We start from the raw sequence: 72,089 nt of genomic DNA on the forward strand, positions 1-72,089 counted from the left end.
AACCATCTGCAATGGGACCCCATGCCCTCTTCTGCTGTGTCTAAAGACAGCTACAGTGTATATAAATGAATGATGTGTATGCCCTCTTCTGCTGTGTCTAAAGACAGCTACAGTGTATATAAATGAATGAATGAATGAATGAATGAATGAATAACAACTATCGCAAAGGCTTGTGGGCACTTGACACAACAGAGAGACAGTTGAAGAAAAAATCCTGAAGCCAACAAGAGTCTGAGCCCCTGTGTGTTAGACGTGAGCCTGGATGTACCCAAGTGGCTTCCCCTACCGTATTCAGTGAGCACTCCTGGTGGATGCAGCAGCCTAGGTTGTGGCTTGAAAACCCCACCCCATCTCACAGCCAGATTCCTGCAAGTGACCCTAACTAAACCCCTGGGGTCAGTGGGAAAAGAGAGACATTAGGGGAAAGAAGAGGTCATTAGGAATAAGAGGGTGATGGAGGGGGGATATGACCTAGCTGCTTTGTATACGGGCAGAAAGGTCACTGTGGGGCAATCATTAATGTATGATCAATATAGTCTAGTCAAGAGAAAGGCAGGCAGGCAGGAATGATAAAAGGGGTGAAGGAAGGAATGGAGAGGGGAGAAGGGAGAGGGAGGGAGGGAGAGAGGGAGGGAGGAAAGGAAGGAGAAAAGGAGGAAGGAAAGGAAAGAGGGAGGGAAGAAAGAAAAGGAGAGAGAGAAGGAAAGGGATAGGAGAGAAGAGGGAGGGAAGGAGGGAGGGAGGGAAGGAGGGAGGGAGGGAAGGAGGGAGGGAAGGAAGGGGAGGAAGAGAGGGAGGAAGGAGGAGGGGAGAGAAGGAGGGAGAGAAGGAGGGAAGGATGGAAGAAGGGAGAGAGAGGGAGGGAGAGAAGGAAGGAGGGAGGGATAGAGGGAAGGAGGGAAGAAAGGAGAGAGAGGGAGGGAAGGAAGGAGGGAGGGAGGGAGGGAGGAAATCGTGAAGAAAAGAGAGAAAGGATTGCTGCTGCACTTGGCTATGGAACATTCACAAGCTAAGTTCTGCTCCGTTGCTTTTTAGAAACTCGGCCTGCTTGTCCACTTCTCAGTCGTTTGGAATCCACATTCTTCTGAACCCCTAAGCTGTGCAAATTTTGATTTCAAGTCTCCTGGCTCATTCATCTTGACACTGCCCCATCCTACCTAACATGGGCATTTTGTGCCTCCAGGTCTCTGCCTTGAACTTCAGAGTTATCGGGTGAAGTTGCTATTGCTCTTTATTCAATGAAGTCCTTCCAAGGACCCGGGCAATGGGTTACTGTGCAACCCATCACCGAGGCTCCAAGGGGGCTTCTTAGCAGCAGCGTTGATGCTTGGGGCAGTAAGCTAAGGTGGCCCGAGCACACTGAGGGTGAACTGATTAGTGCCTGACTGGGCCCATCGTTGGCAGCAGCAGTGGGTTTTGCAACATCCATTAATTTTTTAAAAATGGTTTAAAAAAAAAAGCTTGGGAGCGATTTGTTACATCTGATGAAGATGAGGAGCCATCACATGTCACCGTTTAGCTTAATCAACGGTGACTTCATCTCCAGTCTTTATTTATAGCTAATGCAGACGTTAAAAAGATGTACAGCCATTAATTATTAGCGGGGTTGTTTTTTCAGAGCTCAAAGTGCGCCTTGAATAAACGTACTTTAAGACACTTACAGCCAAGGCGTTCTCTCTACAATGACGAGCTAAAGAGTCCCTTGGGTCGCCTTTGAGCGCCTTTCAAGGCCTAATAGCACTTTTCCCACCAAAGGCACACCCCTCGAATCCTCTGAGAGGTACAATAACATAATTGTTCTTTTAGGTTTCGAGGCCTTGACATATCTGTCAGGGGAAGAATGGGGGATGATAATACCAGAACTATTTTATGCAAATTCCACTTAGAGGTTTCAAGACTTCCCCGAGACAGATCTTGCCCTCTTGTTGGCACTTGCCGTGTCAGATCCGCGTTCCGTGAGAAAAGTGCTTTAGAGTTCGCCTTTTGTTAAATCATTCTCGTTAAAAAAAAAAAAAAACTTTAGATAAGGTTAAAAAAACAAATACAAAAACAATGAGATGAAAACATCAATTTGAGGATGTGTCTGGGGGAACAACAGTTTCACTGTGACGCTTCTTACCCCTGCGTTAATCAATTTGCTGAAGGAATTCTTTAACTTAAGCCGAGGAGGCAGAAGAGATGCTTACAAAGGTGTTATGAAGATTCAAATTACGTGAGCGCACACACACACACACACACGTGCACACAAACACACATCCACACAAGTGAGCATGCACACAGAGAGTAACCTTCCGTGTTGCCCCGTGGATGTTCTTTCCAAGGCTGGTCTTGTTTGTGGATTCATATGCTGTGGACAACAGGCACCAGCCACAATCACATCCTCAGGGAACTATTCTGGAAGGAGACCCACTCACGTAGCATGCAGATCCAAGGGTCAGAGAGAAAATGGACTGTATTAGGACACTAACAGACACTTGTGGGGTCACACACTCTTAGGGGGTCTCCAGGAAGTTGGAAAATCCCCAAAGCATTCCCAAAACACAAACCACAGCCAGAGTCCATTTATTCCAATACAATGGGAAAACATAATCTACATAAAGTTCCAAGTATTAACACCTTGGTTTTGGCCTGTGGGGAGATTCTATTAATCCATCTACCCATCTGTTCTTCCATCCATTTGTCCATCCATCCACCCACCCCTCAATCCATCCACCTATCTGTTCAGCCATGCATGCATCCATCCAACCAACCATCCATCTACACATCCATCTATCCATCCATCCATCCATTCATCTACCTACCTTCTCATTCATTCATTCATTCATTCACCTATCCTTTCATCCATTCATCTACCCATCCATTCATTCATTCATCCCTAAAAGCATTATTTATTCATCAGACCTTCACTCATAATTGTCATTGATGAAGGATGAAAAGTTGGTGCTACAAATTCAAGCATGTTGTATGTACATCCTCCGCCCTCCAGAACTCATAATATTGAGAGAGAATACCTCCAGAGGCTGGGAGAGGAAAAAGGCAGGATTCTGGCCCCTGGAATCCTCAGAGGAAGTCCAGTCCTGCCAGTACCCAGCCATTCTACTCTGGGATAGACTTAGTGGTCATGTAACTAATGAATGAAAAACATCTAACTATGCGGGGCATCAAAATTTTGTCAAAACAACAAGCAAACGAATAGTTTCTGCTTGGCTCATGCAGAACAAACACATGCAGATCCCAGAGAAGCCATGGCGGAATCCTGGATTCCTTTGGCAGCCATGCTTTGAGGAAGCTCAGGCCATGTGCAGAGACTGTGTGCCTATAACAACAGCCTTAGGCATCAGCTATAAGGACAAAGATTCATCTAGATGATGCCAGCCCTCATCCTTTGGGTCATCCTTCCGACTGAGTCTTCTTGGCATAAGCTCTAAAGCAGCTGCTGGGCTTTGTACCTTGTCCAAGGGACAACATGACAGAAGTTGTGTGGAGAATAAAATAGTCATTCCAAGCCTATGGTGCAATAGACCGAATCTATGCCTGAAAAAAAAAAGTCATGCTGAAGTTCTAACTTCCATGAAGATAGCATCAGGAGGCAGATGTTTGGCAGTGACTACGTCAGGATCATAAAGTCCTCAACCCTGGAGCATTCCCTTGTCAGAGTGGGAAGGTGCCATGCAAAGATGGCATTCAGTCACTTGAAAGTGGACCCTCACCAGAATCCCACCTGGCTTTTCTCATCACAGAATTCTGCTTCAGAACCATGGAAGATAATTTTCTGCTATTTGAAAGTCCGTCAGCTCATGCTATTTTGTCATAGCGCTTAGAGTTACCTATGACAAGAGTAACTTGTTCATACCAATAGGTACCTTGTTCACACCAATAGGGCTTCTTCTCCTTAGTGAGGCCACAGTTTCAGACTTAGTATCAATGAATCTCAAGGCCAAGGGTGCTAGAAAAGCAGTACATTCCATGCAGGAATTCTACACAGGGTTCCTGGGAGATCAAACCATATCCTGGTGGACAGCTCAACACAAGGTGTCCGAGTTGGCTTCAATGGTCAACTTGACAAGCCTGAAGCCATCGAGAGGAAAGCTATAATTGAAGGACTGCCCAGATCAGACAGGCCTGTTGGTATGCCTGTAGAGGACTGTCCTGATTGCTAGTTGATGCTTGTTTTGATTGTTAATTGTCAGAGGAGTGGGGGTAAGCCCACCGAGGGCAGAGTCATTCCCTAGGAAGGTGGTCCTGAATCATCTATGAATGCTAGCTAAACGTGAGCCTGCAAGCAAGCCTGCAAGCAGCACCCTTCTATGTTTTCTGCTTCAGGGCCCTGTTGACGTTCCTACCATGACTCCCCTCAGTGACAGATTCCAACCTGGATGTGGAAGCCAAGTAAGCCCTTTCCTCCCGCAATCTGCTTTCGGTCATATCTGTCACTGCAACAGAATGTAACTAGAACCCAGGGTGAAGAGTGACACTTTGGATCTGAAAGATTCCTGTGTGCAAATGCCACCTGTCTTTGTGTCTCCTGGGCTGTGTGACCTTGAACATGCCGTTTACCCTCTCAGAGCTATAGTCTGCTCGCCTTATCTATACAGTGGGAGGAAATTACTGCTGTCAGGCCATCTGAAGGGGACCTAGTTTCCGGTTTGACACTCCACTGGCGCTGATAATTGCTAGGTGTTTCCATGCTCCACACTTTCCCCCTTGGCCAGGACTGTGCCTGCTTTCCTCCTCCGCTGCCTAATGCCGTTCTGTAGAGTCTGAAGTTCCGTTTATCCTCACCTGGAAGAAGGAAAACACTTTTGAGCCAAGAAAAGGAGAAACCTACCAGCTCACGCATCCATTTAGTATCTCCCCTGGGGGACCAAGAGGTTTAATGTTTATAAAGTACTTTGAGATCTTGAAACTAAAGACTTTGTACAAATGTGAGGTAATCATGATAATTAAAGCACTGTTATTGAATCCAGCGAGGCCGCATTGTTCCCTCATCCTGCAGTGAGCAAACTCCTGGCGGACCCTTTAGCACACTGAAGAGATAATTTGCCAAATCATATACTGCTGCCCTGAAAGTCTTACTCACCTACAGCCAGGGCCAAGTTCATACCTAACAATGCCGCTAATAGCAGGCCTCGGCTGCACAGCACTTTACAGTTTACAATGCAGCCTCCGATGGTGTCTCCCACTCTGTCAGTAGGAGGAGATGTAGAGAAGGGGAAAAGTATTCCTGATGCATGGATGGATAGATGGATGGATGAACGAATGGACGGACGGATGGATAAATAGACGGACAGATGGATGGGTAAGCCCAGGAACAAATGGGACACTGACTCAAACTGAGGATGGCCGGAGCATCTCAGATCAGGACAAATGACCACTTTTTGTAAGTGAAGATGTTGAGGTTCAGAGAGATAAGGCGATCTGACCAGCAGCGGCTCTGTTGGCCTCCAGGGCATATCTGTGCAAACTGGGAAATATATATTCCCCTACCATATGACCCAGGTTTTAACAAACAGTTGGTTTTTAGCCCCGTTAGCCTGACAGAGAGACTACCTGTACATTCCATTCAAGAATATTGCTGTGCCTTAAAAACACGCTTTGAGAATTTATCTTATCCATATTTGGGAGCAATGGATCAGGAAAGGATTATTGTTGAGAGCCCCATGCCTGCTCCCACGCCAGGGGATGAGAGTGGTTGTTGTTGTTTGATATGATCTCATATAGCCCAGGCTGGCCTCACATTTCCAGGTAGCCAAAGATGGACCTTGAACTCCTGACCCCATCCACAACTGTCTACTTTACAACTACTAGGATGGCCGGTGTGTGTGCTACGGTGCCTGCGGGTTTGTGTGGGCTCCATGTATGGTAGCATTTATGTTACCGATGGAACTGGGTCCCTGGCCATGCAAATGGTTGTTTTAATGTTCTGAGATCCCAAGAGGAGAGGCATGCACATCACAGGGGTTACCCCTGGAGGGCCAAACAGGAACCTTTATCCTGCTTTCTGCAAGACAGATAGGACCTACAGGTTTAGGACTGGTTTGTTTGAAATGAGCTTGCAGGCCTGGGGGACACCCGCATTACCCAGGGCTTGCCCCGTGATTAGGACAGAACATAGTGTCTTAGGTTGGAGAAGTGCGCACAGGAAGTGGCTTAGATGGGTGGGTTTTCATAGAAACTGAGGAGCTGTACGCCTTCCATAGGAATTAGTTTGTTCTGGGAAGGCAGTCTCTGCAGCTTAGCAAGACCTCCAGGTAGCGAAGTTTCGAAGAGATGGAATAAAAAGACAGGATTGACTCCTGTAGAAAGGCCCTCTGGAAAGCAAGGTGGCAGCTGGGTGGCAGCATGGTGGCTAACGTGCTTACTGTGCAAACATACGGACTGTAGGTCAGTCCCAAGAACCCACATTAAAAAATAAAAGCCAGAGCCCAGCAGTGGTGGCACATGCCTTTGATCCTAGCACTTGGGAGGCAGAGGCAGGCAGATTCCTGAGTTCAAAGCCAGCCGGGTCTACAGAGTGAGTTCCAGGACAACCAGGGCTATACAGAGAAACCCTGTCTCGAAGAAATAAAATAAAATAAAATAAAATAAAATAAAATAAAATAAAATATAAAATATAAAAACCAGGCATGGTGACATGCACTTAAAAGACAGGTACAAAGGAGCCTGGGGCAGGCCTCAGTCCAGGCCGGTGAGAGAGTAGGAGAGCAAACATGTTATCATGCATTCTGTCTCACAGATAAGAAATCTGAGGTCAGACAAACACTTTAAACAAGCTGCCCTGTGAGATACTCATGGAATGTTCCAGAAGCAATACTGATCCAGTGCTCTGCCCACATACCTTTAACGTTTCCCCACTGGTCTGGAAATTACTCTCCAGGCACTTTAGAGGGAACAGCTTTTCCTGTCATGGCCCTGCGTGTGTCATCCCTGCCCACGGAAGGGCTCAGACTGTGTTCCAGCTCTGAGGAGAGGCTGGTGATTTTCCACCCGGCCTCCTGACTCATACCTCTTTGCCTGCAATGTCACATCCTGCCTGGAATTCCTTTCTGACATCTTTCTTCAGGAGAAACTGCCTGCATCGCTCAAGACTCAGCTCAGCTTTCTTGTTTGATCTCAGGAGCTTTGGCTAAAGCCCCCGAGCTGACTGTTTTCCTGGACATGGGCTCTCAGACATCTCTGGGAACTAGCACATTCATGTGACTCTCGCTCCCACATCACGGTGGCCGTCCACGGAACTAAATTACCATGCCAAAGCTCAGCCCACAATACCGTGCTTGTTTTCTACCACTATCATAGAACACCCGAGGCTTGGTAATTTGGAAAGAGATTTACCTTGCTTAAAGGTTTAGGATCTAAAACCATAAACAGCACATACCAGCTCATCCAGGCCCCTCTGATGATACATCCCAGCATGGCCAATGGCATTAAGAGAGAAATCAAGTAACAAGACAAAAAAAATTGCATCCCGGTGAGGGCTTACCGCTAGCCCTATCTCTGAAGGTCCAATGAATTCCTGTATGGAGAACCAGGTTTCCAAAACCCGAAACACCGGGGCACATAGTCAAACTCAGCCACAACCGCAGAAGACTCTGGCTTCACTGTCCGAGCTACTATGCTGATCGATGACTGTCATCCTAAAATCTGTGCAGTCATCCTTTAGCTCTGCGGTGATTTGAGTGAGAATTGTTCCCCCACCACGGTGTTGGGGCATTTAAACACTTGGTCACTAGTTAGTGGCATGGTTTGAGGAAGTTTAGGTTGGTGCATCTTTGTTGGAGGAGGTCTGTCAGAGGAGGGGTGGGACTGCAGAAAAAGCCTTGCGTGCTTCCAGTTCACACTCTCTGCTTCATCGTGGTCAGGATGGGAGCTCTCAGCTGCCTGCTCCTGCCACCAGGCCTGCCACCTGCTGGCGTTCTGTCTCCATCACGATGGACTCTTCTCCCTCCAGTACCATAAGCCCAAATAAACCCTTCCTTCCAGAAGCTGCTTTTCAGTCAGGGTGTTTTATCACAGCAACAGAAAGTAATTAATACAATCACTCATAAGGACATAAAGGATGTGCGTTCTCTGCTTATTCCTTTATCAGAGTCAGCTGTAGAGAGAAAGTGTCTGCTCTTCAAACCCTCGGGTCTGAGTAAGGCTCCAAGGACCCCACCCTCCTCCATTCACACTTGCAAGTGCAGGACCGGAGCCTGTGAGCCCTGGTGTATTTCTCCTGCCGCTGCAGAATCTACAAATAGATGCTTCCTTCCATGGCATACCTCTCCACAAAGCCAACCCACTGAAATAGAGCTCATTATCTCCAGACATCGCTGCGGCCAAAGGTTAGGCTTTTCAGAGTTATATTAGTCTCTTTGTCTAAACAGCGCAGACTTAATTGGCTGGGATCAGAGTTGCACTGTTTTGAGTTAAAAAGCTGTGATTAATTTGAGCTAAAGATGGCTGGACAGGCACAGGCTGATTCAGCTGCGGATACAAACCTATTATCATCAGAATGGTAAAGGCCATGGGGGTGGGGGTGGGGGGTTGCCTCAGAGCACAGGTTTCCTCTCAAGAAAAACAGAGTTGGGGAAGGCTGTGGGAACGGACAGAGAAAGTGGGACACCAGAGACACCTTCCTCAGCCTATCACCCCCCTCCAAACCCTGACCCAGTGGCTAGGTTTACCCACATGGCTGCTCAAATTCAAATACCCGTCCTCCACAGTCAAAAGTGCTTGAATACTTAATTCCCAGCGGGTGGGACTGGCTTGAGAGGCTGTGGGACCTTTGTGATGTGGGCCCTAGCTCCAGGACGTACAACCATCGTTGTCCGGAGTGGGCCTGCAGAATCAGAAGCAGGAGGATGCATTACTCAGCCAGAAAACGGTTTCTTCTCTACAGCTGCTCCCTGTGAGTAGTCAACTCTCTCTCCTGCTGCCTCCGCCAACGCCATCTCCCCCGCCCCCTTTCCATTAAGTCCTGTATCCCCTCAGACTGGAAGCCAAAACAAGCCCTTCCTCTCCCTTCAGTTGCTTTTTTTTTTTTTTTCCAGATATTGGTCACAGCAACGGGAAAAACAAACAATGCATTAGCCTGGCTGTGGTGCAGAAAGTGCAACCAGTCCAGTAGGAAGTGAGTGATTTTTCTGGTCCTTACACTGGAAAGTTGTTGCTGTATGCTGCGTCCTAAGTAGGATACTGCGGGATCGCTATCTGGTAAGATGGCGGGCTCTCTTCTTCTGAGCAGCCTGGTCTAACCTCTGCAGCCTGCCTCTAGCAGTGCATTTGTTTTCTTGTTGGTGTGATCTCATAAGTGGCAGAAGCAGCTTATCATAGTAATCAATAATTTGAACTCAGTTCCAACAGGGACACTTAACTCTGCGATGCAGGGCGGGCTATGACGCAGAGCATCATGGGATGGCAGCCCGGAATGTCAGAATCCAATGGCTTTCCTCCCCCATCCCATTAGTCCATCCACACCCCCAGCACACAGGATAGTGACACCCACATTCTTGGCGGGTTTTTCTTCTTCAGTTCCTCCTCTTTGAAAATACACTGAGACATACCCTGGGTGTACCTCCTCCACTTTCTAGGTGCTTTTAAGTACAGTCAAGGTGACAGTGAAGATAATCTACTGCAGTTAGACCTCTTACCTCTGGTCCTAGACAGTTAGAGGAAGATAATGAGAACCCAGACTCCTCATTGTAACTTCCCTCTTCCCAAACGGCTCTGTCTGGCCACGCCCCTTACCCTTCATAACTCGGCCTGGAAACAGCCTCATTTCTAACCCTAGCTACTGCTCTCCACGCAGATGCTTTCCTTAACTTAGCTTGCACTAACAGCTCTCCGCACACTTTTGATGTAAGCCTCGAATGGCCCCCAAGTTTTTCCAGTTACTTTTCTTTTCTTTTCTCCTTCCCCCCACCCCAAGGGACCATGGCTCCCTCAAGTCCTTCGTAGCTGGGCTGGCTGTAAGCAGGCATGATTTGCAGAGTAGAATGGTCCCTACCTCAGTCCAGTAGAGAACTGGCCAAGGAGGGTCAGTGGGGAAGAGGGGAAAGGTTGTCCCTGCCCTGATCGTCTAGCTTGGAGAGCTCTGGGCACCTGGCAGTCAGTCGCTCCAGCCTCTTGTATGAGCCAGGAGCCTTTTGTGTGTATGTGTGCACGCGCGTGCGCGCACACGAATGAATACGGACCGTTTCTTCAGTTCTTCGCCAATTTCCTCTTCCAAATTGTGAGCAGATGCATGTTAAATTAGGATTAATGGGGCTCCTTCGTGGTGCATTGAATTTGAGCCTTGCACAGTAATAGTTTCATAACATATCACTCACCCTTTCTAAGAGGTTAAAAATTATATACTTAAAGCTTTAGTGTATTTGTCTACAGCCAGAATGAATTCAAATGGGAATTATCAGTTCACTTCATTAAAGGAAGACTGGTTAAACACACACACACACACACACATGGAGGGGGGCATCTTGTACCAGTTTAGAACTCAGTGATATCCTTAATATAAATATGCATTTCTTGATATAATTACCATGGGCTGCCCTCACTATGACCAGCCTCTGTACCACACTTTCGGGTTAGACACTTTCAAAGCTACTTATGTTTTAGAAAACTTTTAGTAAAACTCCGGACTGCATAGTTATACAAATTATTCTAATGTATTTCTCTCTGCATATTAAATTAGCTCTCCAGACTGATAAAAGGTTGAAACGCAATTATTCCTCATTCCTCTGCTTCCTACAACTCTAAAGCAAAAGCATTCTGCCAACATTCCTTGACTGTTCCCACTGTAACTAGCAAGTTGATTGTAAAAATAAAACCGAGAAATCGGCCATTCCTTTCTCACAGCCCCGTCCCCTGGAGTGAGATTTCAAAGGACCCTTGCTGACTATACTTTGAGGAATCATTGGAGGTTTTGGTTCAATTGTTTAATTCTGTTTGTTACCAGTGTTACAGAACAATAGGATCTACTATAATTCTGCCTTTCTGATCTCTCTCTCTCTCTCTCTCTCTCTCTCTCTCTTTCTCTCCTTTCTCTCTTTCTCTTTGAAAAACCCAGGATATCTGATCTGTGGGAGGGTGCTGGGTCAGAAGGCCCCCTGGTTAAATGCCATTCATTCATTCACAAATGGCTCTTGGTCCCTGTTACATGGCAGAGGTAGTCCTGGGCACCGTGTCTTAATAGGTGTCACAGCAGAAGCTCCTGTCCCTTCAGATGCCTCTGCCCCAGCAGTGAGACAACTGACACTTAGGTGAGAACTATAAAGGTTCAGTGTATTAAAGTGCAGTCCGTGCTGTCAGGAAAACCTAGAGCAAAGGCTAAGTGGTGACCGGCTGCTGTTTGAGATCAGGTCAGCAATGATCACCATGATAGGTGACATCCTCTACCCTGAGGTAGAAATGGAGCAGTCATGTAGGCGCCTAAGCAAATGGGATCTCAAGACGATCTTAACAATAAGTGGGCCCCTCACACAGACACCCAGCATACAAGTAGCTTGAAATGTCTACTGAAAGGGGCCAAGGGTCATTTGTGAAATGAAAGAATGTATTTAACCCAGGGGCCTTCTGACCGAGCACCCTCTCCGAGATCAGACCCCCTTGCTTTACAGGCAAGCTTTGCTCTCTGTTGTTAAACGGGTGAGCCACCTGATACCTCCCGGGTACCTACAGTTGAGCAAAAGGCTCAGGATGCCAGAAGAATACAAGTCAGCCTCAAGGACTGGGAAGGGTGAGTCACTACGTGGGCACCATCACAGACACTTCTGGCCCCATGAGGTGAGCACTGCTTAGTCCTGGAGCCTTGAATGACTGTGGAGAAGAGTACCTCTCTGCACGGGTTGACCTCTGACCTGTCTCAAAATGATGAGTAGAAGGTAAACAGAACTAGACAAAGGAGCCTTCCTCGTCTGGCCAAGCTGCCCAACATGGTAGGTGGATGTAGACAGAGGGGACACTTAGAAGATAAGAATGTCAGGAGGAACAACCAAGAAGGACAGGAAGAGGTAGCACAGGTGATATGCTAATGAACATATGATATGGTCAACTCAGAAACTTTGGAAAATTCCACCAGACCCCTCCTCTCCTGAAAAAGAAAGGTCATAAAGAACATAGGCACCCCTCCCCTCTGGAAGGGAGGAGCTAATGACGTTCCTCAGAGCACAGGGAGGAGGGACCTACCACCAGCCACCTGCAGATAGGGGAGGCCCAGAGCTCATAGACACATTCCTCAGCTGTTAGCCACCTCGTTCCCTAAAGACCAATCAGTTTAAAAGTCATACTGTTCTGACAATCACATTGTGCCCAATGGCTGATGTCTTGAGAACTGTATCAAGGCTCACTGGACAGGCTGAGTGTGGTTGTTCTCTCTATCCATGTGCAGGGTGACCCCAGCATGTTGGAACAATAAATTCATCTTGCTTTTTACATCGATTCCCAACTCTGCACTGTTCATTCAGGGTGTGTCCAGTAAGCTAAGGCTCTCCAGAGTCTTACAACACCACCTGTCATCTGGTAGCAATGACAAACTGAAGGTTTCAGGCAGGAGGGCTGTATGGTCTCGTACTTACTCTAGAAGAACACGCCTGGCATCTTAGTAGGACTGAGAGATGCCACTCTCTTGGCTCCACTGTCCCTTCCATTCTGTGAGAACCATGGTTAGGAAGATTTCCAAATTTATATCCAGCTCCAGGATTAGGCGACACTAAGAGACAGTAATGTCATCATGTGTTCTTGCCTTCTCTCTGGGACATCCAAACTTGGGAATTTTCTAAGCGAGCCTATGCTTTTATCTTCTGAGATGTTATTAGTGGTGGCCATGAGCCCAGAGGTTAAGAGAGAAGAGAGACCATCTTCTTTTTAACAGGGTGACTCTTTCCCCTCACTTGCCCCAAGCAAACACACTTGGTTGTCCACCTCAGAAAGATTGATGCTTTCTTTCAATCTCCTTTCTCTCTCTCTCTCTCTCTCTCTCTCTCTCTCTCTCTCTCTCTCTCTCTCTCTCTCTCTCTCTCTCTGCAAGATAAAATGAGTTTGTGCCCTGTCTCAAGTGACAGTTGTCTCACAAAGTATTGATCCCTGGTCTTCAGATATCTGGACTCTAAGAAGTATAGAGGCAGCATAGACTTTTATCCTCGTGCAGATTCTAAAAAATTAACACAAGGTTATATAACCCAAGATGCACAGAGAACTATGGAGTATGACAGAGTTTTCATGACACAGGCTGCAGACCAGCTGACATCAGTTGGCTTAGAGGGAGGTGCTCTGGAATCTCCTGCAGATCCTGAAGGACATGGGCTGGTTCCAAGGATTAGAACCACTCACAAGGTGAGCTACATTTACTCTTTTCAAGGCAGAAGCTTGGGTCAAAGTCTTATTCATCTGTGGTAGAGGGTACTAAAAATGGAAATGAGGTACCTGTCTACTGGAACAAGAATGCTCTTTCTCTTAAGCTGAGAACTGATCCCATGCTGTCCGGCTGGCCCAGAACTGCATTTCCCAGACTCCTTTGCACCTGGATAAGGTGCTACCTAAAAACGGGTGTGTGGCTGTTAAGAGGCCAGTGATTCTTCTGCACTGTCTCCTCTCACCCACCCACTGGGTGACAGAGAACAGAGCATCTGATGGGAGGAGCCTGGAGCCCTCTTCGCCAAGCAGAGAGGCCACCTGCCAATCATACTTAATCAGTCTGACAGGTGAGCTGGAAATAAACTCCCACTGTGTGGGCTGTGAAGGTTGTTATTGAAGCTGATGGCAAAGACTTGTGATAACTGTATTCTAGAAGCTAGGGATTATACATTCTTGGTCAGTTCTGGGTTAACACTTGAGACCCTGTCCCCAAACCACAAGAAAGGAGATAGTGCAGTCAGTAAAAGTCTTGTCGTACAAGCAGAAGGGCCAGAGTGTAGAGTCCCAGCTCCCTCGAGGTCTGGAGGTCCACATCTGTGATCTTAGCACTGGCAAAGTAAAGAAAAGTAGATCTCTGGAGTTCATGGGTCAATCAGCCTCGTGGGATCTCCAAGCACTAAGATCTGTGAGAGGCAACTGTCTCAAAAAAGAAGATGAAGAGTAATCGATCAAGGAAGACACCTTACATCCACCTCTGGTCTTTGCATATGCACTAACAGCATTCACGTGAGCACACACATACCCTCACACACGTGCATATGCATAGACACATGCATGTATACACACATGCATGTGCATACACGTTCATACAGACATACATACATACAGATACAGATACACACACACACACACACACACACACAAGCAAACACAGACATCCTTAGCCTTTGGTTTAACTGTAGGGACCTGGGAGTCAACAGGACAGTGGATGATAGCGAAATCTCCAAGCTATACCCTGTGACCTTCAAGATGTCATCAAGACCTGGCAGAAAGAACCAAGTTGGGGATCATGACCATTTATCAGTATACTGGGGTGCTTTCTCAAAGGATGAGAGTTGGATGAGTTCTTCTACTGACTGGTTCTGTGTGTCAACTTGACACAGGCTAGAGTTATCACTGAGAAAGGCGCCTCCCTTGAGGAAATGCCTCCAGGAGATCCAGCTGTAAGGCATTTTCTCCATTAGTGATCAAGGGGGTAGGACTCAGTCCATTGTGGGTGGGGCCATCCCTGGGCTGGTAGTCTTGGATTCTATAAGAAAGCAAACTGAACAAGCCAGGGGAATCAAGCCAGTAAGTAGCATCCCTCCATGGCCTCTGCAGCAGCTCTGACCTCTAAGTTCCTGCCTTGTGTGAGTTCCAGTCCTGACTTCCTTTGGTGATGAACAGCAGTATGGAAGTGTAAGCTGAACAAACCCTTTCCTCCCCAACTTGCTTCTTGGTCATGATGTTTTGTGCAGGAATAGCAACCCTGACTGAGACTGTTTGGGACCCACATCCCTGAACACCCAGCCTGGCACAGGGCAGGGGGCAGATAGCGTCATTCCAGTGATCATCATCACTGTGCTGATATAAACCTGCCAAACCTGCAGCACGGATTGGTGGCTGGGATGACACTCGTGATTTCTATGATTGAGAAAATGTGTGCAGCAGTAACTTTGAGAGACTCAATTTCCGACACACCCCAGGAGGTGCTGTCCCTCCTTCCGGACTCTTCCTGCCCCACCTAGCAGCCTCACCCAGGGCAGAGGCCAAAGCACTCAGGATCAATTTGTGCACCCAGGAAGGACTTTAGAACTCAGTGGCTTTCTTCAGTCAGACTTCTCCCTGACAGGCAGGAGGACGCAGGCAGGAAGGGCTTGTTCCAAATCCTGTTGTATAAATAGGGATGGGACAAATGTTTTTGCTAAAATAAGCGTGGCAATGAAAATGATTTCCCAACCAGCATCAAATCCAGCTCTTTGTATTTTTTCCATCCCCATTAATTCTAGAGGGCTGCAAAGAAAGAGTCCATTCCAATTTTGTTCTCCGACTTCACTCATTTTGTCCAAAATAAGTGGCTAAAAGCATAAGCAGTGTGAACATAGGACGGAAATGAAAATAACCATTGAGATTAGAAAGATAAAGGAAAGCCAGAGAGGTGGCAAGATACAAGTTTTTGTGAACTCGGCACAAACCTAGAGTCTCCTGGGAAGAGGGAACTAGACCAGGACGGGTGTCGCGACCACAATGGCCTGGAGGCAAGACTATAGCACAGTTTCTTGATTAATGATTTCTGTGAAAAAACCCAGCCCACTGTGGGCAGTGCCACCCCTGGGCAGATGGTTCTGGATTGCGGAAGAAAGCAGGTTGAATAAGCCCTGGGGATCGAGCAGTGCTCCTCCCTGGACTCTGCTCTGGTTCCTGCCTCCAGGCTTCTGCCTTGAGTTCCTGCCCTGACTTCCTTTAGTGATGGACTCAGGTCGGGACCTGTAAGCCAAACAAACCCTTTCTTCCACAAGGTGTGGCAGTGATTTTACGACGACGGCAGCAGAAAGCCCAGCGGAACGGGCAGAGTGCAGAGTACCCTGGTCGCGATCACTCTGAGATGGCGATACTTGGCTTGCAACAGTTCGGATGTTTCAGCTCCAGATGGAATTTAGAGAACTAGCCTAAACAGGATGTAGGTCCGGGTCAGTAATAAAAACTGGCTCCTTAGCAGCTAAGGAATGTCAAGCCCCACAAGGGGGAGCCATCAATGACCACAGTGGATATTCTCTGATGCCAGGAGGAAGAAACCCAGAGCTGCTGAGCCGCGTCCATCTTCCCACCTCTAGTCCCCATTTGGAAAGTTCTTGTGTCCTTTTGGAACCTGAGCTGAGCCAGGGACAACACTGGGAGGTGAGAACTTTGTGAAGAGTGTTCAAACACAGACAGGGAAGCTGCTGGCCAGGGTCCGAATCCGCAGAGCTTCAGACCAGATCTGGAACTCTCAATGCGCTTGCGTAGGGGCTACTGGTAAGCTAGGGTGCCAAAGAGGGACCTCACAGGTCATCAGACCCACCGTGGGGACACCGGTGGCAATACTGAAGACAGGGCAGCGGAAGTTGGACCGATCTGGAAAACAGGGACTGGGCCCTTTAAGAAGGGAGGCCCTCCGCTCCTATGTTTGTTACCCCCTACTCTTCCTCCAGAGGGTGGTCCCTGAAGGAGAAAATTCTACCCAATAGAGGATAGCCCAGGCAAGACCTACCAAGGACAAGGAGTCCAGAAGGGGGAGGGTCCCCTGAAGCCAGTTAAGTCAGACCAGAGTGTCCCCAAACATACACACACGAACATACATACATGGGCTCCTGCTTCTGAGGTTCCTTCCCCCAATTCATGGGAACTGTGCTAACAAAGTTTGTTCTCTCTCTCTCTCTCCCCTTCTCCCTCTCTCCCTCCATCTCCCTCCCTCCACCCCCCACAGCCTCTCTCTGCCTCTGTTCCTGCGCCATCTGTAATGGATGACTTCACTTTCTTTCGGTGGTCCTCAGAGTCCATGCTCTCTTCCGGGGCCCCTCCCAGTCTCTGTCATTTTCACTCTTGGGTAGGCAACACTTACTTTCAAATCTGCTTTCTCACCCCCAGCCTCAGATCTCTGTTGCTTTCATACTCTGGTAGATAACCTATCCTGTTCTCCATGTAGGTGCCTCAGGCTCTCCCTCTGTCACTGGGCCAGCCACCCTTCTCCCTCTGACTGTCACTTCTCTTCCCTAATGCCTTTACTTCCTTCCTCAGCGGGCGGGTCTTCTCTCCAGAAGACCAGGCCTTTATCCACCCTCCCATGAACTTGGCAGTATCCCTAGATGACCCCTACCCAAGATCCCCAAACAATACTATCCTCTCCACATCCATATGACTCCTCGGGAACTAGCCCAGGTTGTGTAGCTATTTTCTCTGAATCGAAATGCCCACATCCTTGAGGGAAATTCGTATGACTCAGGAAATAACTGAAGCTTAGAAGTCTCAAGGGCTAAACAAAACACCCCAAGTCTGACAAAGTTGAAATTTAAAGGGTATATAAGTCCCCTGCCAGTCTTACAGAAGCAGTGAACAGTTGCCAAAGAGTAAATACTCCCCCACCTGTCTAGCTGCAAGAGACTTCTTGACCAGCCCAGCTGTTTATGAATCATACACAGAGCTCCAGGGATGCAGCTTTCCTGATCCAACCCCCATGCTGGGATGGGCTTCTCAGTGATGGCCGTTGTCTTCAAGTCACCCATGCTGCCGTCTATAACCCTAAGACACTCACTGGGTCACCATCCTAGGCGTATGTGCGATTGCTTGTGCTCTGCTGTGGGTGTCTTGAGGTGAAAGCACATTTATTCATATCTCCTTAGATAGAGTCTGGAGAATCTTGTAGAAAAAGAATCCATGCCAGACCTGCCCAGATTCAGTTAGAAGGAGGGTGAGAGTCACCTAGAATATCCAGGGATGCTTTTACTAAGTGTGACCATCCCATGGCATCTGAATGTGGTAGGTCTCAGATGCTGGAGTCTACTCTCCAAGACGATATGGCCATGTACGCAGCCTTTGCTCAGTCTCTACATTTCGAAATCATCTCTGTAGGACTTATAGAGCTTCGTTTCAGTGTGAGCTGTGTGTAAATCAGGTCTCTTACATCGCATTACTCAGGAAATAGTGACCCAACAGTCTATACATAATCAGTATGGATGTAATTTAAAAAAATTCTTTAATTCTCTTTCTCCCCTCCCCACCTGGTGTGGGGGGGAGGGCAGTTGGAGCTGGAGCTGAGATGATTGGGAGGTATTCCACCTAGGTGCTGGGAACAAAACTAAGGTCTATGGAAGAACAGCAAGCACTCTTCACAGCTGACCCATCTCTCCAGTCCCCAGATGCAACAAAAGAAAAGAAAACACTGCTTTTAATCCGCAGTCGATTGAGTGTGCAAGGGCGGGAGTGGTGGAGGCTGTTCTTGTGCATTTGGTGGGATCTGGAGTTACCTAGGAGACGCCACTGAGCATGTCTGCATGGGCTTTCCAGAGAGCAATGACTCGTGGGAAGGCCCATCTTCCAAAAGGGTGGTACCAGCAAGGGCGTCCCAGATACAGAGAGGCCCAGGAGAAAGCAGCAAACATGCATACACGCAGCGCTACTTCTTCATCAAGTGTGTCGGTCATTCCTCTCTGGAGTCCTCTCCACTGACACCCGACTCCAGCTTTCCAATGTGACGTCAATGCCTACAACTCGCCAGTGGTTGTCCAGGTCCCGGGGCCATAGTGGGGTTGCTGAGCCATCTGGCTTCACAGACTGAGTATCCTCTGGGTATCATCCTCTCCAGGGCACAGAGGGCTACTGTGGGACTACCCAGCCCCTCTCGTGTAGGCCAATCTAATAAATGCCCTTTTACAATGTTTATATATTTTATAACATATACATTTTATTGGCTCTGCTCCTTTAGGGAAACCTGCCTAGGAAGACCCCCATCCATGGATCTGGAGGGCTGACTGCAGAGGGTCTCCCAAATGTTACTTGCTAAGCCATATCTGAAAGCACATCCTGAAACCGTTATTTGATGCCATGTGGCTAGAGTGGAGACTTGATTTACCAGTCAGTGTAATGATGGAGACTGTAGGATGGATGGGACCCTGAAGGACCGGTCTGGGTCAATTCTTACAATCAAACATGGGCCCAAGACACTATTTTAGGGTTTTAATGCTGTGAACAGACACCATGACCAAGGCAACTCTTATAAGGACATTTAATTGGGGCTGGCTTATAGGTTCTGAGGTTCAGTCCATTATCATCAAGGCAGGAGCATGGTAGCATCCAAGCAGGCATGGTGCAGGAGGAACTGAGAGTTCTGTATCTTCTTCTGAAGGCTGCTAGTGGAAGACTGGCTTCCAGGCAGCTAGGATGAGGGTCTTAAGGCCACGCCCACCGTGATACACCCACTCCAACAAGACCACACCTCCTAATAGTGCCACTCCCTGGGCCGAGCATATGCAAACCATTACAGACACAGTGACAGTTAATAAGTATTTATTAGGTGAATAAAAAAAAATGAGAGGCTGAGAAGGAACTGCTTATTTAATTAGAACTGGGAGTGTATTGTTTGGTGACTTAGAGGAAAAATTAAATTAGAGCCAACTGTGTTCTATAAGTCACAATTGATTCTGGTGGGCACCTCTAAAGAGGACGAAACTTTTTTAAAGATTTAATTTATTTTTAATCATGTGTATGCATGGGTGTGAGTGTGTGTGTGTGCTGTAGCAGTAGTGGAGACTACTTCCAGGGCTTCACATCCAGAGGCTGGAGTTATGCACAGGTCGTTGTGAGCAGTGCCTGGCAAGGGGACCAAGCTCAGGTCCTCTGCAGGGACAGCACAAACTCATAACTTCCGAGCCATTACAGCTGCCATGAGGAGACAGAATTTTTGAGTTGTGATTATTTTTTTAGCCTTTTTGGCCTTGTTTTTGTTATTGTTTGCTTTTGTTCCTGTTTTGCTGAGATGGGGGCCTCATGCTGCGGCCCTGACTGGCCTGCAACACATTGTGTAGACCAGGCCCTATTTCTGAGAGTAGTTGAGCAACCAAATTGGGCTCGTGGGTTTGAAGAAGTGAAGAGAAGAATTCAGCATCATGTGGATAAGAAATGGGGGGTTGACCCAGAAGGAGTCGGGTGGTGAATTTGACCAGAATATGTTTCATTCAATTCTCTAAGAATTAATTTTTTAAAAAATTATAAAAATAAACACAAGCTAAGGTGAGCTGCTATTGAGGGCATTCCTGTTGTATAACACTGGCCATTTGTCACCCTAAGTGCCATCAAGATAGGAATATAAGTGATAAAAACTTTTAACTCCAGATGGAAAGGGCAGGCTACTCATTGGAAGTGAAATATGGGAGGAAAGTCTTGGAAAGTGAAGGCGGGTGTTGTTTTGCTTGATTTTTAGTGTGTGTATGTGTGCATGCATGTGTGCATATATATATGCATGTGTGTGGAGAACCTTTTTGGGGTACCACTTGGCAGGGATCTGACTTTGGCCAAGGACAAGGACAAAGCTTCAGGCAGGAATCTGACATTTGGGCATGACAGGGAATTAAGTTCAGGCAAGAATCCAACTTTAGGCTGTAATAGGTTAAGGCAGGAATTTTAATCTTAGGGTAGAACAAAAGAAGTAGGCTTTAGGCAAGAATTTCGGGCTTGGACAAGGAAGTGGCTCAGGTAATTCGGCCTTTCTGACAAGCCCTTGGAAACTGTAGACATTGCTTCTAGCCTTGACTCTTTGTGTTCATTGTCTTGCTTGTTCCTCCTTGCACTACTACTGCCTTTAATACTTGCTTGTAGTTAAAATGGCATAAAAGCAGATTGGAAAAAATTAAACCTGCCTCTGCCTCAGAACTGACTGGGGCCATGCTACAGTGTTGTCTAATTATCTTTTTTCTTTTTAATCCTCGCTCCTGCTCTGGAGAACCTGTTGACTGACTGGGCAGGCTTGGTCACATATGTGTATGTTTATATGTATGTGTGTATACATGCATGTAAGTATGTGTATATTCATGTGTGCATGTGTGTGTGCATGCATGTGTGCATGTATATATGCATCTGTGTGTGTATGTATGCACACATGCATGCATGTGTCACAGCACACATTTGGATGCTAGAGGATAACTTTGGGGAATTGATTTTCTGGATCTACCATGTTTGAAATGTGGTGATATCTCTTGTCATTTCTGCAACTCTTCAGCATCTGCCTCCCACCTCACTGTAGAAGTACTGAGATTGCAGACACACACCACCACAAGCTGGGGATTTTATAGATTGGTTAAAGAGACTGAACTCAGGTCATCCTTCTTACTCAAGTGCCTTTACCTGTGAGCCATCTCCCTGGCCACATGTTTTGCTTTTCCAAATGACCCTGGGTGGCAGTCAGGACTTTATGAAGGATGTTGGCCCCCCAGCATGTAAATTTACGGAAAGCAGTGAACGCTACTCTGTGCCATCCATATTTCACCCAACAGGGGACCAGCTTCCAGTCCCACTCCAAGAGAGGGACACACAGACACAGTGCGTCACCACTGTACAGTGCGTCACCACTGAACAGTGCATCACCACTGAACTGCACCAGCCATTGCATGAGAATAAAGGTGTACGCAAACTCTGACTGACGCTGACTTCGACAACTAGTAGCTGGCAATGTCACAGGGTCCGCCGAATCTTCCTGCTCTTGCATCAGTGCAATAAAGGTAATATTGTGCCTCTCCTTGGGTAAATCAGGGATGGAACCTATCTGGTTTGTGTAGGAGATGAATCACAGTATTTCAATACGGAGGGTCCGGTGAGTCACAACATATTTAACCGCAATGGTGGTAGATGGCTTAGCAAAAGTGCTGTGGACATACTAGTGTTTGAATTCAGGTCCATCACTGAATGCCCTGGGTGAGTCACTTGGCCTTCTGCTCCTTGTGGGGTGTCAAGCAGCTGGAGTATGTGCTGATCTTTAATTCTTCCTCAGTAAAAGATGGGGTGGAGGTGGGGGGGGTGAAGGGGTCAAGGTGGAGGGGGTGAGGGGTGAAGGTGGGGGTGAGGGGGTAAAGGTGGGAGTTGATGGGGTGGAGGTGGGGGTGATGGGGTGGAGGTGGAGGTTGATAGGGTGTAGGTGGGGGTGAGGGGGTGGACTCGGGGGCTGAGGGGGTGGAGGTGGGGAGTGATGGGGTGGAGGTGGAGGTTGATAGGGTGTAGGTGGGGGTGAGGGGGTGGACTCAGGGGCTGAGGGGGTGGAGGTGGGGAGTGATGGGGTGGAGGTGCAGGTTGATGAGGTGGAGTTGAGGGCTGAGGGGGTGGAGGTGGGGAGCGAGGGGATGGAGGTGGAGGTTGATGAGGTGGAGTTGGGCACTGAGGGGGTGGAGGTGGGGAGTGATAGGGTGGAGATGGTGGTTTACAGATTGTTAAAGAACCAGAAATGAAGAAGGCCAGAGATGGAGTGTGGGTGGGGGAGGGGAGAGGCAGAGAGGGGATACTGAACCTCTGCTGGCACAGCTCTCATTGATGTGGACACCTGCATCTCCACAGAGACAGGCAATGGAGAAAATACCACCGGGAAGCCATTGAGGGCGCACTGCATAATTACCCTGGCCTAGTTACTTCTCTGCAAAGGGGAAAGAAGTCCAGCACCCAATCTTCCGTTTTTTTTTTCTTTCTTAATAGGTGAAGTTGAACCTAAAGTACTGTAATTTTAATCAAATCTCCCCATCTGCGTGCAGCGCCCTGAGAAGCCGAGGGCGGAAGAGTGTGCTGTGGGGCTGGTGGAATTGCCGCAGCAGGGAGGGAAGAGGGCAGAGCGCTGGTAATTATGTTACTCTTAGACATAGTTCCGTTGCCAGGAGAGGCTGTGCTTTTTTCTTTGGCTTCTTTATTTACTTTCAATTTTCTCTTTCCCTCATTGAGAGCTTGGTGATGTCAAGGATGGACAAGAGGGGGCAGAAATAAATGTGTCACCTAAAAGGACACAAAGATGGGGAAAGATAAAATCTGCACCTTTTCATCTAGCATGAAGGTTGGGGCAATCAGGACTATGGTGGGGGAGAAAGGACTCCGAGCTAAGGCTGTGACGGGCAGCCTCTCTAGGTTGCGAATACATGTTCCTATACACGGACATTGGTCTACACAGGAAGAGCACACACTGAGCCAGCACACATTGCTGCAGTTCACATAGTCAGCATGACACACAAGGGTGTCCACACCTGCACGGGTACCCTCGAAGGTCACTCACACCAACTAACCAGCTTCAGGGACAGCTCAGAACCTGGATAGAGCAGAAGCCACCCACCAGAGGGCAAGGCTGACACAGGTAGAAAGTAGAAACGGACAGAGAAGTCTGGGTACCCTTGGCCTTTTTTTGAACTTTAGAAAAAGGTTTTTCCTTATTTTTGAGAATTCCATAATGTATTCAATGAAATGCAATCACAGGTACCCTCTCCCAACAACCCCATGCCACTTCTCAACAATTTCCCCTCCCAACATATCATATCTCTCTTTTTTAAATATTCCACTAAGTCCAGCTCATGTGGGCATGGATGTAGAGCATTGAAGAGTGTGAGTAACCTACCAGAGCCACATCCTCAGTAAAGAATGATGCTGCTTTTCCTAGCAACTGTCTACTGCCTCAGTAAGGGGTGGGGTCTAGATATCTCTCCATCTCCATCCAGGATGCTGGCTAACTTGTCATAGTGCAGAGGGTACCACAGCTGCTGGGAGTTCATGAATGCAATAGCCCTACTCTCTCCCAAAGACAGTATCTCATACCATTCCTTCTTCAAGACAGATCTAAGCCTAAAGAAAAGACATAAAGAAAGCTTAGCATCCTGGGTACCACACCCCTATCTCCAACATCTTCACATCAGTTCAGAGAGCTTGGCTCTTGGCGAAGCAATGCTGTTTATCTTAGCTTCCAATGTTACACTGGAAGAACCTCTGCCCCAGCTTCACAAGTCACAGGGATTTTGACACTTAAGTGTTTCAAACAAGCAGGCCTTTATAGATCTCTGGAAACCTCTGTCCAGAAATGAATGGCTACGGTGTTGCTTCCGGACAGCATGAGCCACTGAAGCTCACAGCCTAGCCAAGGATGCTGCAACTGTTTCTCCGAGTCCCTCCAACTCTGTGAGGATGGCTGCAGCAGCTTGTACCCAAGGACCCCCAGATGGGAAAGGACCCCTTTAAGGCAGGGTACCCTCCCCCCACCTAATTCATAAATAAATTCAGAACAAGGCATTTCCATCGGGGTAGATAAAACCAAATAAGCAACTGGACTGACAAATGGCTCAGCAGGTGAAGGTCTTGCCGTCAAGCTTGCTGACTTGAGTTCAGTCTCAGACAACCACACGGTGGGAAAAGAAAAGCAACTCCCTCGGGTCATCCTCTAACTTCTGCACACCTAACAAGACATGAGCATGCCCAGCACTGATAATAAATAAATAAATAAATAAATAAATAAATAAATAGCAAATAAGTAAACAAAAGTTAATAAAGAATAAAAACCTAAAAAGCCTTTCTGCAAACAATCTCTCAGTGTTCATGTTTCTAGATTCTTCTCTGCACTTTCTCAACCCCACACTCCAGTCCGACACGCCTGCAAGCATAGTATGGTGCCTCCTTGGAGAAGCCGTCCTGATGCTACCTTCTCCCTTCTTGAAACAATCTCATGAGGTGTTTAAAAGACATTCCTTTCTTTTTCCCTTTCCCTCTCTCCCTCCCCTCCCTCCTTCCCATTCCTTCCTCCTCTCTCTTATACACACATACACACACGCGCACAGGCACACACACACACACTTCATCAGCTATGCGTGCTGAAGAGATCAGGCCCATTTGGAAGATGCATGTGTTTGTGTTTTGACACTCAGCTCGAGTAAATGGTTGCACTGCAAGAGACCACATGAACCGCCACCGAGTTTTACACTCTAAAGTGGCTAATTGCATGCTATGTGAATTTGCTTTAATTTTTTTTCCAAATAAAAGATGAGAGTTTTAAAAAATGATAGCACAGCTTTACACACTCTCCGCGATAAAGGAACTAAGGGTGAGGCAGACACTGCTGTACAGTTGGTGGTGTTGGTGTTTGGCCAGGACGAGGACCTGGAGCCCACTGGGGGAGGTTGGCCTTGGGAGCAGTGTGGTCAGGAGCTAAGGTGAGGTGGGAGAGAGGTTGTGCAGAACGGGTCCCAGAGTTAGAGGCGGATGTGACTCATCCCCCCGTTCCCAGATTAAACACACTGAGGCTGCCAGAGGGGCCTGTGCTCAGCTCCATCCTGAGGGACGACAAAGATCTTCCAGTTCTACTGTGAGCTTCGCAGGACTGAAACCCCAAGCTGAGCCTCGGCTGTCACAGCCGTGATGTCAGGCTGTGCTGTTTTCAGAACAAGCATTAGAGGACTGGCTGTATAGCAATTGTACAATAACCTTAATAATCGCCATAAACTGCTTTATAGAGGAAGTGAGTGGGGGTCAGGGGGCTCCTCTTCCATGCCCAGCTACACATGGAGGAGAGGATTCTAAGTGTGTTGCTAGCTATATATGGTTTGGATGTGGTGTGACCCCAGAGGTGTGAGTGTTGAGGGCTTTGTCCCCAGTGAAGCGATATTCAAGGCTAGGGTCTTTGGGAAGAGATTGATGATGTGACTCTGATGTTATATCCATTGGTCCACTCATTCATTCACTTACTCATTCATTCATTCATCCATCCATCCATGGAAGGAGGTGTGAATTCAAAGGACCAGGACCTTGTTGAAGGGAGTGGCTATTTATTTTCCTGCTTCTTCTCTGTCTTGTCTGTCCTCTTACCCCCTCTCCTCCCCTCTCCTTCCTCCCCACTTCCCTCTCCTCCCCTGCCTTTCTGCTCTTTCCCTCCATGGCTGACTAGGCACCAAACCCTCTGGGAATCCATGAACTAAAGCAAACCTTTCTCTCTTTCAAGTTGGCTCTCCCCTAGTATTTTGCCACAGCAAACCAACTCAGGATTACCACAGCAGTCCAGGTTTCGGCTCTGTCATCTGCCCTCTCTCCCTTCTCAGAGCTCCTCCTTCCCATTGGGACTTCTGCGGACCCACGAGAAAGGTGAAGGACATCACCAGCCTCTGTGGGGGAAAGGAAGGCCAAACCAAGCAGGAAGGGACAAGGGCATTGGCCCTTGTCAGGAGGCTGGGCTCCTTTACTGGTTCTCCCTGAGTTCCATGAAAGGAAACAAAACCTACCGAGTACACCCTGAGCTGTGCACACAGCTGAAGCTCCCTTTCATCCTGGGGACCCAGCGTCCATGATGCAAACAGAGATGAGAACCCAGGGACAAGGGCATTGGCCCTTGTCAGGAGGCTGGGCTCCTTTACTGGTTCTCCCTGAGTTCCATGAAAGGAAACAAAACCTACCGAGTACACCCTGAGCTGTGCACACAGCTGAAGCTCCCTTTCATCCTGGGGACCCAGCGTCCATGATGCAAACAGAGATGAGAACCCAGGGGTCAGAGTGGCCTCTCTTCCTGTCTGAGGTACACAGCAGGCCCCCTGACTTAGTGCTCATGGCTTCCCCCAACTGAGCCCTGACTGGATGTGGAAAGGAAGTCAGAGGGTTTGGCTCAAGTCCTTCCTGCAGGCTTAGATGACACTGCATGTCCTTGATGTCAGGTAGCCTTGTCTCAGAGCACATCAGCTCACACGGTCTCCGCCAGCCAGGAGCAGTAGCCCTGAACTTGTGGGTTTTTGTGCTGGCACCAGGCCTCCACCCAGCCCTTCCAATCACCAGCAGCTGTCCCCTCTCATCCTGGTGTCACAGTGTAATTGACTGTGGTTGGGGAGTATTGTCTTTATTGCCTTTAACGGCCCCATAGCCGCTGATTGCCTGCGTTGATAGCTAATTTAATTTCTGTCAATACAGCACTGAGTGGCTTTAAAAGAACCGTTATCTACCAGAGTGGTGCAGGAGGGATATGAGAGGCAGCCGCAAGGCCTGGCTCTCAGACTTAGGTCATGGAGTGTTCAACACTTTCTGACCTCAGAGGTGACATGTCCACCCACTCTATCTGCAGCTGTCTCTAGGGACAGCTGAGGTCTGGAGAGGCTCAGGGCTCTCCTATCACGCTTACAATGTGATGACCTCCCTAATAGGAGGAGCATATTAGCTCTCCCTATCACCGTGTCTCACTGTTTCCAGAAGGATCTGTGGATGCTTAGGCATCTGTGCTTGGCATCCCTTACTACTGCCACACATGTGGTAGCACTGATCAGGCAGCCGGAGGCACCGCTGCCACTACGCCCTGCCCGGCCACCCTGCTACCCTCCTCTTTGCCCCTCCTGCCTCCAAAACCAAGGGAGAGGGGAAATATGAGTCTTCATTCAGTTCCATGTGTTCCCCTCCATGGCCTGAAACCAACTGATCCTACCTGGGAAGTCCTTCCTGATTCTTACAATTTCTTTGCTTCTATTGATCCTCCAAGAACATGGCTGCTTTTCTCTGGGAATAGGAAAGCCCCATTCTCCACATTTACGCATCCAACAGACCTTCAATTACCTATGATCCTTACCCTCTGCAGACACATGGGGTAGTGCAGAGATAAAATGACTGGCAAAATGAGATGTATTCACCCTCATGAGGCTGAAGATCTCCACAGAGATAGATATTCAACTAAGCAGGGTGGGTGAATATCTCTTGGGGAGAGGAAACTACTAAGAAAGCCAGCTCTGAGGAGGGAGGCTTCCTGAGGTTGTGGGAGTACTAAGTCCCCATGACTGTCTGTGCCCAGCTTGCCCCATGCTGATGATTGTGTGTGAGCAGTTCCTTAGCATCAACCCAAACCAGGTCTCAGAATCTGCTTATGAGCTGAACAGGACCTCTCCTGTCATTATTAAAATAGCATCCAAATGAACATGCACAATAGTCAATACCGTAATCAATGGAGACTTGTAAACAACAGCTGGAAAGTGTTTTTCAATAGCCGTGGCCTCTTTCAGATGTCATCAAGGCTTGTTAGCAGCCCGTCGTCCAGATGTCTACCCATTTCCCCCCAGTACATTCTTTTCCCCATTCTTTAACTACCAAATTCCTTGTTCATCTCTCCAATAGCCCATCTCCCCATCCACCCACCTATCCATCCATCCATCCATCCATTCACCTATCCACCCACCCACTCATCCATGTACCCACACACCCAACATCCATCCACCCATCCACCCATCCACCTATCTACCCATCCATCCACCCACCCATCCATCCATCTACCCACCCATCCATTCATCTATCCAATCATTTAACTAGTCATTCATATTTCCAAAAGTCCATCTAGGTATTCATCCATCTACCCTTCCATCTTCCTACACATTCATTTGACGATTCAAGTATTTATCCGTCCACTAACCAGTCCACCCATCCACCTATCTTTCCATTTTTCATTATCAACTCATTCACACCATCTATCCTGTCTTCCTATCCAGCAGCTATTCAGAATGAACTTACTAATTCCCTACTAGACCAAGCTTTCTGTGAGGTGCTTGAGAACCTATAAAGGCATCTTCAATGGTGGGACACAGGCTCACTCTTGTCCCCAATGTTCCTCAGTTCACTCCTGCAGCAATCTAGCTAGGCAGCCTCGCTCCCTGTGCTGGGTTATGTCTCTTACTCCTCCTCTGTGAAGGTTCCATCCTCTTCACTGAAAATATCCACTGTTGTATGCTTCCGTGCCAGACTGAATGAAGGAGCAGAGGGACAGCAAGGCAGCTCCTGCACGGGTGAGAAGAGATGAGGAAGCTTGCTAAGGGGCATCCAGGCTAAGCTCAATAGAAAACCACCCTGTCCACTGGAGCCTCGCTCTAGGCATTTGGGAAGTTTCAGAACAAGAGATTGTCAAAGCCTGACACAGTTCAAGCTGCAACAAGCCAAGGGTTTTATACTTTTAAGCAGCCGGTTGGTGTTTAACATCTCAGCTCTAAGTCCAATTCCCCACTAGGTGAAAAGGGTCAGGAAACAATCAACGCTGTATGCTGCATGTTCTCTGTGATTGCGGGAATAAGAAACTGACAATATTTCCACAAGCTTGCATCATGACTCAGTCTCCTCCTACGGTGACTGACACTTCCTGTAGTTGAAAACGAAAAAAAAAATCAGATTCGCACTGAGTAGTTGCAGAGAGTCCCAGCTTCGTGCTGTCTCAGCAGTCGGCCTGGCTTGACCAGAGCAATTTTCTAGATGTGCTGAGAGAAGAGACTTTCCCCCTTCAGTCCCAAGTCACTGACATACAGCACTAGGAGGTGAGGTTCTGAGGCTCTTGGTGTCAATGGTGGACCAATAAAGGCATGAGACCTCCCTCTGCTGTGCCTGGTTCAATATGAAAGATTCAGAAAGTTGACCTGTGAATGTTCTGAAGACTGGTTGTATATGAGGCATGAAGGAACTCCCCAGAGGCACCGATGCAGGGCTTTATGAAGATTTACGATGTACACACACCCTATGAAGGCTTTATCTGTAGGAAAATACAGTTAGGATATAAAGTACTAAATGTCAACGGTTCTAACAGTCTATATTATCTGAGCTGCTGCTAGAGGTGCAGCAGCCACAAGAGAAGCTCTTCCTACTTCCAATAATCGACCAAGACAGACGCTCTCGGGAGAGCCCAGCAATTCGTGTTTTAGTTGATTCCAGGTTCAGTCAGTTTCACAACCAAGATTAGCCATCATGGATGGCCTCCGGCTTGAAGAACACAGAAGTAAGTAATACCAACTTTGGAACGTTGTGTTGTGAAAATCCCCAAGGATAGATGTGCAGGGCATGCCTGGCAGACCTTCTGATATTTACCCACCAGCCCTCACCTCTGTTTCCTGCTCATAGAACTCAGCCTGATGCCCATCTAGTAGCCTTGTGCATTAGCTCCTGGGACTTAGTGCTTAGGACAATAGGAGATCTTCCAACTCCTTGGGCACTGGGAACCTCAGGGATAAATCCCGATTGTCCACTCTATCATGATAATCCTTTTTAATTCCCCAAGATACTTCCTCTCTAGATTCTTGTAATGTAGTTACGAGAAAATTGGTTTATGGCACAGCTGCTCCTGTCTGGTGAAACTCCAGGGTTACTTGTCTGGGTTCCTAGGAAAGTCCTAGGAGAGTAGACTTAGTTGCAGATGATCTAGAGGCTTCCCTGAGGACCTCAGGCTGTAGGTGACGATCAATTTGTGCCCAAGAGGTAACCAGCATGAGATGGAAGCCCAGTAAGGAGTCCATGACAACTTTTGTTCATCTCCAGGTACCACCTCTCTCTTCATTCAGTCACGACTAGTTGAAGATTCTATTACTGAAAGCCCGTCTAGATGATGAAGAGACCCAGGCATTAGCTTCATAGATGAGCCAGTGAAGTAAACAAAGAAACTGTGCCAGGACATACAGTAAAGTGATGTCCCAAAATATTCCAGAAGCCACAGGACGAGAAGGTGTAAAGGAGAGGCCGTGGTTTAGGGGTAGGGTAAGGGGAGCCGGCTACATTGGAGAGGCCGTGGTTTAAGGGTAGGGTAAAGGGGAGCAGGCTACATTGGCTTTTGGAATGGGATGGGAGAAGGGGAAGACGTAAGATGAGAGAGGGGAGAAGTCGTGGGAAGGTAGGGGAGAGATAATGGAAAGGGGAGACGTTATAGGCAGGGGAAGGAGAGAGGTCACGGGAAGGGGAGGAGAGAGCCCATGGAAAGGGGAGGGGAGAAGTTATGGAATCAAGGTGGGAGGGGAGATCATGAATAGTTTGGTAAACATCATGGGTAGGATGGGGCAGGTGACGTCATAAAGGGTTGGAGGGGAAAGATCATGGTTGGAGAGGCTGTGGAATGGTCAGGAGAGATCATGAAAGGATGGGGGAGAGGCTCTGAGAGGAGAGAGAAGAGGGAGATAAGAGAGGGAAGAGAAGAGGGAGGAGAGAGGAGGGGACAGTTTGTAGAAGGGTAGGTCCTGAGTAAGAGAGGGAGGGGTAGGAAGCAGCTGCAGGCACATCTATCCCTTGGGCATCTGGATAGCTTCTGTGGGCAACGCAAACACCCAGAGAATGCAGGAGCTTTCTAAAGCTGTTGAAGAGCTGAACTGGGACCACAGGGCAGAGGTTTGGTCATGAGGTAAGAGAGTCCGATGACTTTCTTAGAGCCAAGAGGAGGAGAAACACAGATGGTGTCAGATGATGTCAGCGGCAGAAGGACCTGAAGAGCAGCAACCCATGGACACAGGACACTGGTTAAAGGGACAAAGGCGACCTGTGGCTTGAGTACAGAGGATGGCCCTTCACCTGCATCTACCCTAATCCCCTCCACTTTCCAACAAACAGACAGGAAGTGCAACCTTTTGCCCTCTCCGAACCAACTTCTCCTCAGCGACTGGCAATATTTGTATCTCTTGCATAGAAAAGGAGAAATTACGGGCAACTGATGTGTGTTGTGACATCTATCTTCATGGAGGAAGAGGGAAACTCACCAGTGACAGAGAGACCAGACAAATACCCCGTCTTTCCTCATAAGTGGAGATGGGTGTCATAACAGAGTCAGCCGTGGCTTTCAGTCGATGTGTGCACGCCTGCCATTCAGCAGAGTGGGGATTTCTGCAGATAACTGTGAGAAAAATAAAAGTGCTTGTAAAGTGAACTCGGCCATCAGCTCAGTAATATATGGGCGGAGGTTTGCAAAGGAGGAAGTATCACCTGAAAAAAATCTCTTGCCTGATTATATATTGGTCTCATCCACGGCTCAGGCAAGCGAGGATGCATTTATTTATGTCTGTGTGCTTGTGTGCATATATGTTTAATATTTCAGAGGCTGGGGGTGGGGTGTGCCATTTTCACATGGCAATCCTATTTCTCATTGCAGACGGAGGTCGCTAGAGGAGCCACAGTGACCCACAGTTTTATGACACACCCTTTTCTCGCCTTTCTACTAAGAAGCTACCCTATGAGAGACCCATCACCATATGGGTAAAAAACAGGTCCCACTCAGTATGACACAAAGAAAACCAGCTTGTCTGGTTCATAGACAAGCATTTCCGTGTCACCCAGCAGCCTCCAGCAGCTACCACCATGACATGTCTGGTCCAAGAACATGATGGAGACAGAGAATACTCACCGCACAGCCAGGGCCAGGAGGAAGTGGTGAAACAGCGGTGCTCACAGCTGGGCCCAAGTTTATGATGGCTTCAAATGACATCTCCTTTAGAGCTCTGTAGTGTTGACATGACTGGGAAGATGTGAACAAAACTCAAGAACCAGTGACAGCCTGAAGCAAGGGTACCGCCAAGCACAAGGTGCTAAGCCAGCGAGGTTTATTGGGGCTACTTACGAAAGTGTGGGTGAGGGATGACTCAAAGGCAAAGGGTACCCCAGCATGGGTGACAGCTCACAGAATGTCCTTTCCAGGGAGATCAGTTGGTCTGTCTCTTCTAGGCAATTCAGATTGTCTGTGTGTCTCTCCGTGGTTCGTGTTGTTTATACACACTTGGGAAGGAAGGGGCGTAGTGAATCTAGCCGGTTTCAGGGACTTCCTGGAGTTAGTGAGTTGTTTAGTTTCTGAGCTTAAGGAGCTTCCCTGCAGAACACTGTATTGAGAAATCCACAGCAGACTTTCAAGCACCCACTGTGCGCTGTAAGCACCAGCGACCTGTCCTCCTGACAATAAAACTTTATTTATAAGCACAGGCTGCACAGGCCAGATTCACACACAAGCTTTAGTCCTACTGTCCGAGCTCTAACATCCGAACCCCAACTCTTCAGGGTGACCATAAAGGACCACTAGATATGTCCCCCTTTTCAAGACTTCCTTTTGGTTCCCTCCAATTTTCTGAGTATAATTCAGCCTTAACACATTCATTGCACCCAAGAACCCCCACCTGCTCTGGCCTCTGACCCTCCAGCAGGAACACCCCACTTCCGCCCCTCTTTCCAGAGCCCTGGCTGTCCTCTAGGCTGCTCCAAGCCTCCAAGCTTCCAGATGGCTTGCTGTTTGCCACACTCTGCCATCTCCATGCGTAGAGAATCTTTCTTCCCACTGAGCCCTACCCTAGCCAGACTCCCAGCAGCCCCTTCTGCTTCGGAGTTCTACATGTGACATGCTCATAAGATGTCCGCCCCTGTGGTGCTTGCTGCTGCCTTTCTTCCACACCCCCTACTCCCAGCACCTGCAGTAGAGTAGATTCCTCTTACTCACTGGAAAATAGGTCCATGAATTCATTATTGTCTGGGCAGCCTTCCTAAGAGTGAGGTCATGCACTCAGTCATGCAAATATTGCATCCTAGATCCCCCGCACCAGCAGGAAGGGCATCACCACCCACTGTGAGCATCATTTATTACTCTGCTAAGAGACTCAATCTGGATCTTTCAGAGCTCCTGGGATCAGTCCCTAGAGCCGTTTCTACTCTTTGATTCCATCAATGGACGTCATGACTACACGCAACTCCCTTACCAGTGTCAACCTCTCAGCGGATGCCACACTGATTGTGGGTGTGGGTCAGAGGACAACTTGTAGGAGTCAGTTCTCTCCTTCTGCCATGTAGAACTCCACTAGCCAGCCAGACTCCACGCCAGTACTAGAGAGCTTCATGGAGCCACATGCCGGGACACTGAGGGACCAGTCCCCAGTGTGAGGAGTGTCTCCAAACAGGAGCCTCACTGTTCCCTTTGTCCCTGGGTACAGCAGGAACCTCCTCCAGTCAGGACAAAACCCACTGACTGTTCAATGGGGTAAAACCTTCTGGCCTAGGGACTTAGCCCAGAGCATCACGTAGCCAACACTGAGTCAAGTTCCATGATCCAGGGCCTACAACAATGGAGTGGAGACATCCCAAGAGGGCAGTGGGATCTAGATAGAGTACAGAGGTAAGATAGGAGAGAGGGGGGAGGAAGGGAAAGAGATGAAAGGGGGTAAGAAGGGAGGAAGGGAGAGAAGGGAAGAAGAGATAGAGGGACGGAGGGATAAAAAGCAAAGAGAAGAACACCATGGCGGGGAAGAAAGGCATCCTGCCACGCCCGTCTCTCTGGGCTCACCAAACAACCCAGCTGCTCTCTGTGGTGAGCAGACACTCAGTCTCAGCATCCCGGACTTGTTCACAGAAGCCTCTAGAACCTCAAGGTGTGAGACGTGCTTTCCCATACACGCCTCACACATCTCGAAGCAAACTTGTGTTAGATGCCAGTGTCAGGAAGAGGAGTAGAGGACAGTGAGTGCCAGGGCAGCTGGGCTGGGTAATTCGTTTGTTTGTTTGTTTGTTTGTTTGTTTGTTTGTTTTTAACTTGAAACAAGGTGAGGCTGTCTGAAAAGAGGGAACCTCAATTGAGAAAATCAGATCAGCCTGCAGGCAAGCCTGTGGGCCGTTTTCTTAATTAATGGTTGATGTGAGGGCTCAGATCCCTGTGGGCAGTGCTACCCATAGGAAGGTTGGTCCTGGGTAGTATAAAAAAGGCAGACCAAGCAAGCCATAGGGAGCAAGCCAGTAGGCAGCACTCCTCCATGGCCTCTGCTTCAGCCTCTGCCTCCAGGGTTCCGCCTTGGTTTCCTGTTCTGATTTCCTTCAGTGATGGAGTATGAACTAAGATTTGTGAGAGGAAATCAACCTTTTCCTCTCCACAGTGCTTCTGGATGTGGTGTTTAGCACTGCAATAGAATCCCTAACTAAGACAGGAGCCCAGAGGCAAAGGCACTAGAAAGATGCCTTGATGTGGGCCTCCGGGCCCCAGGACCTGCTACAGTCATCTAAGAAAAGGAGCACCTGGCACCTGCAGACCACAGGCTGGAGGCTCACACCCGTGCAAGGTGCAACTCCCCTGTGGTACTTTCAGGGAAATAAAAAAAATAACTCAGATCTAAAGCATCTGTCCCTATCCTTGTATATGTCAAAATGTAATTGGCAACGGTCGGGGTTTGTTGCTTTTATTGCTTTTAATAGCTGTATAGCCACTGATTGCCCGAGCTGATGGTTAATTTAATTTCTGTCAATACAATATTGGGGCTGTCTGCATATTCAGACTGTGATTAACTGCCACTGAGTCCATAATACTGGCATTATTATTACTGCATTTAACTACCTCTCGGGAGAAGACAAATTAAATTATGTTGAAAATGCTGTTGATTATCATTACGGACTTATTTGTAGAGCACAATTACTGATGTGTTGTAAAATAAATCAAATTTTTTATCATCTTGGTATAAATTACTGTAGAGGGATGGTGAGAGGCACTCGCAAGGGTGCAGGCCACCTTCTACAAGTCATTGGAGTACCCGGCTAAAATCATAACCACACGTAGCTATAGTATTACAGTTTAGTTGAGAGTTATCTCATGACCACAAGGGCCTGGCATCTCATGCGTGATGCAGCCAGGTGCAAGTGGGTCCTTCTCCATTGACAAAACCACTACAGGTAGAGGCCTAAAAGATGAAGTATCCCTCACTGTGACTCTGGTCCAGTCTGAACTCACCCTAGGTAACTTGAGGATGGAGAGCTGGCTTTAAGAACCCAGTTCCAACCGTGTGGTGGTGGCGCACGCCTTTAATAATCCCAGCACTTGGGAGGCAGAGGCAGGCGTACTTCTGAGTTTGAGGCCAGCCTGGTCTACAGAGTGAGTTCTAGGACAGCCAGGGCTACACAGAGAAACCCTGTCTTGAAAAAAACCAAAAACCAAAAACCAAAATCCTCTTACAAAATGATCTGCTGTGATCCACTACCCTGCAAGTTAGGCTAAGACCATAGTCTCTCACCTCTGGGACTCCAGGAACAGAGGGTCCCAGGCCAGTGAACAGACCCACCAATGGAGCCCTGAATTCTGGCCTGAAGGCTGGTCTCAAACTCACCAGTAAGTGCCAACCACTTGCCTCCCCCGCAGGCATTTTGAGAAATCCCCGTACTTTTAAATAACTAGGTGGACTGAAGAGTTGATGATTTGAATAAGGGATATACCCTGGGAGCTAAATAGCACAAGGCTGTAGAGGGGACGTGGTTCCCGGAGACCTCACAGGATTCTGGCCCTGCCCTCCCTGCCACGAGGCTGCCTTCAGGTAGGATGGGAGCCGTCCATCTTCTCAGGTTGCTTGTGTGTTTGCACAATGTTGTCACAGGGCTTGTGACTAGGGACACATTCCTGACAGCTGCCCACGGTGGTCAACATTGTGCCTCTGCGGGGTGCAGCCAGTTTCTCTGCTTAGTCTCCCTCTTCAAGAGGCTGAAGAGCTGGGGAACTGGGTTCACAGGCTCGGCTGGAGTCGGAAGGATCTAGTCTCTTGGGACCTGAAGTCACCATTGCCTTGTTCACAGGGGCCCAGGCCACTGAGAGGCTAGCCCAGGGCAATTTGGCCCCTTCTAAGCTAACCACCACATGGGCGGGATCTGTGCTTGGAACTTATGATTTCTTCTTCTCAAGAAGCCATTAAAACAGGGGGGGGGGCCGAGAAAAACAAAGCCCTCTCTGCTCTAGAGAGCCCAGCCAGGCAGCTCATTGTTTCAAGGTCAACTGAGCATTAATGACATTGTCACAGGCTGTTTTGCGGGGTAACCTGGCATCATCGCAGGTAGGAACCCATCTCAGGACACAACCTACCAAGCTACGTACTCACAAGTTTGTTAGTTTCATTTCTTAGTTTTCGAAATTAATATAAAATTGCATCATTTCTCCCTTCCCTTCCTCCCTGTCAGCCCCTCTCACACCCTTCCTTGGGCACTCTCAAATAAATGGCCTCTTTTTCTTTGACCACAATCATCCTGTACTCTCTGCTCTCGGCACCCTGTAGTCGCCTTTGGCTCTTTGTCCAGGGCTCAGGTCCTGTGATTTTGCCCCTTCCATGCTTGAGTGCCTATTGTTGACGTCTTCCTTCAGTTCTCATCCTGCTCGCCATGCCCATGAGGCATCATGACAGACGCTTCCCTGTATGACAAGTTTGCGTTGTAAACTAAGCGTTCTTCTTCTCTTTAACATCTTTCAACTTTGAAACCATTGCAGTGTGAGGAGAGTCTGAGTTCTCCATAGGCACTGTATAAAGAACCAGAGAAGACAGAATCCACAGGGCAGTGACTCCACCCTACTTCATGATTAGGGCTGGAGATAGAAACCGGTCAGGAAGGGCAGGGCCCCGCAGCAGCAGAGTTGAGGATATCCTTTCTGGAACTAAGAGATGCCAGAAGTGAACTCTGGTTGCTGCCTCTTTATTACCTTCTAAGCCAGAACCCCTGTCCAGAGTCTGTGAGGGCTGGAAGTGACAGGAGGCACCTGGATACCTCACAGGGCTGGGCCAACTGGCCTGACCAGCTTAACGGATACCTTATGTCCCACCCCAGTCAGGCATGAGTCCTCAGACTAACAGCTCCAGTGCGCCTATATCCTGGGGCTCCTCCCACTATGCAGGAGTTCTGCCTTCCCTCCCTCCATCCCTCAGTCCCTCCCTCCTACCCTCTGACCCTTTCTCTCTTCTCTCTGTCTCCCCATCCACCTCTTTCTCCCCCTCCTATGAATTTGTAAGAAAGTACTCTTTAAAATATACCCCATCTAGTCTGTGAGCTTTATTCTTTGAATTCACAAGATATGAATTCCAAAAGCCGAGCTGGGTGGTGGCGCACGCCTGTAATCCCAGCACTCTGGGAGGCAGAGGCAGGCAGATTTCTGAGTTTGAGGCCAGCCTGGTCTACAGAGTGAGTTCCAGGACAGTCGGGGCTATACAGAGAAACCCTGGCTGGAAAAAACCAAAAACCAAAAACCAAAAAAAAAAAAAAAAAAAAAAAAAAAAAAAAAGAATTCCAAAAGCTACTAGCTAGGGTGGCTTTGGTGGCTATCACATTTTCTATGATCTTAACCCCACAGGTCAAGTTCGCCAAGAGCAGAGAAAGGCTCTATCATTCTCAAAGATAACTATTCCTGTGTCATTCTATATAGTGGATCTTATAAGCTGTAATAGCCTTGGTGGGGGGATCTAATTGCTTTCATTCTTCACAGGTAAATATTGAAGGCCATGACTTGACCTAGCTTACACTGCCAGTGTCACTCTGAGATCCAAGTTCCTATCCTCTGAATTACTTAGTGTGCTGGCTAGTTTTTATTGTCGACTCGACTCAACACAACACAAGCTAGAGTCACCTAGGAAGAGAGAGCCTTGACCTAGGAATTGCCTAGATCAGATTGACCTGTGGCCTTGTCTCTGAGAGACTGTCTTGATCAATGAGTGATGTGGGAGGGCTCAGCCCTCTGTGGGCGGCACCATCCCTAGGCAGCTGAGCCCACTGTGGGCGGCACCATTCCCTAGGCAGCTGAGCCCACTGTGGGAGGCACCATCCCTAGGCAGCTGAGTCTGGGCTGTATAAGAAAGCTAACTAAGCATGCACCAGGAAGCAGTGTTTCTTTTTGGCGTCTGCTTCGGTTCTTGCTTGAGTTCCTGCCCTGACTTCCTTCAGGGTAAACCTGAAAGTATAAGCTGAAATAAAACCTTTCCTTCCCTAAATTGTTTTAGACCCCGGTGCTAATCACAGTGACAAAAAGCACACTGGGGCACCAAGCCACAGACAGCCACTGTGACATTCACATCAAGACTCTGCTAGGTCTTCCTCCAGGAAAAACCAAGCTGCTCCAGACAGTGTCTGAGAACACTGTTTTGGTTTCTGGTCCTTCTGCACACGAAGGTGCTCTCCTTTTCTCTTTGTGTTAGTTCTTCTAACTGCACAGGAGCCTCTTCACTCATGAAAAAAAATTCTTTAAAGCTCAACAATATTTACAAAGGCTGGGCCCTTATACAGTATTAGGTCAAGAGTCCTGCACACTGTCTATATGTTGGTGGATATGCAGGTCACCGAAGACCCCACCTTCAGGACCAGGGCTTGCCTCTGAGGGACTGTCATTTATCTAACAAACTGGGCACCCTGACATTTTGGTTCTCCATTCCCTTCCTGCCTAATGGGAAGTGCTGAGACAGAAGCTAAGTTTCCACATGATCAAACCTCACCAAAGTCCACAAAACATATGTGTGATAAATAGCTTTCGCCATGAATAGGTGTCACTTAATTGGACTCTATTGTGATGATCTAATGAAAAGCCCTGTTTATGAAACTTGTTCCCAACACAGGCTCGGAGGCAGCAACATGTGATATGGCATTTCCTCCCTTCACACAATGGCACCCGCTGCTCCTGCCCTCTCAACAACATCCAGAGCTCTTCCACAAGTGCTATCTTACCCAGCCATCTCAGCCCTCCCCTGGCCCCTGCATCGCCAGGGTACCCCCCTCGGCCCTGGAGTGGGCTCTCAGGCTTCCCCTACCATTATAACTCTCTCCACCCTGTGTGTCAGTGTTGTCTGCCCTGGACTAGGGGCTTCCTGAGGGCAGGCTTTACATCCCTTTCCCCTAAGAGAGAGCCTAGCTTAGAGAAGAAGCCAGAAAACATGGGCAGACTGAAAGAATAGAGGAAAATGTCTGTGTAACAGGCTTCACAGGGGCAATGCTGACCACCTACTACAAACAGGACCACCACGGGATGCTAATTAGTCCTTCCTTCCTTCCTTTCTTCCTTCCTTCCTTCCTTCCTTCCTTCACCCATCTATCCACTCATCCTGTAGAACTTAAAAGAATGTTTACTTTTAAGTATGTGGGGAGTGTGTACTCGTAAGTGTAGTGCCCACATAGGCCAGATGTATGGAGTTCCCTGGAGCTGGAGTTATGGGTGATCGCGAGCCTCCTGATAGGGGTGCTGGGAACTGAACGTAAGTCTTCTGCAGGAGCAGCAAACACCCTTAACTGCTGAATCACCCCCCAGGCCCCCTACTGATTTTTTTCTCAGTCAGGCACAGGTTAGTTTCTCTTTCTGTTGCTTCGATAAAATATTCTTACAGGAGAAAGTTTATCCCCAGTGTCGAGCCAGCGGGAGCCTGAAGCGTCAGGTCACGTGGCAACCCCAATTAGCAAGCAGAAAGCAATGCGCATGCTCTGCTCCCCAGCTGGCTTCTTCCTCCAGCAAGGGAACAGAGCCACTCACAGGGAGGTGGTCTTCCTATCTCAGTTAATCCAATTAAATCAGTCATTCCCAGGGGCTGGAGAGATGGCTCTATGGTTAAGAGCAATTGTTGGGGTCAGTTCCTAGCACCCATACTAGTGGGTATGTGTGGTGGTAATTCACAACCATCAGTATAGGTACTCCAGTCCCAGAGGACTGACACCCTCTTCTGGCCTTTGTGGGCACTGCACACACATGGTGCCAATACATACAAGCAGGCAAAACACTTTTACACACAAGGTAAAAAATAAATAACTAAAAACCTTTTTTATATAAAAGATGATATCTCACAACCTAACCTAGATAATCCCTCATAAGTGGACCCAGAGACTTGTTGTCTTGGTGATTTTTAGATCTTGTCAAATCAATAAAGATCATTATTACAGAAGGGCCCACAGCAATCCTCCTGTCTCAGCTTCCCATGTGCTGAATTAAAAGTGTCTGCCACCATACCCAATTCTTTCCAATAGAATTTGCTGATCTTGAATTCTCTGGATAAGGCGTGGTAGAACGCACGGCGAGGGGTCCTCATGTCACAGTGTTTAGAAAAGGGCCAATTATCAAATAATCCCACAAACAAAACTTTTCCATTGGGAAAGAAAGCTACAAAGATGAGGAGAAAGGAGTCAGGTGACAATGTCACATGGGAGTCACGTGACGTGATAGCAAGGTGAGAATTCTATACATCAAGGGCATCTGAGTGTTTTATCTAAGGAAACAGTCTTAAGCTCAGCTCTGAGGCTGGGATAGGAGTTAATCCATGTGGATTAATCCTTCTGGGAGGCTCCGGAAGGAAGTGGATGGGCGCATCTAAGAAGGGAGAGCAGGAAGGCCCAAGAGGAGGCTGGGTGGGTGTTGTCTCAAGAGCCTGGGAGGCTGTTCCGGGGATCAGGTGAAGAACTCTTGGTGCAAGAGACCCCAACTGCAGCCTGAGGATGGAGTTGGGCAGAGACGGGAGCAGCGGAGTCCTGAGATTATTGTGCAGGAATCTGGTAGAGATCTGGTGTGTATTGCTCATGAAGGGACACAGAGAACTTTCTAGAGATAAGAAACAGTTGGTCCTCCTATCTGGGTGGCATTTACAGAGTGTACCAAAGTACAGATTCTCTGTTCTATACACGGAAGTCTCTCTTATCAACACTCACGGAATCTCAAACTAAAACCTTTGCCAAACAGTCCGTTGGTGCTAATGGCCTGGAGAGACTGCCCTGCCAGGGCGATGTGGATTTACTGTGTTGTGTGGGTGGAGCACGCTAGGCAAGGGTGGGTTTCCAGGCACTATCTTCTTCCTGGTCTTCCCTACAGGTGACCCAGCCAGGAATGGCTTCCCTTCCAGAGGTGCTGTAAAGAAAGACAGAAAGTAGCCGATCTGGGCCTCAGATCACTCTCTTTCCACTCTCTGGGTGTGGTCTCCCATCTGTGTGCTCCCTGGTGATTGCAGATTGCGGTAAGAATGAGTGGGGAAGGATTACCGCCAACTTACATCATGACAGAGAAGTCTAATTGGCCAGCTCCCTCATTCATTCATCCACTGCTCCGCTCTTACCATCCACTCACAACTCTGAAAATTTACAGGCTAGGGTAAACTCCTCGCAGTGAGATGGTATCAGGACGTCCCATTCCAACTCCTGGGATGTCTACCACTATTCCCAAGAACCTCCCACAATTTCCCGGGATTGATGTTGTTTTGAAGAGTACCTGACGAAAGCGTCTGAAGGAAGGAAGGTTTCTTTTGGCTCAGGGTTCCAAGGTATAGTCCATGCTGGAGCAGTGTGGAATCACATCAGCAGGAGCCTGAGGCAGCTCTTCCCATTGCGTCATCACGCAAGAAGCAGAGAGGGGTGAATGCTGCCTCTCAGCTCATGCTATCCCTTTAATTTGGTTCATGACCCCAACGCATGGAAGGTCATCTCCACTGACTCTCCTGAATCTCCACCTTCTTGGGATTTCCCAAAGCCAGAGCAGTATCCTGAGAATCCCCAAGTATGAATACTCTCAGTGGTGACCCATGATACAACGCTGATTCTCTTGCAAGTAAAAATTCTGGAGAGAAACCACGGACTGAGGAGCTGTGGTACACTACACAGCCCAAACCAAAGCACAAGAGTCCGTACTGCAAGCGCTTTGGCAGAGTCTTATAGAGGTACACATGAAATTGCCACATTACCTGGCCATTTACCACACAGGTGTGAAAATCCCGTGCATCCACACTCACAGCCATTTCATCCTTCCTCGATAGGCAAATGGCTAAATAAATGCTGATTCATAAATACCATGATATACTTACTTAATAAAAAGGAATGAACTTTGGATGCGTGAAGCGGTATTCCCTGATGCAGCTCCAAAGATTGAGGCTGAGTGAGAAAGAACAATTCCAAAAGCATCAAAGCTGCCCTGGGTCAGACCGTCTTTCAATGGGAGGATCCTAGAGGCAGAGGAGAGAGCCTTGGATACCGGATGCCAGCTACGGAAGACTCAGCAAGCAAGAGATGAAACGTGTGGTCCCATAATAGAAGGGGATCTATGAGGGGTTCCCGATGCCCCACCCCTAGCAGAGAAATATGACTGCTGATTGAGGGAGGGTCATGTGTCTTCCTGGCTGCTGGTAAATCGTTTATGCCCCAGAGGATGTCCTTGCTCATGGGCATAGGGTCAGCACCTATCAACAGTAAGAATAACAACAAGAAGCACATGAAATTAGGAGACAGGTTAGAGGATCCTGGGGAGACTAAGAAGGTCCCAGTAGAGATGAACCACGGCAAAATGCTTTATATATATTTTCAAAGACTAAGAAAAATTATGGTCTAAACCAAAAAGATCTCGGTGTCTACAGACTGTTTCTAGATTCTCCAAGTGGTAGGTACAAGGTACAATATTATACAACAACAACAAAAAAGACAAACGCGCATATATACAGCCAGAAATGAGTAAAAAAATAATGATGGGGATTAAAAAAAAAGACTCATATATTGCATCAAAGTTGAAAACGCGGTTTCATAATATGCTGTCATCTTGGGATAGGTCACCACAACAGGAGACTGGGTAAGCCGGTATGTATTCCTCTGTACATGAGGCAGTGCTGATCTCACACGTCTCCACATGGGAACTTAAAATCTAGGCAACGCCACTTCATTTCTGAAGTTTATGAAGGTGGAGTTCTAACTACTCTGAAAGGTCCTCCTGCAGTGTCCCAGAGTCTTTAAAGACAGTTCAAGCAGAAGTTGGAACTCCACTGAAATGAAGCATGTCTCATGCCCAGGCAAACCCTTCATCCAGCTTAGAAGTTCTAGATCCACGTGATCAGCAAAAATGAATTGGGCTGCATAGTTTTACGTCAACTTGACACAGGCTAGAGTTATCTGAAAGGAAGGAACCTCAGTTGAGAAAATGCCTCCATGAGATCCAGCTGTAAGGCATTTCCTTAACCAGTGATTGATGAGGAAGAACCCAGAGTATTATGGGTGATTCATCCCTGGGCTGGTGGTCCTGGGTTCTATAAAAAAGCAGGTTGTATAAGCCATGGAGAGCAAACCACTAAGCAGCACTCTCCCATGGCCTCCGCATCAGCTCCTGACTCCAGGGTCCTTCCCTGCTTGACTTCCTGTTCCAACTTCCATCAGCAATGGACTCCAATCTGGGGGGGAGGGGGGTTACTTGCTTTGGTCATGGTGTATCACCGTAGCAATAGGAAACCCTAACTAAGACATGAGCACAGAACAGAAATTGATTTCTCCTCTTGGGTTGATGTGATATTTATTGCTACTGGGTATTAAACATATTCACTTATTCATGAGTGCACATACACAGAGAGAGAGGGGGGCAGGGATGATGAAAAGGTTTTCCCTACAATACACAACACAAAGTATTAGTCACTATCTGCTCAGTATAAACCCCCAAGTGAGTTGCTTCTATGTCTCCTTGTGAGGTGCACAGTAGATTTGAGCGAAGTCTAGATTAAAATCTGACTTTGGACTGTGTGCTGAGGTTTAAATTGGATTTCTTTATGATTTAGGATATGTTAGCCCATTCACAATTCATCACAGGCATACCTTGGCTGATGGAGGAAAGCCAGCACTGGGCAGCCTTCTCTCCAAGGGGAGGGAAGAGTGTTTACTCTTGCCTTAGGATGCAGGGGCAGCAGGGAGAGGACCAGTGTGTGGTGTTTGTCTGTGTGCGTCTAAATGCATGCACACAGGTGGACAGACTCTCAGTTACCCCCCCCCCCCCCCCCCCCGCCTGTGACTTCCAGACCTTCTCCAAAGCAGTTAGAAGCAAGTGAATTCACTTTAATCTCCACAAATGCTCAAGGCAAGAGCCTCATCCCACCTGAACCTTCAAGGAATTATGCGTCCTTAGGTACATGGTGGCTCTTTGCCCAGAATTGGTAAGGTTTACTATCCAGAGGGAGAGGACTCAAACAAAGGAGACGGTGTTCCTTGTGAGTGGCCCACTGTCTGTCTCTCAGCTAGTGTTCTGGTGCTATGAAGAGACACCATGACTGAGGCAACTTAAAAAGGAAGTATTTAATTGGCAGCTTGCTTACGATTTCAGTTAGTCCATGATCACCATCATGGTGGTAAGTGTTGCAACAGGCAGGTCACCATGGTCCTGGAGAAGAAGATAAGAGCGATCTTCAGGCAGAAGGCAGAGAGAGAGTGAGAGAGAGACAGAGAAAGAGACAGAGAGAAACATACACAGGGAGAGAAATGCACAGAGAAACACAGAAAGACAGAGACAGACACACAAACACAGAGGGAGAGAGAGAGACAGAGACAGAGAGAGAGAGAGAGAGACAGAGACAGAGAAACACCACAGCTCGGCCTAACATGGGCTTTTGAAACCTCAAAGCTCATTCCCAGTGACATACCTCCTCAGCAAGGCCACACCCCTGATACTTCCTAAGTAATTCCATTGGGAGCCAACCACTTAAACCTATAAAGACCATTCTCATTCAAAGGACCACATCATCAGTGTGCTCGGCACACAAGGCCACGTTTCTAAGATATATTCAAGCAGCTCTGCCCTTTCCCCTGTGGAGCTTGTGACTGCCTCATACAGCAGGTGTGGACTACCTCATACACCAGGAGTGACAACCTCACACACCAGGTGTGACTACCTCATGCACCAGGTGTGACAACCTCATGCACCAGGTGTGACTACCTCACATAGCAGATGTGACTACCTCATGCACCAGGTGTGACTACATCATGCACCAGGTGTGACTATCTCAAACACCAGGTGTGACTACATCATGCACCAGGTGTGACTATCTCAAACACCAGGTGTGACTACCTCATGCACCAGGTGTGACTACCTCAAACACCAGGTGTGACTACCTCATGCACCAGGTGTGACTACCTCAAACACCAGGTGTGCCCCTCGGGAGGCATGAGTATGCTCCATCAGCAAACAGACAATCAGAGTCACCACTACTCAGACACAAATAATTTGGCATGTTTTCTTCCAAAGATTGTGTGTGTGTGTGTGTGTGTGTGTGTGTGTGTGTGTGTGCATGTGTCTAAGCATTTATAAACAAACAAGACCTAAATGCCCTTCCAACTTCTCCAATGAGGTGAAAATTTGGAAAAATAGCAACAAAAAACAGCCAGCACAGCCTTGACCTCTTTTAATTGAATTGACTGGTGCCCTAGAGACAGAGAGCCAAGCAGGGCCAAGCCACGTGATAACAATGATGGCCATTTCGTGGATGCATGGGTTTCTGCCAGGCTGTTACAGTAGGGGAAAGGAACAGAGGAAACCTTGCCAAAGGGAAATTATGCATGGGACCCCAGAGGAGCCAGCACAAAGGCCGCCCTGGTAGGAAACAAGCCACAGCGTGTCAACAGACAGACAATGGATGGGGCCTGTCATAAAGCTGCAATTTGGGGATCTTTGCTTTCCAGGCATTTTATGGTGACAACAGAGGAGAAAGGAGCTCACAGTTCATTTGCACTGAGCTGGCTCTGTGGCCTCTCACTGTGCAGGCCGACCCTCCCTAAAACCCGCGGAGCCAGCTACACTGGACCCAGGAAAAGGCCCCTGCCCTTTCTGCATGTTGCTCTCCTCTTCACACACTGGCTTGGAATTCTGAACCCTAGCGTGGCAGCGTCTGGTGGACGGGCCCTGGGAAGAAGTACGTGGTGAGATGGAGCCCCCATGTCTGGGAGTTCTGCTTATGAGAGAGGATGTAGCTGGGGCCTCGAGGACAGTTGTACTGACTGGTTGTGTGTCAACTTGACACAGGTCGGAGTTATCACAGAGAAAGGAGCTTCAGTTGGGGAAGTGCCTCCATGAGATCCAGCTGCAGGGCATTTTCTCAATTAGTGATCAAGGGGGGAGGGCCCTTGTGGGTGGTGCCATCTCTGGGCTGTATTCTTGGGTTCTATAAGAGAGCAGGCTGAGCAAGCCAGTAAGAAACATCCCTCCATGGCTTCTGCATCATCTCCTGCTTCCTGACCTTCTTGAATTCCAGTCCTGACTTCCTTTTGTGATGAACAGCAATGCAGAACTGTGAGCTGAATAAATCCTTTCCTCCCTAACTTGCTTCTTGGTCATGATATTTGTGCAGGAATAGAAACCCTGACTAAGACAAATTGGTACCGGCATAGCGGGGTATTCCTGTGATAACCTGACCATGTTTTGGGGAGGACTGTGGAAGGACTTTGGAACTTAGAGCTAGAAGAGCCATTAGGATGTTAAGAGCTCTGTGGAAAGTTCTGTAGGAGCTTGGAAGACAATGTTAAGAACAGTGCAGACTATGGAGAGGCCTGGCTTGTGAAATTTCAGAGGGAAGATTAAAAACTCTTAAAGGGGCCATGTTTTGATTGTGAAGATTCTGTGGTTTTGGTTAGCTGGGGCTGAAGAATCAGCTGTAATTAACAAGATACAAGAACCACTAAAGCAATCCTTTGTGTTACTGGGACTATTGATGCTGGTTAGCTGGAGCTAAGAAATTAGCGGTGATTAAGAAGAGACCAGCATCACTGAGATGAAATCTTCTTGGAAGTGTTTTCTGAGAACACCGAGGCTGTGTTCCAGAGATAGCCGCAGTTGTGTTTTGTGCTGTGGTTGGACATGGTACTGTATAAGAGTCACCCAGATGGTACTGGTTTTGAAGGCATGAAGGGGTCATGAAGAGCAGCTGAGGCTCTTGGCACAGTGAGAGGCCTCGGAAGGCCATTGGTGAAGGTGCAGCCTCAGTTTCAATTGATGACCCAGGACTTGAAAGGGTCATGCATAGGAGCAGAGGTTTGTCACCATGAAGAGAGTCTATGAGAGGCTATTGGTGAAGCCTAATTACAGTGGAAGATAGCAGTATTTTGGAGATGCCAGTACCATGCCATGACCACCAAGAACAGCAGCAGCAGTGGAGTACAGGCAGCTGAAGCCTAGAAGACAAGCTGTGTGCTACAAAGGGCAGAGCTGGAGAAGTGACCCACGCCCTTGGAGGAGCCTGGAAGATCATGAATTGGATCCCAGACTTTGAATCATTGGAGTTTGAGTTTTGCTTTTGGTTGTAACTGTGCCCTGGTATGTTTCCCTCTTGAAGGAAGAAAGTATTTTAGTGGAGCCCACAGTTAAGAGACTTTGAATTTTTAAAAGACTTTGAATTTTAAAGATATTGGACATTTTAAAGTGATTGAACTTTTAATATGTAAAGACTGTGGGACTTTTAAAGTAATTTAAATCTTGGGGATGAATAAGAAAGTAAGGGTTGAGGCTTAATAGTGATGTGTTTGTGTGTCAAGTTGACAAGGGGTCAATTGTACTGGCTGGTTTCGTGTATCAACTTGACACAGGTTGGAGTTATCACAGAGAAAGGAGCTTCAGTTGGGGAAATGCCTCCATGAGATCCAGCTGTGGGGCATTTTCTCAATTAGTGATCAAGGGCAGAGGGCCCCTTGTGGGTGGTGCCATCCCTGGGCTGGTAGTCCTGGGTTCTATAAGAGAGCAATCTGAGCAAGCCAGGGGAAGCAAGCCAGTAAGGAACATCCCTCCATGGCCTCTGCATCAGCTCCTGCTTCCTGACCTGCTTGAGTTCCAGTCCTGACTTCCTTTTGTGATGAACAGCAATGCAGAGCTGTAAGCTGAATAAACCCTTTCCTCCCCAACTTGCTTCTTGGTCATGATGTTTGTGCAGGAATAGAAACCCTGACTAAGACAACAGCCCAGCATTGGCCTTGCAGGATGAGGACTTGATGTCAATCCTAGAACCCAGGTGACATTGTGACTGCATACACTTACAATCCCAGTCTTAGGGAGGCAGAGACAGGAGGGTCCTTGGAGCTTGATGGCCACCAAGTTTTACCTAATTGGTTAGCTCCAGGTCTCAAAAGAGGTAGACACTCATGTTGTCCTCCAGGCTCTCACTACATGAACACACACGTGTTGTAGCACCCCCCATACACACAAACATACATGAGTACACACATGTTGTAGTGCCCCACCCCCACACACACACACACGAGCACACACATATATTTTAGAAATTATAAAGGGGCCCCAGAGAACTTTGTTGTGCCACCAACTATGTGGAAGAAGGACTAGGTAAAAGGGAGAGGTGTCAGGGCTCCTGGTGGAAAACATGGAATGCTTGGTGGAAACAACATTCTGATCAGCTCCAAAGATGAGAACTTTACAGCTCTTGTCTCCTGCTCTTAAGAGTTAATCCAGGGGGCTGGAGAGATGGCTCAGTGGTTAAGAGTACTGAATGTTCTTCCGAAGGTCCTGAGTTCGGGTCCCAGCAACCACATGGTGGCTCACAACCATCTGTAATGAGATGTGATACCCTCGTCTGGCGGGTCTAAAGACAGCTACAGTGTACTTACATATATTAATAAATAAATCTTTAAAAAAAAAGTTAATCCAGGAGAATCTGTCAATCACAGGACCAACAGTTCACCTCTCCCCCTTCCCCTCACCCCAGGGAAGTGGATTCACCCAAAGACATGTTAAAGAGAGGGGAGGAATAATTATCCCTTTATTGAGATAATACACTTCTTTCCCAGAAGCCCTCCCTCAGCACAGCAGCTTAGAGCCTCCACCATGCAGCCTGCCCATTTTCTTCCTGAATCTCGCTTTTTCCTGGGTGTCACCTCTTTTTTGGGGAGTAACAAAGCCTAAGCTTGCTTCCTGGACACTCTGGACTAACTCTCCGGGCTCCTCCCCTTCTGCCACACACCTGCTTGTGGACCCTCACTGGGGAGCACAACTGCTTTCCTGGACCTGAACTCAGAGAGCTTTGTCTTTCCCCTCCGCACCTTCCTGCTTCTTGCAGCGGCCAAGATCTACAGCTGCCCAGTCTGTTGTTTTTATCCCGAGTTTTAATAAAGTTGTCTTTCTGTTTCCTTCTGAATCCATCTCTAAGCTCTTTTATTAGCAAAACTAAGAACTCAGAGAGGGAGTCAGGCTTCCCTAGTAATAGTCTCATGCATAAAGGCTTAAAGAGTCTACAGTCACAGAATTATCAGGTCATTAGTAACATCCAAACTTCATTCTCTCTGACCCCAAACCTCATTTCCCCTGGACAATGGGAACTGTAGGGAGGAAGTTCATCTCAAAGAGTAAAGATTTGAGTGTCTGTGGCAGTTTGACTAGACTAGTTCTTTCCCTTCTCCCTGTACACAGAAGACTACATTTCTCAACTTATGCTGCAGTGCCTCTGGGTCACGTGATAAGTTCATCGAATGGAAAATGAAACAAAAAGATATACTCTGGGCTTTGAAATTCCTCATTCATGAATGCTCTCTTCCTTCTATATGACAAGACCATAGTGTATGCATGTACATGTGCGCGCGTGCGTGCGTGCGTGTGTGTGTGTGTGTGTGTGTGTGTGTGTGCTGGCATTCTTTGGGAGGTTCAGGGGGCCCAGCCGTCATGGAGAAAGTTACATCCCTCAGGGTTAGCAGCGAGGTTCCAAAGTCTTACATTAAGTTGAGCTCACTCTCTGCTTCCTGTTCGTACTTTAAAAATGAGCTCCTGGCTTCTGCCTGGGCCACCATGTCTGCCGGCTGCTGGCACTGTTCTCACTCAGGATGGACTTGCCTCCTGGGACAGTAAGGCAGATAAACCTGAAGAAGTCAGCTCAGGAGCGTTGGCAAATCCCACCCCTCCCCTCCTGGAAAAGAAAGGTCATAGATCACATGGGCACCCCTCCCCACTGGAAGGGAGAGGCTAATTACATCCCACAGGAGGGGATGGAGGGGGTGGGAGACCCACCATCAGCCTCCTACAGGTGGGGGAGACCCAGAGCACATAGACACACATTCCTCAAGTGACCACCTACAGACAAGGCAAGTCCTTGCCACCTTATTCCCTAAAGGCCAATCAGTTTACAAGTCACACTGTTTTGCCATTCACATTGTGCCTAATGGCTACTGCTCTGAAAACTGTATAAAAACTCGCCGAACAGGCTTTGCAGGGTCCATCTCTCTCTCTCTCCTTCTTGTGCAGGGCGACCCCAGCATGTTGGGACAATAAAATTCCTCTTGCTTTTGCATTGATCCCCAGCTCCATGTTGTTCATTTAGGGGTCTCCAGAAAGTTAAGGCTTGCCAGAGTCTTACAAACCCTTCCTTCTGTAAGTTGCCTTGGTCCTGGTGTTTATCAGAACAATGGAAAAGAAGCATACACAGAGATACACACACATATACAAAGAGATTCACAGGCACACGCAAAGATACACAAACATATGTACACAGAGACATACATAGGCACACACACATACACACACAGGCACATGCAGAGATACACACACAGACACACCCAGGCATACACATATACACACAGACATACATGGGCACACACAGAGATACATACACACACAGCATTGACAGAGATACTCACAAACAAACACACATACACACACAGTAAAAAACGACAACAAAATAATTATTTAGAAGTGCTATTGTCTCAGGAAGACATTTTAAATATTTTTAAAATCTGAAAGAGTAGATGATAAGAAAAGCGTTGACCAAATGTGGATAACAGTAGATGGAGGGAAAGCTTGAGGGGGCAAAAATGGAGTAGCTACAAAGCCAGCATTGGCTACACGGAGGTCAAGGTAGGGAGAGAGAAGGGGCAAATCTCTGTGGGAAGATTCCAGAGAAAATTCCAGAAAGCATCAAGAACACTGGGTCAGGGAGAAAGCAGCAAAGACCAGTTCCCATGTATGTAAAGTAGCAGGGAGGTGGGGTCTGGGGAGAGGCGGTGACACAGACTGGGGGGGGGGGTGACACAGGCTTGGGGCAATGTCCCTGAAACTTAAGGATAAGCTAGCTGGTAGGTGGAGACTCCAGAGCCTTGGGAGCACGGTAAGAGAAATACAGAAGTCAGTGGCCATACAGCTTAGCTCATGTGAACTGGGAAAACATGGAGTATAACCAGAGGCAGCACACCTCCGTGCTTAGTGTCCTGGGAGAAATCTCAGCTGAGAAAAGCAAGGGTGTGAGTCCATGGGTCAGTCACCTAAGGACCTCCGAACACAAGGGGGCGCTGCAGCCCTCCTTGCCCTGCTCACCCCAACCACTTGTCTCCTTGCAACATAACCATTCAGCTAATTTCTCATCTTATTTTACATCTGGGAAAACAGACATTCGGGGCACTGAGGCGGCTGGCTGGCCCAGGGCCACCTGATTCAAAGGTAGCAGAGACAGACGCGGGTTGGCCTGACCTCACGCTCTACCACCTGGCCTCCGAGAAAGTTTCTAAATAACAGAATAGTTGGGCTGAGGAAACGAGGCCAGCATACTGTCTGCACTGTCTGGGAGCAGGCAGGCGGCATCTGGAATTCTATTTCAGAGCGCCATTCTAGAACACCCTTCTGTCATCCACAGCCACCTTCCCGACGCTGGAGACACTGACATTTATATTTTTAAACCCTTTTTTGTCAAAATTAATGCTATCTTTCTCAGGTGCAAGATTCTACCTCGTTGGAGCACCTGCAATATGTTGTAAACAACAACAAGAAAAAAAATATTCCCGCATTACATAAGACATTAAAACTGGAACAAAAAAAAAAAAAAAAAAAAAGCCAACAACTTGAATTTAAACCAGTTCAGCCCCGTCCCTAATCGCAAATGCTGAACAATGCACAATCCCATCTCTATTCAGAGTCTTCCAAGAACAAAGGAAATTGTCCCCAAATAAAGCAATATCCTAATACCATATTAATAATAACCTTCCCTGTGTAAAACCCTCCTTAATCCTACAAAGCATTTCACATCTGCCATCTTGTAGGGAGGTGACTTCAGGCACAATTGTAGTTATTAAACAAAACCAAGAGTTTGTTATAAGGTTATATTTGAACAACCACCAATCTGCCTTCCACACTGTCGCCCGAGCTAATCGTTCTCCCCGGCACGGCTCTTTTGAGACTGCTTCTGGGTCAGGAAACAATTGAATCCTCTCTATTGAAGAAAGTCGGGGGGGTTCTAATGGGCTCAGAGAGTGTTGCCATCTGCCCTATAAGGTTTCCCAGCCTCAGTCTTCTCTCCAGTGCTAAGTGAGAAGGGACACATGACCCAAGGACAGAGTGGTATCTGATATCACCCGACTCTGGTCCTTCCCAAAGTCTTCTCTGCCATGCCCAGCTAGGATTTAGTCTTTTTTTATGATACTTGTACCCAGGACAGGCTCAAATGTAACACAGCACCCTCTACTCAGGCTTGACTGGGAGCAGAAAAGGACATTGGAAATAAAGAAGCAGTAGCTAGGCGGTGGTGGCGCACACCTTTAATCCCAGCACTTGGGAGGCAGAGGCGAGCAGATCTCTGAGTCCAAGGCCAGCCTGGTCTACAGAGTGAGTTCCAGGACAGCCAGGGCTACACAGAGAAACCCGGTCTCGGAAAAACGAAACAAACAAACAAACAAGACATACTTTGCTGGGCAGTGGTGGTACACGCCTTTAGTCCCAGCACTTGGGAAGCAGAGGCAGGTGGATTTCTGAATTCGAGGCCATCCTGGTCTACAGAGTGAGTCCCAGGACAGCCAGGGCTATACAGAGAAACCTGTCTCTAAAACAAAACAAAACAGAAATAAAGAAGCAGTATTGTCAGTGCCTCAGAGTGCTAAGCCAGGGTTGGTGAGTGCATGCAGCAGGTAAAGACACTTGCTACCAAGCCTGAGGGTCTGAGTTTACTTGCTAGAACCCACATAATAAAAAAGAGAGGGCCAGCTTCCATGAGTGTTTTTAGACCTCCACAGACTGTGTACACACACACACACACACACACACACACACACACACACACGAGATAGATAGATAGATGATAGATGATAGATAGATAGATAGATAGATAGATAGATAGATAGATAGATAGGGAGATAGGGAGATAAGGAGATAGGGAGATAGGGAAATAGATAAGGAGTTAGATAAGGAGATAGATAGATAGATAGATAGATAGATAGATAGATAGATAGGTAGATAGATAGGGAGATAGGGAGATAAGGAGATAGGGAGATAGGGAAATAGATAAGGAGTTAGATAAGGAGATAGATAGATAGATAGATAGATAGATAGATAGATAGATAGATAGATACATAAATAGATAGATATGGAGGGAGATAGATGATAGATAGATAGATAGATAGATAGATAGATAGATAGACAGACAGATAAATAGATAGATAGGGAGATAGGAGATAGGGAGATAAGGAGATAGGGAGGTAGGGAAATAGGGAGGTAGGGAAATAGATAAGGAGTTAGATAAGGAGATAGATAGCGATAGATAGATAGATAGATAGATAGATAGATAGATAGATAGATAGATAGATAGGAAGATAGATAGATAGACAGACAGACAGACAGACAGATAGATAGATAGATAGATAGATAGGGAGATAAGGAGATAGGGAGATAGGGAGATAGGGAAATAGATAAGGAGTTAGATAAGGAGATAGATAGATAGATAGATAGATAGATAGATAGATAGATAGATAGATAGATAGGGAGATAAGGAGATAGGGAGGTAGGGAAATAGATAAGGAGTTAGATAAGGAGATAGATAGATAGATAGATAGATAGATAGATAGATAGATAGATAGGGAGATAAGGAGATAGGGAGATAGGGAAATAGATAAGGAGTTAGATAAGGAGATAGATAGATAGATAGATAGATAGATAGATAGATAGATAGATAGATGGATGGATGGATGGATGGATGGATGGATGGACGGACGGACGGACGGACGGACGGACGGACGGACGGACAGACAGACAGACAGACAGACAGATAGATAGATAGATAGAGAGAGAGAGAGATAAGGAGATAGGGAGATAAGGAGATAGGGAGGTAGGGAAATAGATAAGGAGTTAGATAAGGAGATAGATAGATAGATAGATAGATAGATAGATAGATAGGGAGATAAGGAGATAAGGAGATAGGGAGATAGGGAAATAGATAAGGAGTTAGATAAGGAGATAGATAGATAGATAGATAGATAGATAGATAGATAGATAGATAGATAGATAGATAGATAGGAGGGGCAAAGCTCAGGGAAAGCTGGCCTTGAAGGAACACAGGGAAGCATCAAGAGTCCATGGAACAGCAGGGCTGCTTCCCGCTCAGGGTGTCAGAGGCTTCTCTGCAGTTGGGGACAGTTCCTACTATAGGAGCCTGGATGGTTCTAATGAGAATGCAAGGCAAAGAAAACCTTTCACAATGTGAGGCACAAGCTGGTGCTCAGTGAGCATCACACTGTCTCCTCAAGCCTGCTGTGACTGCTCCAGTCCACACCCAGGAAGTTCCCCAAGCAAAAGAAGGAGCAGGGCAAGGAATCTTAGGAAGATTGATGTAAGCTGAGCATCAAGGTCAAACCAAGGTTACAGTCACAGCAGCAGGATCCCCACGTGGCATCTCCCCAGCCCCTGGGTCTGTACCACACTGTGCCACTCTGAGCAGCCGTTTGAAGCAGGTGCCAGGCTTCCGAGGACAAGAAGGAGATGGAGAGATGAGGAGAAGACACTTGCTCAATCCACCACCGGTAATTAATACCATCAGAAATTAGAACTCATTTATTTTATTAAATAAGTACTTTCCTCAGGAGAGTTTTTTTTTTTTTTAATCAATGGTTTTCACCCTTCCTAATGCTACGACCCTTTAATACAGTTAATACAGTTCCTCATGTTGTGGTGAGCTCCAGCCATAAAATTATTTTCATTGCTATCTCATAACTCTAACTTTGCTACTGTTATGGATCATAATGCAAATACTTGTGCAGACAGAGATTTGCCAAAGTGGTCATGACCACTTTGGGAACCACTGCTCACCCTTAGAATGTCTTGTGTCAGGTCTTAGGTATGGTAATGACAAAAAGGACAGATAAGGGGTGTTTAGCAGTCTGATGACTAGTCTTGCTGGTTAACTTGACAGAACCCAAAAAAACTTTAATTGAGGAGCTGTCTCAGTCAGATTGGGCTGTGGGCGTGTCTGTGGCTCATTTTCTTGATTGCTAGTTGATATAGGGAGTCCCAGACTACCATGATGTCCTCTTTGGGTGGCTTGAAATCTAGACCAATGCTTTTGTAGTACTGAGGGAGTTTTTCCTTGCTGGTTTCTCCCAGAAAAAAACACGCTTCTTGTTTTGAAAGAAGGCTTCTGAATGTCGGCCATCTTCCCAGCAGCCTGAGACAAGGAGAGGTAGACCCACTCCTGGCTTCCTTATTCACCACAAGAGGTCTGGAGCACGACCATTCTCATTCAAACTACCACACATCCTTGGGCAACTGGACCTGGGTTGTATAAAAAAAGTAGCTGAACTTGGGAATAGAAGCACACGCCTAAAGAGCATGCCCACGATCTCTGCTTTAATTCCCACTTTGAATTTCTACCCTGGCTTCCTTGATGATGAGCAACGGCAACAGAAACCAAACTAAAAATATTAGGAAAGTGCTGTTTGCAGGATCAGTCTCAGAAGGTCGTCCTCGAGTTAGCTGGTAGAAAGAGAATATTAAACTATGCCTGCTCCAAAGCTCATTCAACTTACTCAACAATGTTCTACCAACAGCCTCCATGGTGACTGCCTCCTCACCTTGCAATGTCTAAACTGGGTCCAGGTAGCAGGACAAGTGGAATTCTAAGACTTCCCCCAGTTCCACAGGGACCTCCTTACAGAGGATCCACTCACTAGACAGCAGGATAACTCATGTACAATTCATCTGGTTTTATTTCCCGGGAAGAATGGGAACCCAAGGCTTCTTTTCTTTGCCCCAACAAGAAGCACAAACATTCCGTGTGTAACAGGTCCATTTGCAGAATCATGAGAACTGATTCTAGAGTCCTTCAGAATATTCATCCTAGAGAATATTAATTTGGCCTTTTATTTTTGGCAAGAGATGCTTGGAAGGTTGCCAAAAATTACCTGGCAATTAATCAACAGGAAATAAAATAAACACAAATTGCAGATTCTTATCAGAAAATGGATGCCCTGGCATCTTGCTTCTTAAAGACAAACTCGCTGTGTTATCCCAGTGGACAGCTCTAGCTTCTTTGGGTCAGTTCTGTAATAAATCACAGCAAGTGGCATACTGAGGAAGCAACTGGTCAACCCAAGAGAAGGAGGCAGAGGATGGTGAGATACATGCTGGAGAAAAGAGGGTGCTGCCCTGGATGCTCGTGGTCATGATGAATGCCTTGAGCTGTCTGAGACCGCCAGAGAGTCAGCTCAAGGACCCTGAATACCCCTGACCTGACTTCCTGATGTCTGCTTCCACCGTGGGAAGCCATCCTTTCTGTAGCTCTGATCTCTTTCTCACAATGGCATAGTCAACAAGACGCCAGATGCCAGCCACAACATGAGCCAAGAGTGCTATAGGCAGAGGATTCAGGCATCCTGGAGATCTAGATGAGAGCTCTAGATGATTCAGTCAGTAAAGCGCTTACCACACAAGCATGAGGACCTGGGTTCAAATCCCCAGTTCTCACATGAACAGCTGAGTGCAGTAGCACATATCTACAAACCCCAGAGCTAGGAACACTAAGATAAGAGGATTGCAGAGACTTCCTAGACAGTCAATCTAGACAAAAGGGTAAGTTCTGGGTTCAATGAGAACTTTGAAAAGTAATGTGGAGAACAGTAGAGGATGACACTCAACATTGACCTCTAACTTCCACACACTCATGAACACACACATGCATGCATTCTTGTAGACACACATGCCACACGCATACATACAGACATACACACAGACACACACAGGCATACAAACACACACAGCAACACAGATACACACATACAGAAATATACAGACACACACACTCAGACACATATATACACATACATACATACATAGAGACACACACACAGACACACACACAAACAGACATACATGCCCAGAAATACATATACACATATATACACACAGACACACATACAGAGACACACACAGACACACACACACAGACACAGGCACCCACAGACACACAGACACACAGACACAGGCACACACAGACACACAGACACAGACAAACAGACACAGGCACACACAGATACACACAGAGACACACATACATACACACAGACACAGGCACAGACATATACACAGACAAACAGACACATAGACACATACATCTGGGTAATTTTGGGAAAGTTCCCTTTGTTTCTGAGCCCCAATTTCTTCATCAAAATCAGGCAACCATTCCATCTTCCCACTCATTTGTGACAAGATTAAATAAAACAAGAAGGGCCTGACAGTCTCTGGCTTCCATCCACCTAACTCTAGTTGAACTCATTTCCTTTGGTTCCTGCCCGGCTTTCCCCGTCCTGTCTTCATGGAAGTCTGACTTTTGGTCCTCAGTGGAGCACCTTGCATCCAGCAGCATTCACTGGCTGACTATGAGGATTTCCAGAAACCTGGGGTTCCGGCTCTTAAATCTGAGCTCCATGGACTTCCACCAGGAGGAAGAGCGACAGCTCCTGAAGTCCAGAAGTTTCTTCCATGTCTCTTGTTTGTGTCTGTCCAGCCCCACACTGAGAACTTTAGGACATGCTCCAGCAGTGTTCTGATATGGTTGCCACTGACCACCAGTGCTGTCCAACAGAGGACATGTGACTACTCCACACTGGTGCCATGTGATATCTCCTTCCATTTCTCCTGCTCCAGTGGTGTCCGTCTTCCCTATGTGTGTTGTCTAGGGCTGTGGGTCAGCTGAGGCTAATTTTACCATTTAAAGCAAAATATTCTCTTTCGAGACTCTAGAGGCAAAAAGTCTAGTGTGGCAAAGTGACTTTCCTCTGAGTGACGAGGGGACAATTCAGGTCTTTGCATTTTTCACAGTCTAGGAGTTTCCAACAGTCCGAGGCTTGTGGCTGCATCCCTGCAACCTCTGTTTCTAGATCTACCTGGGTACTGCCTCATGCCTGTTTTCTCTGTGTGTCATACAGGGGTCCTTGGTTTTTTTGTTTGGGGGGGGTTTGTTTTGTTTTTGTTTTTGTTTTTTTTGGGGGGGTTTTTTTTGGAGACAGGGTTTCTCTGTATAGCCCTGGCTGTCCTGGAACTCACTCTGTAGACCAGGCTGGCCTCGAACTCAGAAATCTGCCTGTCTCTGCCTCCCAAGTGCTGGGATTAAAGGTGTGCGTCACCACCGCCTGACTTCAGGGATCCTTGTTATTGTGAGGACACATATACGAAGTCAAATAGAGTGTCCACCATTTGGCTTTTCAGGGCCACATTAGACCAAGAGTTGTTTTGGGCCACATGTTTATGATCTCATCTTGGCATCCTTGACTTAAAAGCACATCTGCTAACAGTTCTATTTCAAAATGAAGAAGTAATGTTCACAGGCCCTAGGAACGAGAATGTAGACTACATTGAAAATGGCAGGTATTTACCATAAACCCATTGTCCACCTTTCTTCCCAGTCCCTGATAAACCTTAGCTCTGCCAGGCTGAGCCAGGGATCTGAAGCCTATTCATTTATTATCACATGGATATGCAGATGAAAGAAAGGAACCCTTCACCAATGGACAACCAGTTGTGTCTGAACACCACATCCTCAGGACACATGGGGGTCAGACTGAGTTCATGAAGGATCTTTTCTGTTTGTTTTGGGTTTTTGCTTTTTGCTTTTTGCTTTTTCTTGGAATATCCTCATTCATCAATTCTTTCCTATTTTCTAAAGTCAGGCCTGAGTTGTAGGCTGAAGCAGACACTGTCCTCATTCTAAGGTCCCCCACCATTCCTGATCTTGGCAATTAAGAATCCCAGTTTGCATATCCGGTCTTTTATCACTTTAAAAATACGTAAGACCAACAATTTTAAGGAATCAGGAGGAATACAAAATGGTTTGCCTTTGGATAATTGCCAAGACAAAAATAGACACAATCCAACAGTATATGTTTCCCCCTACTGTCTGAGAGAATGCATATTATGGATAGGCTGTTTTACAGGACAGAATCCTTATAAATATTATTCTCCTAAAACAGAAATATCTTTTCTATGTTCCTTAAAGGATGTCTTAGTCAGGGTTTGTATTCCTGAATGAACATCATGACCAAGAAGCAAGTTGGGGAGGAAAGGGTTTACTCAGCTTACACTTCCACATCGCTGTTCATCACCAAAGGAAGTCAGGACTGGGACTCAAGCAGGTCAGGAAGCAGGAGCTGGTGCAGAGGCCATGGAGGGATGTTCCTTACTGGCTTCCCCTGGCTTGCTCAGCCCGCTCTCTTATAGAACCCAAGTCTACCAGCCCAGGGATGGCCCCACCCACAAGGGGCCCTTCTCCCTTGATCACTAATTGAGAAAATGCCCCACAGCTGGATCTCATGGAGGCACTTCCTCAATGGAAGCTCCTTTCTCTGTGATAGCTCCAGCCTGTGTCAAGTTGACACAAAACCAGCCAGTACAAAGGATATTATCTTTGTCCTCCTCTACCTTAGCTTTCTTGCCTGCTCTGAAATGACACAGACCCCAACCCTGATGTACACTCATGATTATTGTATGTGTTGCATGCTTGTGTGCTCTCTATCTCACTTGGACATCTGCTCTGTAAAGCCAGGCACCGCAGATGTAAACTCGGTGTCTTGTACTTGGTCTGGTTCAGACAGAGGTAAGTGGATGGGTGGATGGATGGGTTAGTGGATGAATGAACAGGTAGGTAAAGGAATAAGTAGATGGGTGGGTGGGCTGATCGATAGATGGATGTATGGATGAATGGATAGGCAATTATTTGAGAGTTTAAGAAGTCTGATGAAACAATATTGAGTCAAACCCAGTCCCCTCCCGAGATCCTTATGTGCTACTCTGAATGGGTCTTACATACGGGAAGGCATAGACTACAGTTTAACATAGAAAAGCAAGCTACCAAGAGATCTGGAAGAGTAAGGTTGGAGTCTTCTGTGCTAAAGCCCATCAGACAGCTATGTAGGGAGGAAAATAGGGTTGACACACTCTATTCTCACCAACCTTGAAGTTGGCCTGATTGCTGTCTGTGTAGCTAGAAAAGTTATTTAGCCGAGTGCATTATACCCCGAGTGGCCAAGTGCACACAATTTATGAGGGAAGCTCTTTAATGAATATTTAATAAAGCTGTGGACATTCAGACACCAGATCAGCAGTGTCAAATGTGCTCTCTTTAGGAGACTAGAGCTATTTTCTGGCGAGGCTGACAGTCCTCTGCAAGGTACGCACATTATAAACAGCAGAGGGAGAAGACTGTCACTTCCTTACTCTATAGTTATGGGGAAGACTTTGCAATAACACTCACTTCATGGGTAGAAGCCAGAAAGCTTGAGACATCAAAGGGAGAGAAGATAAGAAAAGCCCAAAGAAGTGGTGACCAGGGAAGATGGGTGGCTCCACGGGTAGAGGCATGTGCGGCCAAGCCTAATAACCTGAGTTCTATTCCAGTGAACCACTTGGAAGAAGAGAACTCACCCCTGAAAGTTGTCCTCCAACCTCTACATGCATGTATGGGCATGTGCACACACACATATACACAGATATAATATATGTACACATACATACACACATACACACATGCATACACACATATGTACATACACATATCTACATATATATACAGATGCATACATTTGCACACATATGTATACACACATATACACATGCACATATATACACATATGTACATGCACATATCTACATATATATGCACATGCATACATGTGCGCATACACATACATACATACACAATATACATGCCCAGATATGCACACATATACATACACACATATATACAGGCATGCACACACATATGTACATACACACATATGCACATACACACATACGCACATATACACATACATACATACATACACACATACTAAATGTAAGAGAACTGTTCTAATCCAGTGGTGATGCATGTGGCAGGAGGACAGGATGGGAGACAGGGCAGTGTGAAGACCACCTTATAATGGCAGTGATGGCAACAGCACAGAGAAATCATCCTAGTGTGTGCTTCCTGTCTGCTTTCTCCCGAGTGTCCGCGCATTTCATCCCCTGCAACACCTCCACAGGTGTCTGCTTTTATTCCTCTCTCATAGTTTACAGAAGACAATATGGTGCTTAGAAAGGTTGAGCAACTTTCTCCCAAGGTCACAAGTCTAAAAAAAAAAAAATAGCTTTAAGGGAAATAGAAATCCAAGCTAGTTGAGCTCAAGATTTTAGCGGTTAAGACTGATAGTCAACTGGATAGGACCTAGAGCCAGCTAGCAGACAAGCCTTTAGGCATACCTGAGAAAGGACTGGCTAAATTAGGGTTAGTGAGGCGGGATGAGTCACTTTAAATCTGGATGGCACCAGTCTATAGACTGGGAGCCTGAACTGAAGAGAAGGGGACAGGTGAGCTAGCGCCAGCTTCCCCTGTCTCCGATCCTGACTGCAGATACTGTGTGGCCAGCTGCCTCGGGCTCCAGCGACCCCTTCCCCACCAGGATGGACTGTAGCCCTGAACCAGGAGCTTCTCTGTGGCTTTTCTCAGCACTCACTCTGTCCCAGCAATGAGACAAATAAACACAAACCGCGCGGGTCCTGTCCATCCAGCTTACAGACGGTGGGGTGGAATGAATGTCCACAACAGAGGCAGGAAGCCGCGGATCTACATCCTGCTTCCATAGCGTGGAGGCGTGGCTGGGAAGCCATTCCCCAGGCCCCGCCCCTTTCCCACGCCAGGCTGGTTGAAAGGGTGTGTCTTCTCCCTGCTTCCTCTTTATTTCTTTGCCCTGCTCAGAAGGCCTTTATTCAGAAGGGAAGACTATTCCCTGAACCTCCACCCAAGATGTTATGTATGTAAGAAACAAACACTGTCAATATCTAAGCCCCTAGGTGGAATAAAACCTATTGATATGTTTTATTAACCTAAGAATATATGCTCTAAAGCGCTGCCGCCGGACTAGAATCCATCACACGAAGCCATTGGTCAGGAGGAATTTTATCTTCTCTGGGTCTGGGTCAAGGAATACATCCTATAGGCTTGTGCCCATATTATACGTAATACATATGGGACCCTGAGTTCCCGGAAACAGAACTGGCAGCCGCGATCCCGTCGACTTTTCGTGCACTGAGCACAGCCAACTTGATTTTGGTTCACCGTGGGTTTGAAGCCACCTCCCCGAGTCAGCTTTATTTATGTGGTGAAACATATGAGCACACGTTTTATTACGCCCAGGGTCTGTTCTATCCAAAGCAGTGGCTGGGCTGCTTCTCTGTTCCCGTTCGGCTCTGGGATCGAATGTGCGAGCATATGGCACCCAGCTCCCTTCTGGCCCTGCTCTGAGAAACAGCAAAAGGGGAGGATCTTTCCAAGTCTGTAAGGATGCCGTGTGAGGCCCGTTGGGGCTGGAGCCCAGCCTCGCTGAGGACACCGTGTCTGTTCTCAAAGGTGAAGCAGTTGGTGTTCCGAACACGTGCTCTCGAGCCAAAAGTTAATCATGAGAGAGAAAGCACGGTCCGACGTGCCTGCAGCCTGGCAGACCTCACTCCTACACAGAGAGCGACTAACAGGGAGGCCATGTTGGTCACCGTTCATTCACGGAGAGACCACTCCAGGTCTCAGACTCACCAAATTTTAAAGTTTCTTCCAAAATAAATATGCACTGACAGGAAGGAGCACCGGAATGGAAGGGAAGATCCGGGTGCCCTTCTGCCTGCCCCTCCTGATAGCAAATATCAGATACAACGTTGCACATGCAACAGTAAGTGTGTGCGGGTGGGCACAGGGCACAGGTCCAACCTCACTAGTCTTTTTATCTAGATGTGTGCATGTGTTGTAGGTGCTTCTGTGCTGTCCTCTTGCATGTGGCCTGTGCACCTCCCAGTAGCTCTCTGCATCACTTCTGGCATTTCTGCGACTCTAACACATCCCCAGAGCCGTCATGGAAGATGTCGTCAGTAAGGACTGCTTTTCTTACGTGAGTTCCTGTCCTTCTCCTGATCTGCATGTAGTGACGTGGGGTTTTATGTTTTGTTTTCTTGCCTCTGTTTTTTAGCTCTTTTAGGTCATTTATTGTGAGAAATGTATCATCATTTATTGCCCTTAAAGAGACTATACTCCTTCCTGGCTGTGTGTGGAGGTCAGGGATCAACTTTCAGGGGTCAGATTTCTCCTTCCACCATGTGGGTCCTAGGGACTGAACTCGGGTCATCGGGCTTGATGGCCAGCACCTTTACCCATTGAAGCATCTGACTGGCCTGTCATTTGTTATCTTTGTAATGTCTGTTATAACACCGGCTGGATTTGTGAGTCAGATTCCAGGATGTCACCAAGAGAGATTGAAGTCCCCAGGAACATTAAGTGGCAACTTCTACAAGTGAGAACATCAGTCCCACTTCGTAACCTTCTTTTTAACTCCAGCACTGTGCCATTTGAAAGGAAGCTTACATGTGAGCCACTCAGTCACACCGCCACCTCAATGGCCACTGCATCTGTCAGAGAGAAAGAAACTGAGGTCTTGCCACACAGCTGATGTGAAGAAAGGACGCACTGGACCAATGCCCTACACCTCTGGTCAGCGTTTACCTTTAGATCTGGAAGGCATCCAGAAACTCTTCTTGTATCTGAATCCCCCAGCCTCACCTGTGTCCATGACAACTTGGTCATGGACTGCGCTTACCCATCTACACAGGGCGTGGCGCCTTCTTCACCTAAAACACTTCCCTGGTAGCGAGTCAGGAGCTATAATGGCCCTGACCCAGTTCGCCAACCCTCACTCCTGAACGATGGTCATGATTGAACAAATTCTTGTCAGCGAGTGTCTTTGCATAAGAACATCAGGGCCTATATAGGCAACAGTTCTGCAGCCTGAAAGATAAAGATAACTTGCAAAGCCCTGATTGATTATACCATTCCCCACATAGCACCATCTTGACCCTGAACGTGCCACGTGGCCCTAGGGAGGGTTGAGACACTTGGTCTGGGCATCACCTAAGCACGTCTTTCATTCACTCCCACAATGAAGGGAAGCAGCTTTTATTGTAGCCTTTGTGGAATTAAAAACCCTATAAAGGCGCACGTGAACCTGAGCAGATCGGAGCGATATCAAAGAACAGAATTTCAATAAGGGCGTTGCATTAAATCTGAGCTGGCAAGAGCTTATAATAAAAGTACAGTAATGAGCAAGCTTTATGATAAAATTAATGTAATTAATTAGTGTTTGTAAAGGGCTTGGGATCATGGGGTGAAAGGTGCTAGCTAGAGAAAAGTCATCTCAGAAATTACCACCATTATCATCTTAAGACACGGCATATATTATGTACGATATGAGCATTTTGAAGCGTATATTCATGTCCCAACTATAACTACGTTAATTTATAGTAATTTGCAAATCAGGTCCCTGATCAGCCCTGGGAACCCTTTCTGGATCTCTAAGTGGATGAGGTTATGACTCAAGTGGTATTTTAAACTCTATCCTGTGATAACCTATTAGAGACAGCAGCCCCAGACCCCCGCGCGCGTGCTCAAGTTAGCGATTCAAATTACAACTGACGAGTGTGAGTCCTGACTGCCTTGCTGCCCTCGGTGCCACGTCTTTTGGGGTTTGGCTCAGTTTTATTAAAAATAGGTCTATGAGCCAGTCTCTTTCATCCTTTCTTTCCCCACTTTCCCAGGATTCAAACATCCCTGTTTCTCTCTGATCCCATAATGTCCCCTGAGGTCAGGAGTATCTCTTTGCTGTCATCCAGTCTCCAGAATATGTATGACTGAGCCTTGACATGTTGAAGATTCTGGGGACTTTGACTGATGGAGAAGGCTCTGCTCACATATACCCAAAGTAGGCCATTTATTTCCAGTCATCCCAGCTGACTTTTCCACTTGAAAGCCCTCTACTGTATTTATTAACTGAATCATACAATTTCTACTGGGCTGCAGGGTACATTAAAAAAAAATTTAAGCTAATTGTTTGACGGTAAAATCAGACCTGTAGGGAATTTGGAAAATAAAGAAAAAAAAATGGAGTTCTAGGTAGCAGTGTTTCCAGAATACCTCTACCATCCAGGAGTCAGAGCTGCCGTGCACATAGCTCCTGACATTCTCATGCAAACTCACGCACTGACCAGGGCTTGCTTTACCAAGTTTACCATGTCCTTACACAAAGGAGCACAGAAATTGTTACCAAAGTATGCTGCAGAAAGCCCCTCATTAAGCCCTGCACAGTGAGTTAGCAAGCAGCTGGTCCCCTGACAGAGCTCCTGACCTCAGATCCAGCTCTTCTGGTGGCCACAAGAGGGATCCTGGGAAAAGTCACATTTTTCCTTTCTCAGTGGTGCACTTCCTCAAGTGTCACAAAGAGAATAGGGGTGGGGTAGATGGAAACCAGATCACAAATATGTACTCATGTGATGGTAGCCCACGCCACAAAACACATCTCTATACACACGAATTCACGCATACACACAGACCCCTCTTAGTAGCACAGTGCAGACATCACCAATCTATCACAGATGCACTGAGCCCAAACACAGCTTCAGACCCCTTCCACATAGCCTGTGGGCCCCTTTTACTTCTTAACCTCTTAAGCCAGTGAAGTAGAAACTTAAGTTCCCTTAAGCCCAAAAGATGTAGATCATGCCACAATTTTGCAAAATGTCATTTCTAATAAATAACATCGCAAGAAAACCTCTACATCTAAGTGAGTAAATGTATTTATTTATGCTGTGAGAGCTTTGGGGGCTGCCACATTTTATGAAACCTCATAGGAATGATAACAACCTTTAAAAACCAAGTAATACGAAAACATCATTATTGGCGTGTTCAATTAGAAATGCAAACACACTTCACTAAAAAAAAATCTCCAAATGTAATTGTTTGATAACAAAATGTAAATTGGAAAGAACAGTAGAGAAACAAAATGTCCCAGAAGCAAATCTTTCTCCACTCCTGTGCTGCTGCTGAACGAGTGTGGGCGATTCAAACGCAGACTGGGATCGGTTGTCCTCAGCTGGTAGGGCCTCTGTGGCACTGAGAAATCTCTGACGACTTCTCAGCTTGCAACAGTTTAGAACATTCTAGATCTCAAAAGGAATGCCAATAAACATGTGCCCTAGTTTTCCTTTTGTGTTGCTGTGATAAAACACTCTGACCAAATGCGATTAGGGAAGAAATAGTTCATCTCATCTCACATGTCCTGGCCACAGTCTGTCATTAAGAAGAGTCAGAGAATGAACTCAGGACAGAAGCTCAAATCAGAAAAATGGAGGAACACTGCCTGCTGGTTTGCTCTCTGGCTCACGCCCAGGCCTATGCACTGCCTGCTTTCTTATACAGTCTAAGTGCCTAGGGGATGGCGCCGCCCACAGTGGGATGGGGCCTCCATACTAATCCTCAATCAAAGTAAGGACCTGCATACCTGCTCTATCTAGACAAGTATTCAGTTGCAGCTCCCTCTTCCTGGGTGACTCAACGTCGTGTCAATCTGACAATAAAAACTCAGCAGCATTTGAAGAGAGTGGGTTCACTCCCACGTTGTTCCACAGACTAGAACCGTTTCGTGAGGACAGATCTTGCTCATTCCATCTACAAATGTGAGATAGGGTAGGAGGGAGGGTAAACCTCAGGCCCGAGTCATGTGATATGATGTGATGTGATGATGATGATGATGATGATGGTGTGTGTGTGTGTGTGTGTGTGTGTGTGTGTACCTAAGGTGGAAATTGAAGCTGCCCCCTGTGTAAGTTCATGGAGGCTTTTCCCAGCATATGCTCTGGTTGTGAGAAACCCTCTCTACCTCTTTGTGACCTCATAAAAGTCAACATTCTGTGTCCATCCCCAGTGGCTTTCATGTTCCTGACCTGGTTTAGAATATTTGATATATTGATATTGCATCATTGATATCTTGTATTGATATCAACACATATATTGATAAGCACCTCGTTGACTAGTTTGATGGAAAGAAAACAAAATGAAGCCAAGCTCTCAAGATCTCTACATGGTTTTGGATGAGAGAGTTTGGCAACATCAAAACTTTGGGAAAACGTTGACTTCTACCTCTCAAGTACAAAAGAAATTTACAGAGCGAGGTTGTCAGCGATCTTGAGGCTCACGTGCCTGGAGACAACATTATTTGCAATGTATAAGCAAGACAGCGGAGGCTGAAGGCGGCGGAGGCCGAGGGCAGCAGCCCAAGGCAATAACAGCTTCAGCCCACAGGTGTCCCGATGTCCTCATCAGAAGCTCGAACCTGAGACATAGCCACTCAGGGAGTTGACATTCAAAGAACTCAGCTTTCACTGATCTCGGTTAGTGTGACCACAGGTGATAAGTGTGTGAAAGGGGCTGCTTTTCTGCCACACCCCCGGGGCTCACAGACCAGTGATCCTGACATTCCCAGGACCCAGTGAGATGATCTGTATTAAATGAAAACAGGATGGATGATTCCTAAGGAACAAAATCAGACTGGATCCCAGTTCCACATGCATGTTCTCTCTCTCTCTCTCTCTCTCTCTCTCTCTCTCTCTCTCTCTCTCTCTCTCTCACACACACACACACACACACACACACACACACACACACAAACACCGTATGAGAGGGGGATTAACTTCACTTCCACATGCACACGTACACACCACACAGAGATACAGTAAATTAGCTAATAAAATACAGACACAACTACAGTAAAATGATGTGGTATATACATGCACTTGGCAAGCTAAGGCAGGAGGATCAGGAGTTCAGAATCATCCCTGGGCGCATAGTCAATTCAAGGTCACCCAAGGTTACATGAGAGGCTGTCTTTATAAACTAAACAACAACAACAACAAAAATGGGTAATAATAAATGAATACTATTAAGTGCTTCATTTAAAAAGACATGCACTTTCAAATGCACCAATGCTACTGAAATTGTATGTACTCCAAAATGTTCAGGTAAAAAGAGCTTTGCCTCAAAACCCACGCCTAACCACCAACATGCAACTTGGTCTTCTGCAAGCTCTTCTCAGACTGGAAGTGAGTAAGATGGGGCAGAAGGCATGCACTAGAGTCTCCTCAGTTCACTGTCTGAAGAAAGGGACAGAGAAGAGAACAGCTAAGGGGCATGTACCAAGCCATAGACAAACACCTATACTTAGGGGCTCGACCCAAGGGGAAGTGACATCTCAACTGGACCACGCTGTTCTCACAGGGTGAGAGCGCTGTGTCCCCTGAGTTTCATACAAGGCTCTCTAGTAGCCTCACCTACAACCCTTATGGCCAGATGTAAGTTATGGCTGTGACATAAAAGCCATAAACAGTAGCAGGAGCATCCCTGGAGCTAAGAGATGCTGTTAACAGTCATATTAGCACCATCATTACCATCATCCTGGTGGTGGTGACGACTTGGAGAAGTAGAGATACCTCCCATTGTTGGTTGCCATGCAGCCAAACAATGCTCCAAACAACGGTCCTCTTACTGCATTGTACTCTGTGGGTCACAGAAGAGACAGGACCTGGGTGGCTATTCTTTTGCTCCATGGAACCTTGGCTGGGGTCAGGGATGGTGTTTGATGAGAGCCTGGTCTGGCATGGGATTCCTACATATGTAGTACATTCGGGAATTGCCAGCTCCTCCTCCTCCTCCTCCTCCTCCTCCTCCTCCTCCTCCTCCTCCTCCTCCTCCTTCTCCTCCTCCTCCTCCTCCTTCTCCTCCTCCTCTTCCTCCTACTCCTCCCCCTCCTCCTCCTTCTCCTCCTCCTCTTCCTCTTCCTCCTCCTCTTCCTCCTCTTCTTTTTCCTCCCCCTCTTCTTCCTCTTCCTCCTCCTCCTCTTCCTCCTCCTCTTGTCTTACAGCCACCTCTTGGGGACTTTACCAGGAGATCATCAGACTTCATACACGGCAGTTCAGGCTTCAGAGAGATGCAGGTAGAAGTTGCCATCTCATCAGATGAAGGCCCGGAAGCTATGTGACCACCCATCAGCCACATTGCCGTCATCAAAATATCCACAGCCTACCTACCCAGATTCAAGGAAAGGGAAAACAGTTCCCATGCACAATGGGAGGACTGTCAAATAACTCATAGCATTGTGTACTACCTCACACTCTTCCATCCTCTCTGTAACAGTCCTCCTTCCCCAACACCTCTGGAGCCTCACTCCAGGCTTGAAGTCCAATATTTTATAAGTAGGTCAAGTACAAGTCCAGATGAACCTTCTTGGGTGCAGCCTCCCAGAGACGACTCTTTCCAATCAGATGACCATTGCCCTCCTCTCTCTCTCAGTCTGTGTGGTGAGACAAAAACAGGGACCTTGCAAATGGCATACCTGCCCCAAGGGATGAAGTAGGATGCACTGGCAGGTACGGGGCAGGGGCCACTCCCAAACCCAACCTTCCCGTTTATTTCCAATTCTTTGAATAGAGGCTGCTATGCCTAACATGAAACCCCATATAAATGGGTCTGTGAGGCTTTTGGGCCCCTCTGTAGAATGTTGCTCATTCCCTAGAGGAAATGGCTGTCATCTGTAACCACATAGGCTACTTAGCTCTTACATTCCTGTCCAGGGGAGATGTCCAAACGTGTCTATCATTTTATGGTGTCTCATTCTTGTCTGTCGAAGACGACAGAGCTTTTATGAATACATTCTTTGAAATCCTATGGGCTCTCAGGGAATCTCAGAGTTTTGGACCACTCTATCAAAACCAGGCCCCCACTTCTTCCTGAGATTCCACCTCAGGCTCTTCTTGGACACCACCATCAAAGCATCACATATGTCTCTCCACCTACGACAGGTTTGTTCAGCTGTCAACGTCCAAAGCCATTTGGGCAGTTGGAGGGTTTTCATGGTGTATTGAGAGAGGTTACTGGGCACAGTGACAATACTGCTAACTTTCCAAAATGAAAATGGGAGGGTTAGCTTAATATACCTTTTTATTCACAAAGGAAAATCCTTTAGCTTTTAGCCTTTCGTAGAGAACATCTTTGGGTAGTGGTAATGAGAGAGGAGAGGCGTGTTTCTGAGCAACCTTTGCGGATGTAACTGAGAGCCACCCAGATCCTACACATTGTGCACACACATGGTAGAGAAGCCCAGTTGAGACTCTCCCTTGAGAAGCCCACACACACAGGGGGGTGTGCTGTGCTCCTTTCCAGAGTGTCTGTCTCTCTGCTGTTAATCCCCATTGCTAAGAGCAAAGCTAAATATTTTGTAAAAAAACTCCTACTTCACTTCCAAATAAGAGAGGGAAGGGTCTCAGAGCTTAAGCTCTTAAGTTCTTTGTCTAGAAAGAAGGCTTTTCTGGGAGACCTGAGGATCGTTTCTTGCTTTGAAATGGTTTTGTTGGATGTAATGATTGTCCCAAGCTCCCTATGTTTCCTCTAATATGAAAAAAAAATAAAAGTTCTGGGTATTTTTTTCATTTTAGTTCATCTCTCTTATATTATAATCAATCTCAGAAAAAGCTAGTTGGTACTTCCAAGGTCTGCAGGTGCTCCTTTTCAGTGCTCCTCCTGTGATCTCTCTTTCCTTTGTTGGCTACACTTCCTTTGTTGGCTTGTTTATTTTTGAGGCAAGATCCCACTGTGTATCTCAGGCTGGCCTTGAACTCCTGACTTCCTTGCTTCAGACTCCTGATTGCTGGGATTAGCGACAAGAGCCCTCAGATCTGGTTCTCCATCCACACCCAGTTTGTCCAGCTGTCTTCTAGCCTCAGATGATATTATCGTCAGTGCCCAGGAAACCCTCACTACAGCCTCCTGGGGGGCCTTTCAGAAACAGCCTCGGGGGATTTAGAATCCATCTCACAGCAAGGAAATGTCAAAGGACCAGGGTCAGCTTTTCATGCACCGTCGGGTTGGGAGCACAGGTCCTGGGACCTCAGATGTCTAGTTGATGAGCTCAACCAGTTTCTCAGTTTATTGAGGTCTCCAGCCATGCTGCTGTTCTTCTGCCCCAATTCCTATAAAGGAGGTTGATGTTTCCTCTCTCCCCAGAAGTCATGAGGACTGAAAAAGCCTTTCCTCATCAAATCTTCAATTTCAGGGCTAGTGGGTAGTTTGCTTGCTGTGGGAGCAAGGAGACCTGAGGGCAGATACCCAGTAGCCAGGTAAAATCGAAGCACACAGTTCACACCTATGACCTCCCTCTGCTGAGGCAGAGACAGGCAGATTCCCCAGAGCCTGCTGGCCACACACCTAGCAATTACAGTAAACGCTACATTTTAGAGAGAGGGAGGGGGGAGAGGGAGGGGGGAGAGAGAGAGACCCTGCCTCAAAAAAAACGAAGTGGAGCACGACAGAGTCAGGCTCCCCACATGAGAGGGAGATGCCACACTCTCACAGGGGCGAGCACAGACACAGCGGTCAGCTTAGCTCAGAAAACACTGGGACACACACACCGGCTGTGGCTAGGGGACAGTCTGTGACCCAGACAACATCAGTCAAGCTGAATTACACAATGACGTCACTACAGCTTCTTCCATCATTTGATTGTACAGCGAGTGAAACAAAGTTTCAGTCAGGATTTAAACAAGTCTCTCAGAAAAACAGTTTGTTTGCCAATCTCCACAATGATGTTGATACAGACACCCTACCCCTGCCTCCCCAGCCCCGGGCTCAGCATCTTACCCCTCCTCCACAGTACTACTGGGTCTATTTCAAAAAACACTGCAAGGTTAAATAAAGACATATATTTTAAGACTTTTCATATATTTTATTCATACTATAATATTCTACATATTATAATTGATCCACATATATATTTAAGATTCATAATTATTTAAATCTTGTCTTGGGATGACCGTTTATTGCATTTAAAAATGTTGCAGGTTCCCCAAAATAGATGTC

This window comes from Apodemus sylvaticus, chromosome 6, assembly GCF_947179515.1.
Source record: "Apodemus sylvaticus chromosome 6, mApoSyl1.1, whole genome shotgun sequence".
NCBI lineage: Eukaryota > Metazoa > Chordata > Mammalia > Rodentia > Muridae > Apodemus > Apodemus sylvaticus.